This window comes from Mustela putorius, unplaced genomic scaffold (assembly GCF_011764305.1).
Source record: "Mustela putorius furo isolate JIRA1106 unplaced genomic scaffold, ASM1176430v1.1 tig00001075_pilon_pilon_pilon, whole genome shotgun sequence".
In the NCBI taxonomy this organism is placed as follows: domain Eukaryota; kingdom Metazoa; phylum Chordata; class Mammalia; order Carnivora; family Mustelidae; genus Mustela; species Mustela putorius.
Genome location: NW_025421560.1, coordinates 2,594,131 through 2,666,219, shown reverse-complemented (window position 1 = coordinate 2,666,219; position 72,089 = coordinate 2,594,131).

Here is a 72,089-nt window from a genome sequence, read left to right as displayed (position 1 = left end):
GTATTGAGTCTGATTAAAGAGGATGACATTTCTATTTGAACAAACTTTTAAATGGTTTAATTCATCTTGATGTGTCTTTTGTATTTCTGTAAGATAAGAAAGAAAGAAAGATTGCCAAAAAAAAAAAAAATAGCATCCATTGAACAACTTTGATTAATTCTAAAAACAATTCTTTGTTCCTTGACATTAGGCAATCTCAAAAAATAATTCTCAGCAGGTTAAGAACATGAAAAAACAAACAAGCTGTCATGTATATGGTCAAATGAACTTAAAGGTGCCAAGACCACTCCATGAGGAAAGGACAATCTCTTCCACAAATGGCGCTGGGAAAATTGGAAATCCACATGCAAAAGTATAAAACTGGATCCTTACACCATATACAAAAATGAACTCACACTAGATTAGAGATCTTAGTGTTAGAAGTAAATCTATAGAAGTCCTAGAAGAAAACAGAGGGGGAAGTCTTCATGCCATTTGATTTGGCCTGGGTTTCTCGGGTACAATGTCAAAAACACAGACAACACAAGCAAAAATAGGTAAATTATATCAAATTTAAAAACTTCTATTTTTTTTAAATTTTTTATAAACATATATTTTTATCCCCAGGGGTACAGGTCTGTGAATCACCAGGTTTACACACTTCACAGCACTGTTTTTACATCAAATTTTAAAATGTTCTGTGATTATATAAAATTTAAAAGCTTCTACACCTTATAGGACACAGTTAACAGAGTGAAAATGCAGTCTCTGGAATGGGAGAAAATATTTGCCAATCATGTATCTAATAAGCAGTTAACATCCACAATGTATAAAGTGCTATAATTCAACAATCATAAGGAACAAGGACCCAATTTTAAAAATGGGCAAAGGATCTTAAAACAAGTTTCTCCAAAGATGTTATGCCAATGGCCAGCAAATATATGTAAAGATGCTCAACACCATTAATCTTTATTTTTTTTAAAGATTTTAAAAAATTTATTTATTTGACAGACAGAGATCAAAGTAGGCAGAGAGGCAGGCAGAGAGAGAGAAAGGGAAGCAGGCTCCCTGCCAAGCAGAGAGCCCGATGTAGGGCTCGATCCCAGGATCCTGGGATCATGACCTGCAGAAGGCAGAGGCTTTAACCCACTGAGCCACCCAGGTGCCCTAGATGCTCAACACCATTAATCTTTAAAGAGATGCAAATGGAAACCACCATGAGATATATCACCTTACACTCCTACGAATACTTGATGATTCCACTTCTATGAGGTATTTAAATTAGTCAAGTTCATAGAGACTGAATGTAGAGTGGCGATTTCTGGGGGCTAGAGAGTGGGGTAACGGGAAGTTGTTATTCCATGGGTATAGAGTTTCAGTTTTGCAAAATGAAAAAGTTTTGGTGATCTGTTGTACAATGTAAACATACTTAACACTACTGAACTGTACACCTAGAAGTGGTTAACATGGTAAGCTGGTAAACATAATGTTTTCTTTTCTTTTCTTTTTTTTTACCATAATTAAAAAGAGCAATAAAAAACAGCCCCAAAGAGACAAAGAATTATAAAGAAAAAATTTCAGACATATTTTGCCATGACATAAGACCGTTGAGCATCAGGGTGTTTATTCTGAAGTTGAACTCACAGGTAAGGAGATTGGTTTTGAGTGGTTAGAATTTGTTCCAGTTTTCTGTGCTGACACACCTCCTGGTGTCCCTTTGAGCTCAAGTCGTTCCATTTCTATTCCTCATCTTCTCCCCCGGCTGAACTGCCACATTTAGCTCTGGTGGTTTTGTAGAAAAGAGGCACTGACAACCTTCAAAGCAAAACAGTTCTTCGCAACAAAGAAAATATTGCAAAATGTTAAGCTTGTATTGATTTGTGAAATTCTGCAAATGGTGTACCAGATTTGAAGCCAGCTTTCAATCTTTAATAAATTCAGTCCTCACAGGTCATTTCGACCGCTTGAGCAAGCAAGTCAACAACACCTCTTGAGTTCCACTAAAGAATTCTGATTTCTTAGAATAATAAAAATGACTGTTTTGTCCAAATCTTACTGTCTTCAACATTCAATCACTCTTTCTTTCCAAACTTTCTTTGGCTAGTTCAGTTCCAGGGTTTTTGTTTCTGAATGTCTCCAAAATTCACTGGGCTTGTGTACCTAATGGAGTTCATAAATGATTGGTATAATTGGTTGAATGCTGCGGTCATTACATGTTAGTTGCTCTTGGTTGAAAGCTCTTTGAGAACGAGAATGGCTTTTTGTATTTATTCTATGACTCTGCTGCCAACACAGTGTTCAGGACATTGTCATGGGACCATACTGTTGTTTCTGCATTAATAAGGAACAGTTACCCTCTTCCAAAAATGTCTTGGTTTACTCATAAGCTCTTTGTTATGAGGGAGATATTAGCCCGGTTTTACAGAGTATGGATAGGCATCTGGGGAATGTTCCTTCCAAAGACGTTAGTCATTAAGCACTCACCTTTTGTGCTTATCTAGTGTTTATCTCAAAGTCCATTCCAGACTTTTCCAAGGTTTTGGATCTGCTACCAGTTTTGGATCTTGCTTCTTGTTGGCTTCCAGATTCTCCAACAGGTTGAGGTTTCGTTTTTGCTAACTAACTGTTAACTCAGTTGTCACCATGGCTAACCAATTTTCCATCACTTTCCCATGTTCTAAAAGTGGGTGAGTACCTTGACCGTTTTCCCTTGTCTATGTATGCCTTTGGTTTATTCATTCAGCCATTCATGTTTTAAAAACCCCTTGGTTGTCAATGTAACAAAAGGTCAGGAGGGATAGGAGACAAATATATGTTTTCTACCCATCACATGTAACTGACTACCTCCCTGGACCTTTAGGAAGAAAGTAAAAGTTAAACTTGAGAATCTTTTCTATCCAAGAAAATGTGGAGCGGCCACAGAGTCTCCTTGGCAGGGGATGAGATTTTTGAGAGATTCTTTTACTCTGATGAGGATTTTGCACTAAATTCAGAAAGTGATGCTGAGCTTCGGTAGAAATTTAAGAAGTATGGAGGCCTACGCCTCAGACACCTTTACTATGGCTTGGTTTCTTTTGTCTCTGAATTCACATTGGATTTCTAGTTTCCAGCCTAGGGCAGTCCAACCAAACTGTCTGAGGTGATGGAAATGTTCCTTATCTGTGCTGCCCAATATGGTGGTCCCTAGCCACATGTGGCTATTGAGCATTTGAGGTATGACTGATTAATAAAACTAAGGAACTGAACTTTTACTTTTATGTAACTTTAATAACTTAATGTTAAATAGCCACATGTGATTAGCATCTCCTGAATTGGAAAGAATAGCTCTTGCTTTTAGAGTATTATTTGTCATTCCCTAATTATTTCCTTTGTGTCTGTCTGCCTTGTCACTCCAAACAGATTTTAAGACCCTAAAGATAGTGACCTGCTCAGATGATCATCTCAGCTCACAGTTCAATAATGGATAGCACAGAGCTGGACTATAAATGGAATTACTGATTGGTTGGATTACAGTGCATAGAAAGAACTCTGAACTGGGAGTCCAGGATCTGGTTCTGGTTCTACCACAAACAAACTAGACAACTTTGGGAAAAGTTATTAATTCGTTGATTCATAATCATGGAGTCTAAAAAGTAAAAAGTTTCAAGTAATTTGCTATCAATTGTGGTAGTCAGGGTTCTCCAGAGAAACAGAATATATATAATTGATATAGATCTATATGTGTATGTATATGAGTTATACATAAAAGAATATTATATAAATATGTAATTGTATACTATATATTTTATATGATTTACTGTGTGTGTGTGTGTGTGTGTGTGTATTTAGAGAGAGAGAGAGAGAGAGAGAGTGAGAGAGAGACTTATTTTAAGGAATTGGCTCACATGATTATGAGGGTTAGTAAGTTCAATATCTGCCGGGCAGGCTGGCATCTACTCAGGGAAGAATAGATGTCGCAACTTGAGTCCAAAAGGAGTCTGATGGCAGAATCTCCTGTTCTTTGTGTCTTTTAAGTCGGTGTCTCTTAACTCCTCCAACTGATTGTATGAGGCTTACCCATATTACAGTGAAGAGCCTACTGAAAATCTACTGATTTATAAGTTAATCTAATCTGAAGAAAAGAATAATTGTGGCAACATATAACCCAAAATATCTAGATATCTTGGCCTAGCCAAGACAATTCAGTACCACCCCCAGTAGTAACTGAGTTGTCAAATTGTACAAGTATGTTGCTCTTACAGGTAAATGAGAAAAGCTATTTCTCCCTCTCAGCTTTGCATTTCTGATACAATTGAATGGGTAAGAAAAGGAAGATTATTGAATGGGCAGTGGCTTGTTTGGAGCACCTTTGAGAACGTGCTGGGAAAAGTTTGGATCTAGTATTGGAAAGGTCAAAGAAGGAATCTGCACCTTGTGTTCCCCTCTTTGGAGAAGTTCAGTACTTGTTGGCCTCAGCTGCTTTCTGAGGAATTCCCTATGTGTTGGTCAACATTCAGCATACTAAATACCCTATTGTCCTAAAGGGTGGATTTGCCATGTCTGGTAACTTCCTGAACCAATCAGGTAACTTCCTGAATCAATCAGATCTTTTTAGGGCGTGTGAGGAGGAGGTCGAATGTTCTATAGAAAGAACACAACCAGGGGCACCTGGGTGGCTAAGTTGGTTAAGCATCTGACTCTTGGCTTTGGCTCAGGTCATGATCTCAGGGTCATGAGACAGAGCCCCACGTTGGGCTCAACACTCAGTGTAGTGTCTGCTTGACATTCTCTCTCTGCCTCTTCCCCCACTCTAAACAAACAAACAAATAAATAAATAAAATCTTGAAAAGTTAAATTAGATTAAAAAGAAAGAACATAACCATTAGTGGAGTGGACAAATGCTGAGTGACGCCTAGAAAGACAGTGGGAAGCAAAGAGCAGTAGAAAAGATGATAAGTAGAAATCATTAGGAAAATGACTAGAAATGGAGTGGCTGAGTCATGGGGATATCAAGTATGAAAGTTCTGACTGGAGGCTGGTGGTCATTGAAAACACTTCCAGGCAAGCTGGCCACCAAATTACCTTCTAAATTACCTAAGAATATCTGGTGTCCACTGTGTTTCTTACTTGCCATTGTCCTTCTGTGGAGCTGACCCACAGACTGCTACCTTGAAATAACCCAAATACCTCTCTGTTCCCTAGCATCCTAAAAAAAAAAAACCCAAAAAACCAGAGAAATGAACGCTGACTTCATCAATCTCTCTGGGCTCATTTATCCCAGCTGCAGCATTCTGGGATGGAGCCAAATCATCTTTGGATCAGCTGTGATTTCTATTTTGACACAAGGTAGTATTGAGACAAGGTGGATAGTTCACACAGCAATGCCCCAAGACTATGAAACAAGAGAGATCACCACAGTGTGTAGTTGTCATTCCCAGCTCTGTGGGGAGGTCACTGGCATAAAAGTGTTGTCAAGACGTCTACCTGAGCCTGCATTTTATAGAAGCTTGAAATGAACAGCAGATGTCAGCAAGCTCAATCCTTTTGTGTCACTGTCACTGTATAAATAATACTCTCTAAAAAGGTGGGTTTTTTCATCACCAAAGGCAAGAGAAGTAAAGACAAAAATGAACTATTGGGGCTTCACTGAGATCAGAAGCTTCTGCACAGCAAAGGAAACAGTCAACAAAACCAAAAAATAACTGACAGAATGGGAGAAGATATTCATAAATGACATATCCAATCAAGGGCTAGTATCCGAAATCTAGAAAGAACTTATCAAACTCAACACCCAAAGAACAAATAATCCAATCAAGAAATGGGCAAAAGACATGAATAGACATTTCTGCAAAGAAGACATCCAGATAGCCAACAGACACATGAAAAAGTGCTCAACATCACTCAGCACAGGTAAAACCACAGTGAGATACCACCTCACACCAGTCAGAATGGCTAAAATTAACCAGTCAGGAAATGACAGATGTTGGCAAGGATGTGGAGAAAGGGGAACCCTCCTACACTGTTGGTGGGAATGCAATCTGGTACAGCCACCCTGGAAAACGGTATGGAGGTTCCTCAAAAAGGTGAAGATAGAGCTACCCTACGACCCAGCAATTGCACTTCTGGGTATTTAACCTAGGATACAAATGTAGTGACCCAAATGGGCATGTGCACCCGAATGTTTATATCAGCAATGTCCACAGTAGCCAAAATATGGAAAAAACCTAGATGTCCATCAACAGATGACTACAGTGGAATACTATGCAGCCATCAAAAAAAGAAACCTTGCCATTTGCAATGACGTGGGTGGAACTAGGGGATACTAGGCTAAGTGAAGTAAGTCAATCAGAGAAAGACAATTATCATAGGATCTCTTTGATATGAGGAATTTGAGAGGCAGGGTGGGGCGGTCGTGGGGGTTGGGGAGGGAAAATATGAAACAAGATGGGATGGGGTGGGAGAAAAACCATAAAAGACTCTTAATCTCAGGAAACAAACTGAGGGTTGCTGGAGGGAGGGATAGGATAGCTGGGTGATGGATACTGGGGAGTGTATGTGCTATGGTGAGTGCTATGAATTGTGCAAGACTGATGATTCAGACCTTATGATACAGACCTGTATCCATGAAGCAAAAAATACATTACATGTATTAAAATATATGTATTACATGTATTAAAACAACAAACAAAAAACCCCCACAGAATGTACAACATCACAAGTGAACTCTAATGAAACTATGCGCTTGAGATAATCATCACTGGTTCACCAACTATAGAACAGGGTGTTAGAAACCAGGGAAACCGGGGGGATGGGGTATATGCGAGAACTCTGTTCAGTTCTTCCATAAACCAGAATCTGCTCAGAAACTAAAATTTATCAATTAAAAAAAATCATTAGTTGAAAAAAATGTGGGTTTTTTTCTGATTATAAATATGTATTTATTGAAAGGAAACATAAGGGGAGGAAAATAATAGGATTTCTTTACTTAGAGGAAGCACTTGTTAATAGATTCAAGTATCTTTTCCTCCTCAGGCTCTTTTCAGTCCACCTTGAGTCATAAATTGTTTTCCTGTCATTAAATGTTTTATGAAAATTGAACTTCATAGCTGCATAGTATTATATCATATGGATACACTGAAAGAGTACCAATTCTGTTATTGAAATTTCACTTATTTTTCAATACATTCTGACATAAATCTTTATGTACATCTCTGATACTTTTTTCAGATGACCCACTGAAAACAGATTCTGGACATTTATAAGATGTTTCACACTCCCTGCTAAACTGTCCCCTGGAGCAATTGTGCTACTGTATTTACACTCAGGTCACTGTTAAGTATAATTTATGTCCCCCCCCCAATTTCTGTCAAACTGCCAGATTTTTGTCAGATATGAACTCTTAGTATAATTTGTATTTATTTTTTTATTTTTTAAATTTATTTTTAAATATTTTATTTATTTATTTGACAGAGAGAGAGAGCACAAGCAGGGGGAGCAGCAGAGGAGAAGCAGGCTCTCCGTTGAGCAGGGAGCTTGATGCGGGGCTCCATCCCAAGACCTTGGGATCATGACCTGAGTGGAAGGCAGTGGAAGGCTCAACCGACTGAGCCACCCAGGCATCCTACAATTGGTGTTTCTTTAGTCATTAGTGACATGAATCCATCTTCAGATACTGAAAGGCCATTTAAATTTCTCCTTTCATGAATCTGCAAATCTACCTATTTTTCTAATGGTACTTTATTTTTTTCGGGTTGATTTTAAGAGCTCTCTCTCTGTGGATGTTATCATTGGTCCATGTAAAGGTCAAAAACAAAACACAAAACACAACCCTAAATTTTCCCTGTTGCTTAAAAGGAAATAGATTTCCCCCATCTCTTTTTTCAGAGCATTTCCTTGGAAATGACTTCCTCTATTCCTTTGATGGGTACGTAAATCTTTTTAGAGGCTAAATAAGCCTCTTGCCGGCTTGGCGCCCAGTTTTTGCCATGCAAATATCAAGGAAGAGAGTGCCTCTAACTTCTGTCACCTGGGCACAAGAACCTGGCCTCTGGGCTCTAGGCTTCCTACCTGTCTTGGAGTAAAAAAGGAAGTTTCCTTTCTCTTCAGATAAAGACACAGAGGGCTACCCCAATTACCAGGTGAATATTTAACAAATGGTGGTTTCAGGGCCTCCTCCTAGAGAACCCATGACCATAAATCCTGAGAACCTGGGAGTGATGGGTTTCACCTGCTAGGCTATAGACAAGGCGGGTTCCTTTCTGTCTTTGTATTTCATTAGCCTATTCTTTGGGATGTGTGTGGCTGCCTCTTTGGATGTGACTTCAATAATAAACCTGTTCCCTTTATTCTGAATGGGTGTGGAGAATATTTCTCCTGATGGACTGGAGATTTCATTTTAATTTTTCCCCCAACAGTCATGATATATAGTCCAAGCTGATTTTGCATTGTGTTTATTTCTATGTGTTTTATGTACTCATTGGTGTGCAGTTGTCCTATTTGGATCTATCAATCTTTTTTTCTTATGCTTTCTTTCTGTGCTTTTACTTTCGAAAAGTTCTTCCTATCCTGAAAACAAATATATGTTCTCTATTTTTTTTTCCTTTGTCCTTCGTGGCTTTAATTCTTTACATTAAACACTCACTAAGTCATTAGGAATTCACTTTGGTGTATGGTGTAAAGTATATATAATATCACACTCCCCCAACCCCCAATTCTACTACCAATTATCAAACACATATTTAACTTCTTCATTATGAAGATTATATCTACAAGGATTATGGTTCGCTGACACGGTGGTGTGTAAAGGAAGCGACATCCAATCAGAAGACAGGTCCTCAGCTCAGCTAAGACAAGATCTACCAAATGTGGGCCATTTCTTTGGCTCCTCTAATGTCTTTATAAGCACATGGACAAATGCAGCTCTGCCATATTTATGTGAGATGGGGCAAATTCTTGATCTTTTTGTGCCTCGGTTTTGTCATCTGTAAAATGGGGATGATCATATACTTCTCTCACAGGATTACGGCAAGGATTAAATTAGTTAAGACACATAAAGAGTTTAGAACAATGCCTGATACCCATAAGGACTCAAAGAAATGCTAGTTAATATGATTATAATCATCCTATTAGTTACAAATATGCTTAATATGAGGGTATCTTTTCTTCTGGAAAAGGTGCTGTCAAACCAGTGAGGACCCAAAGCTTCAGTTTGCTCATTGTTAATTACTCACAGCTCTACGGTGACCATGGACATGAAAGTTCACAGTGTATTTGTTTGCTCAGGCACAATGGCCAAGTCCCACAGACTGGGTGCTTCAACAACAAACATCTATTGTGTTGGATCTGAAGGCCAAAAGTCTGAAATCTAGGTGTCAGTAAGGCTGGTTCCTTCTGAGGGCTGTGAGGGTAGGATCTGTTCCAGGTCTCCTTCCCAAAGGATGCTCCTCTGTGGCTCTGTGTCCAAATTTAGTATTGAATGAGAACCCACCCTAACGACCTCACTTTACAGAGATGACCCGTCTCCCAATAAGGGAAAGGCCCTGTCTCCAAATAAGGTCACATTCTGGTGTTGGCAGTTAGAATTTCAACAAATGAATTTGGGGGGAACACAACCCAACTCGTAACACACGGTGACGTTGTCGGTGCGTGACGACAGTGGCAGCACCTGGGGGAAGTCACCCCATAAGACATTCCCCACAGCAGACAGACATGAAGCACAACGGAAAAGGCATGAGCAAGCAGATGACTCAGAAGTATTTCCACCTCAATATCCCTTTGGCTATTCGAGGTCTTTTCTGGTTCCATATAAATTTTAGAATTATTTGTTCCATTTCTTTGAAAAAGATGGATGGTACTTTGATAGGAATTGCATTAAATGTGTAGATTGCTTTAGGTAGCATAGACATTTTCACAATATTTATTCTTCCAATCCAGGAGCATGGAACATTTTTCCATTTCTTTGTGTCTTCCTCAATTTCTTTCATGAGTACTTTATAGTTTTCTGAGTATAGATTCTGTGTCTCTTTGGTTAGGTTTATTCCTAGGTATCTTATGGTTTTGGGTGCAATTGTAAATGGGATTGACTCCTTAATTTCCCTTTCTTCTGTCTTGCTGTTGGTGTAGAGAAATGCAACTGATTTCTGTGCATTGATTTTATATCCTGACACTTTACTGAATTCCTGTATAAGTTCTAGCAGTTTTGGAGTGGAGTCTTTTGGGTTTTCCACATATAGTATCATATCATCTGCGAAGAGTGATAATTTGACTTCTTCTTTACCGATTTGGATGCCTTTAATTTCCTTTTGTTGTCTGATTGCTGAGGCTAGGACCTCTAGTACTATGTTGAATAGCAGTGATGATAATGGACATCCCTGCCGTGTTCCTGACCTTAGCGGAAAAGCTTTCAGTTTTTCTCCATTGAGAATGATATTTGCGGTGGGTTTTTCATAGATGGCTTTGATGATATTGAGGTATGTGCCCTCTATCCCTACACTTTGAAGAGTTTTGATCAGGAAGGGATGCTGTACTTTGTCAAATGCTTTTTCAGCATCTATTGAGAGTATCATATGGTTCTTGTTCTTACTTTTATTGATGTGTTGTATCACATTGACTGATTTGCGGATGTTGAACCAACCTTGCAGCCCTGGAATAAATCCCACTTGGTCATGGTGAATAATCTTTTTAATGTACTGTTGAATCCTATTGGCTAGCATTTTGTTGAGTATTTTCGCATCTGTGTTCATCAAGGATATTGGTCTATAGCTCTCTTTTTTGGTGGGATCCTTGTCTGGTTTTGGGATCAAGGTGATGCTGGCCTCATAAAATGAGTTTGGAAGTTTTCCTTCCATTTATATTTTTTGGAACAGTTTTAGGAGAATAGGAATTAGTTCTTCTTTAAATGTTTGGTAGAATTCCCCCGGGAAGCCGTCTGGCCCTGGGCTTTTGTTTGTTTGGAGATTTTTAATGACTGTTTCAATCTCCTTACTGGTTATGGGTCTGTTGAGGCTTTCTATTTCTTCCTGGTTCAGTTGTGGTAGTTTATATGTTTCTAGGAATGCATCCATTTCTTCCAGATTGTCAAATTTATTGCCGTAGAGTTGCTCATAGTATGTTCTTATAATAGTTTGTATTTCTTTGGTGTTAGTTGTGATCTCTCCTCTTTCATTCATGATTTTATTTATTTGGGCCCTTTCTCTTTTCTTTTTGATAAGTCGGGCCAGGGGTTTATCAATTTTATTAGTTCTTTCAAAGAACCAGCTCCTACTTTCGTTGATTTGTTCTATTGTTTTTTTGGTTTCTATTTCATTGATTTCTGCTCTGATCTTTATGATTTCTCTTCTCCTGCTAGGCTTAGAGTTTCTTTCTTGTTCTTTCTCCAGCTCCTTTAGGTGTAGGGTTAGATTGTGTACCTGAGACCTTTCTTGTTTCTTGAGAAAGGCTTGTACCGCTATATATTTTCCTCTCAGGACTGCCTTTGTTGTGTCCCACAGATTTTGAACCGTTGTATTTTCATTATCATTTGTTTCCATGATTTTTTTCAATTCTTCTTTAATTTCCCGGTTGACCCATTCATTCTTTAGAAGGATGCTGTTTAGTCTCCATGTATTTTGGTTCTTTTCAAACTTCCTTTTGTGGTTGAGTTCTAGCTTTAGAGCATTGTGGTCTGAAAATATGCAGGGAATGATCCCAATCTTTTGATACCGGTTGAGTCCTGATTTAGGACCGAGGATGTGATCTATTCTGGAGAATGTTCCATGTGCACTAGAGAAGAATGTGTATTCTGTTGCTTTGGGATGAAATGTTCTGAATATATCTGTGATGTCCATCTGGTCCAGTGTGTCGTTTAAGGCCTTTATTTCCTTGCTGATCTTTTGCTTGGATGATCTGTCCATTTCAGTGAGGGGAGTGTTAAAGTCCCCTACTATTATTGTATTATTGTTGATGTGTTTCTTTGATTTTGTTATTAATTGGTTTATATAGTTGGCTGCTCCCACGTTGGGGGCATAGATATTTAAAATTGTTAAATCTTCTTGTTGGACAGACCCTTTGAGTATGATATAGTGTCCTTCCTCATCTCTTATTATAGTCTTTGGCTTAAAATCTAATTGATCTGATATAAGGATTGCCACTCCTGCTTTCTTCTGATGTCCATTAGCATGGTAAATTCTTTTCCACCCCCTCACTTTAAATCTGGAGGTGTCTTCGGGCTTAAAATGAGTTTCTTGGAGGCAACATATAGATGGGTTTTGTTTTTGTATCCATTCTGATAGCCTGTGTCTTTTGACAGGGGCATTTAGCCCATTCACATTCAGGGTAACTATTGAGAGATATGAATTTAGTGCCATTGTATTGCCTGTAAGGTGACTGTTACTGTATATGGTCTCTGTTCCTTTCTGATCTACCACTTGTAGGCTCTCTCTTTGCTTAGAGGACCCCTCTCAAGATTTCCTGTAGAGCTGGTTTGGTGTTTGCAAATGAAAGCCAACGTTGGTGGCATCACAATCCCGGACTTCAAGCTCTATTACAAAGCTGTCATCATCAAGACAGCATGGTACTGGCACAAAAACAGACCCATAGATCAATGGATCAGAATAGAGAGCCCAGAAATAGACTCTCAACTCTATGGTCAACTAATCTTCGACAAAGCAGGAAAGAATGTCCAATGGAAAAAAGACAGCCTCTTCAATAAATGGTGCTGGGAAAATTGGACAGCCACATGCAGAAAAATGAAATTGGACCATTTCCTTACACCACACATGAAAATAGACTCAAAATGGATGAAGGACCTCAATGTGCGAAAGGAATCCATCAAAATCCTTGAGGAGAACACAGGCAGCAACCTCTTTGACCTCAGCCACTGCAACATCTTCCTAGGAACATCGCAAAAGGCAAGGGAAGCAAGGGCAAAAATGAACTATTGGGATTTCATCAAGATCAAAAGCTTTTGCACAGCAAAGGAAACAGTTAACAAAATCAAAAGACAACTGACAGAATGGGAGAAGATATTTGCAAACGACATATCAGATAAAGGACTAGTGTCCAGAATCTATAAAGAACTTAGCAAACTCAACATCCAAAGAACAAATAATCCAATCAAGAAATGGGCAGAGGACATGAACAGACATTTCTGCAAAGAAGACATCCAGATGGCCAACAGACACATGAAAAAGTGCTCCATATCACTCGGCATCAGGGAAATACAAATCAAAACCACAATGCGATATCACCTCACACCAGTCAGAATGGCTAAAATCAACAAGTCAGGAAATGACAGATGCTGGCGAGGATGCGGAGAAAGGGGAACCCTCCTACACTGTTGGTGGGAATGCAAGCTGGTGCAACCTCTCTGGAAAACAGCATGGAGGTTCCTCAAAATGTTGAAAATAGAACTGCCCTATGACCCAGCAATTGCACTATTGGGTATTTACCCTAAAGATACAAACGTAGTGATCCAAAGGGGCATGTGTACTCGAATGTTTATAGCAGCAATGTCCACAATAGCCAAACTATGGAAAGAACCTAGATGTCCATCAACAGATGAATGGATCAAGAAGATGTGGTATATATACACAATGGAATACTATGCAGCCATCAAAAGAAATGAAATCTTGCCATTTGCGACAACGTGGATGGAACTAGAGCGTATCATGCTTAGCGAAATAAGTCAGGTGGAGAAAGACAACTATCATATGATCTCCCTGATATGAGGAAGTGGTGTTGCAACATGAGGGCTTAAGTGGGTACGAGAAGAATAAATGAAAGAAGATGGGATTGGAAGGGAGACAAACCATAAGTGACTCTTAATCTCACAAAACAAACTGAGGGTTGCTGGGGGGAGGGGGTTTGGGAGAAGGGGGTGGTATTATGGACATTGGGGAGGGTATGTGCTTTGGTGAGTGCTGTGAAGTGTGTAAACCTGGTGATTCACAGACCTGTACCCCTGGGGATAAAAATATATGTTTATAAAAAATTATAAAAAAAAAAAGAAGTATTTCCACCTCAATTTTAGAGAGGTCTCCTCTTGACTTGAGGGGACGGCTTTTACTGGAGAAGCAATCACTTAGACAGTTTTCTTCTTCACCTTGTCTTTGCATATCTATTAACTAGGAATGAAATCCCACACCCATGGCCTTGAAATAAAATTTAGAGGACATTAGAAACTTTTTGCGTCAAAACCCTCAGCAAACCTTTATGTATCCAGGAAAAGGGTCCAGTTCCAACGTGATGAACAGGAAACACTTATGTCTGGGCAGATTTCTCTCATTTTTGAGAGCAGATTGTGCTCGCATCGGTTTGCCAGCCTCCGAGTGAGGAAGAACGGGAAAACAATGCTGTTGAGGTTTATTTTCTTCTATAGGCAGCTGTAAATCACATAATGACCTTCGTAGTAATGATGGCACGTGACGATCTGATTCAACAAAAATGCAATCAATTCTATGGCACTTTGGTGTCCGCTCCAGGGCTTACCGCACGAATTAATGGGGAGCTCGCGTGGAGAATTAGTCATGAGTGTGGATAGAAAAAGAAAAAGTGTAGGAAGGCGAGCCATCTGCAGGACACGTTGTCTACTCGTGAGAAGGAGAGCGTTGGTGGAACCGCTCACAGTCCTCCTTCTTCCCCCTTTCTTTCTCTTCCACCTGCCTGTCCTCCCAGGGCTAATTTGGGACTCCACTGAGCGCAGGAGGAAAGCAAGCAAATGGGAAGTTGGCAGGATGGAGGAGGGAAAATTCGCTCCTAGAGGTCTGAGTGGCCAAAGGGACGGTGGGCTTCCCTTTCTCCGTTGGAAGTGATAGGGACTCCAAATGGCAGTAATTTTATTTGAAGTTAGACCCCGGTTGGACTCCTGCTCCTTCTGTTTATAGACTTTGAGGAGTCACTCAATCTCCCTGAGCCTTGGGGTGAACAATGCCGAACCCTGCGGAAATATGGTGAGGACTGACATAACCTGACAGATACGGGGGCGGACAACAAATGCCCAACCTGAACTCGCTGTGCATCCCCAGGAAGGTAGGGAAGTCAGTGAAATGATTGACCAGTTCCTATTGTCATGGTGAGACAACCATGGTGTGCTCCCTTCGGTTGAACAGGCAAAGGGTTTTGTTCCTTGAGGGAAGAGGGAATGGGGGTAAACATTATGGGTCAGAGAAGAAACAGCAATTAGAACGTGATCTCACCAACACAGGCTGGGTCAGGGGCTTATAACTACTATTTGCAAAGACATTTGTCCCTATTTTTAAGTTTAACAAGTAGATTATCAGAAAAATTCTGGGGGTGGCTGAATGCTTCAGTCAGTTAAGCATCTGCCTTTTAGCTCAGGACATGATCCTGGGGTCCCGGGTTGGAGACCAGAGTTGGGTTCCTGCTCCCTGCTCAGTGGGGAGTCTGCTTCTCCCTCTCCTGCCCTCCTCCACTGATCATGTGCGTTAGCGTGTGTGCCTAAGTGTGCGCTGTCTCTCTGTCTTTCAAGTAAATAAATATAATCTTAAAAAAAGGAAAAATTCTGAAGTAATGGGTGGGCGGTTAATTTGCTATTTGGTTGTTATGAACAGAGGAAAAAGCTATAACTTAATCACCAACCCCCCTGGGGTTTCTTTAAAGAAGGATCCTGTGTTGCTGGTTCCACAGTTGCCTGGGAAAGAGGACTGGGAATGTGGGCGGAGATCTGCTTCTGTGTGGATGCAGAAAAGGGGTAGGCTGGAAGTTAAAATTCTGTCATTGTTTTCTCCTCAGAGGCCAAGCGAAACCATAGGTGGTGAGAGCCATTGGGTGGCTGCTGGGAGAGAAAATGCAATCTCTACAATAATCCTACGTGAATGCTTTACATAGTGAACGATGCACTCTCCCCCAACACATTGTATTTCAGCTTTGATTGCTTGCTTCCAAGTTCATTCTACATAATATAATCTAATCTTTATTTCTCAATGTTTTCCCTGTAGGCAATTTATGGTCCACTTGGCTGATAGCCGCATTGTAGGTGTACTTTGTCCTGGTAGCCAGCACCCTGGAGGGGTAATTAATCTCTTGGTCTTAAATACATACAGTTCAAGAACACACCGCGTTTGAAAGACTGGTAATGGGTGACAGAAAGGCAACTGAGACTCAGGGGCACACTCCCTGGGATATCAGCCATCTTTCCAGGAAGCAGACGGGATTCATCACCCTAGTGGGGAGAGGGGGTGTCTGGAAAGGTTTGAATTAAAATTTGAAGGATGGATAAATAGGACGGGGAAGTCTTTCTAGACTGAAGAAACAGACTGACTGAGTAAAACCTGGAAGTGAAAAGTGCATGGATGTAACGGTTTAAGTCGTGTTGTTAATAAATGATCGCCTCTTTATATGCTACCTTTCCAGCTCAGCAAAGAGCTTTGTACAGTATGGCAAGGCTGGCAGAAGACATCTGGGGCTGGATGGAGGGACTGCTCCCTGTGTTCTCCAGTCCTACCCTGCAGCACCTCAACTGGATGGGAGTGGGAGCCAAGGAAACTGCAGACGATTTACAGGTGCCGCGCTCTCTCTGCTTACTTGACTTTTTTTAAACCATGTGATCCTGCATTCAGTCTTAACTCTGATTTTTAAAAGCTTAAATCAATAATCCACAAAAAAGGACAGAACTTCACCTTGTGTGGGTGATGGCCCACAATGATCAAACCGCAAGAGGCAGTGAACCTGGTATATACAATTCAGCATTTCTCAAGTCTGTCACAGGGACGGTTTTGCAGCTGGGCTGGCCGTGAAGCAGACCAGCTCCAGGAAACGTGCCCCCCGTGCTTACTCCAAGTCCCAGGTCTCTGTGAGTCCTCTGGGAAGGAGACGGGGGAGAAAGAAAATAAACACTATTATTACATTTGTTCTCCTGGTGAACCCGAAATCCTCACGGGTCCATGTCATATAGGAAATATTATTTTTCTAGTCTGTGGTTCCTAAACCCAAGTGTGGTATGTGATTATGACTAAGAACCATGGGTGATTTTCTGGTGATTCATCATCAGCAATATTGATTCACATAGGAGCTGGATTAGAAAAATACATAATCATTTTCGACGCAAGTGAGAATAATAAGACAACTCATCTTTCTCTTATTTGTTCACTAGGACAATATATTCCATCTTGCTTTCTTTTTATTGCTTCGTATTTCAGAGAGAACAGGTCAATAGATCAATAAATGTCATTTTCTCATTTGCCTAAAATCACAAAGTGAGTATGGATTTCGGCACAAGAATGTACTGGGTGCTATAGCGTTAGGCACCTATTAACATCACAGCCCGATATGATAATATCACGTTCCATGACCGGAAATGATTAACTCTCCTTTTGATCCCTTTTCCTTCTAACAATTCTCTCCAGAGTTACTCCTAATTTTAAAAGTGTAATCTAAGTAGAAATCACTACAAATGCAGGGCGCCTGGGTGGCTCAGTGGGTTGAGGCCTCTGCCTCCGGGGTCCTGGGATCGAGCCCCGCATCGGGCTCTCTGCTCCGTGGAGAGCCTGCTTCCTCCTCTCTCTCTGCCTGCCTCTCTGCCTACTTGTGATCTCTGTCAAATAAATAAACACAATGTTTTTAAAAAAAAATCACTAAAAATGCTACATATATAAGATTAACAACGGCAACAGATTCTTATCATGTTCATCTGTCTTTGACAGTGGGGCGTGAATGGGGCCCTGAAGACATGCTAATCACCTAACCCCTCACTACACAGAGCCTCTGATGTCAGCAGAGAAGGACCTGGCCCAAGTTCACACTGAGTATTTTTTAGAGGAACTGGAACTAGAGGAGGACAGAGTCCTGCTGATGGGAGCTAGGAGGGAAGGAGGGGGAGCAAAAGAGACCCCCCCCCCGTGTGGACAAGTGTTTTCAGCATGCTGTCCAGGAGGGGGATGAGAGGGAGCACGGCCAGGGAGGGGCAGGGAAGAGGCGCTATTGTTTTTAAGGTTGGTCCACTTAGTGGCTGAGGAAAGACGGTGATGGGGGAGTCAGCAAAAGTCTAGGAGAGAAGCCGAGCAAGAAGGAGGTGGCCGTGGAGAACACTGGAGGACGTGGGTCAGGAGCAGACAGGACAAGTTTGCAGTGAAGGTCAGATACCTGCCCGTCTTCCATAGAAACAGCTAATAGGGGCCTGGGTGGCTCAGTCGGTTAAAGCCTCTGCCTTTAGCTCAGGTCATGATCCCAGGGTCCTGGGATTGAGCCCCTCATCGGGCTCTCTGCTCAGCAGGGAGCCTGCTTCCCCCTCTCTCTCTCTGCCTGCCTCTCTGCCTACTTGTGATCTCTCTCTGTCAAATAAATAAATAAAATCTTAAAAAAAAAATAACAGCTGATAGCTTGCTGAGCAGAGGAGAATAGAAATCAAACCCAAGGGTGCACAAGGTCAGTCCTTAAAATAAATGATCAGCAGCCAGGTCTGAGTCTGTGGTCCAACACTTGGGCACAGGACTCGAGGAGAACACTGGATGCTGCTAGGTTATGCCAAGACCAGAGGTGAGGCACTCACAGCCACAGTCCGCAGAAGGACACACAGACACACAGGGAAGCCGAAAGGACCAAGGAGTTGGGGGCAGGGGAGCAGATAGAAGCAGGAAAAAGATAGAGCAGATAGAGCAGAAAGAAGGAGGAACGGTTGCTAGAAGGGTCCAGCTAATTCTGCCAAATATGTTTGCCTTACATGGGACAGACTTGTGTTGGGAGGACCACCCTGACTGAGCATTTCTGTGCCAGAACAATCCTGCAGGGGAAGTCCTCCCATGAAGCCATTTTTCCCCGTGAGGGGAGTCAAGCAGAATGGAGGTGGGTTACTCATCCCAGCTCACAGCGACAGGGATGACACCCAAGTCTGCTCTGACTCCAGAGCCTCAGACCCCTTGTGACTCTGCTTCCCAGTTCCACCCAGGTGATGGAACCAGGTTTATTAAGTTGAACAGAATTCACAACAGGAAGACAGGAACAGCTTCCGGGGGGAAACAAACGTGAGCATGGACAATCGGGGCTGTAAGTAATGTTCCTCTGAGGCGTGCTTCCTCCCCACCCTCCTGTGGACAGAACTTATTGTCAAATATAGGTTTTATTCTTACTGAGGTATGGTTAAGTCCAATAGTTCAGGAGACAGTTGCCATTGAAATGATGCTTTGCTATTGTTCCCAAGAGGAGGGGGAATAGCATGCCATTTGGGGTGGGGATGGGCAACAGGGGGAAGCCCCAGGGTTGGTCACAAGGCAGAGGGAGAGGGGAATGGTGGGCAAGAGCCTTTCCCGGGGTCTCTTTAGGAAGGAACAGGAGAGGCAGGATAAGCAGGTTCAGGCTTGGCTAGTTAAATAATTTCAGGGCTTCATTGCTATCCCTAGTGGTCAGACACCTGGCTCTGGGTGATTAGGACCGGGGATAGGGTCCAGCATGAGAGCCCCAGAGAGGAAGTTGGGGATGGGCTCCAGGATTTGGTTGGTTTGTATTTAGAAGGTGTACTGGGGGAGAAGGGCTAGTTTATATGTGGGAATTGGCCAACTCTGGGAGGACTGGTCTCCCCAGTGTTAGCAAGGCCCAGATGTCAAAGCACCAGGACTACAGAAAGAAAAGGCTCAATCAATATACATATTTCCATTAACACAGCATGCCTATCCTCACCCGGGAAAAGGAAGTAGATTGCCCACGGGGATTTTGGAAGAACCCTGGGCATGATTTTTCTCTTCCTCCTCTTTCCCTCTTGGATAGGAACCTGACTGCAGAGAACACTCCTACTTTCTGTCAGTCCTGAGGGAGGCTGGGCCACAGAAGCCTTGTCCCTGCAGTGGAGGGCAGCGGGGACCAGCACTGGGTGGAGAGCTCATATCCAGCTGTGCAGCTAGGTATCAGGAAATCCACTTCCTTGCAGATCAAAGCTGCGTTCACCCATCCCAGCCTGCTCCACAAACATCACCTGTATTGGGTCACCTCTCTTTGTTGGTTCTGGCGAGGAACAGATGTATGATTATTACTGTGCCCTCCCCACGACCTCAGAAGGGCGACGATTGCCACAGGAGGGAATGAGCTTTTGATCCTGACTACCATTGAGTCAAATGGCTGGGACCCCAAATACTGTTTCCACCTGTAGGACAAATGAGCGAACTCAGAGAATCTTGGCCGTGCGTGATGTGACTTCCGCTAGGATTGGTCGTTGTGCCTTCTCTTTAAGAATGGGGGACATATTCCCTGGGAACACACAGCCTCACACTCAAAAAGGATCCTTTTTGCCCCTAGTCAGTTCATCTTGACAAAATTGATCTCTCCTGTCTGTTAGAGTGAGCACATAGTAGGGTGAGTTTCTCATTCTGGACAATCCAGCAAAAAGCAACAGTTAGCTGGGTCCTTCCTCTTGCTTCCGAAATTGTTATCCAATGACCAACTACAGATCCTGAAATCTTCTTCATTATTCTTCCCAGGAAGCTTCCAGCATCTTCAGTAAATACATCCATCTGGGATTTCCTAACATGCCAGAGTTGTCCCAAGATGGTAGACTTATTAATTTCGATGAAGAAAGTAAGAGGTGGAAAAAAGTGAAGAAATGTGTGGTTGGCTGGTTCCTTCATTACATTTTATTTATCATAAAGCACTAAATTAACCCAGTTTTTGAGACAGATTTATGCACAATGAAATATGAATATAAGTGTCCATTTTGATGAATTTTGACAAATGCGAGCACCCCATAAAACAAGGTGTAAGATCTTCCCATCACCCTTCACAGTCACCCCCCAAACACACACTGAGGCAACTAGTACCGTGATTCGTGTCAACATAGCTTAGTCTTGCTTGTCCTAGAATTTCACATGAATCAAGTCAAATAGGGTGTATTTGCAATAGCAATGAAATAAAGCAAAGGGTAAACAAGGGTCGAAGAAGTAAGATAAAATCTGGAGGACACAACATAGACGCTGAGCCCTTTGGTGTCTTTCCTTTTGTCTCCCTCTGTAGCAGCATCGATCATAGCCATGCCTGTTAGGGTGCACATCGCGCCCTGAGGAGGGTGAAAGGAAGGAGATCCACCCATCCACCGCCAGTCTCCAGAATTAGCTTTGTCAAGGTCTCTTTAAGAGTCCGGTTCATTCTCTCTACTTGTCCAGAACTCTGGGGCCGGGAGGCAAAATATAGTTTCCAGTTAGTACCCACAGCCTTGGCCAATGCCTGTGAGACTGAACTCACAAATGCAGGGCCGTTGTCTGACCTGATTGCAAAAGGCAGTCCAAACCTAGGAATTATTTCTTCTAGTAGCCTTTTTGCCTACCACTCCTGCTGTCTCATGTTTGGTGGAAAAAGCCTCTACCCAGCCTGAAAAGGTATCTACAAAAACTAATATATACTTGTGCCCATATTTTCCGGGTTTCATTTCTGTAAAATCTATTTCCCAATAAATTCCTGGTTCCTTACCTCTTTCTCTTTTCCCTCTTCCCATTCTAGTTCCTCCCACATTAACTGCCTGGCATCGAGCACATCTATCAACTATATCCTGAACCATACGCCCTAATTTAGAAACCTGGAACTGCTTGCTTTTAAGTTCCTTGAGTTTGCATGACCCCAAATGAGTACCCTGATGTATCTGGTCTACTAACTTCTTACCTAGTCTTCGAGGAAGAATTAACTTTTCTCTTTTAGTCTTAGCCCAGTCCCCTTCATAGTCTAATTTAGCCCATTTTTGTAAATACTTTAAATCTTCCTCTGAATAGTGTGGTTTTTCTGGTAGGGCTAGAGCCGGGAGTGTAACCAGCTCTTGCACTGTTTCTCGGGCTGTTGCTTTGCAGCTCGATCTGCTAATTGGTTTCCTTTTGAAATTGGATCAGTCCCCGTTTGGTGTCCCAGGCAATGCATAACGGCCACCTCTTTTGGGTCCCAAATAGTCTGGAGGAGAGCCAATATTTCTCCTCTGTTTTAATTCCTTTTCCTTCTGCTGTTAATAGGCCCCTTTCTTTATAAATAGCCCCATGTATATGGAGAATAGCAAAAGCATACCTGCTGTCCATATAGATGTTGGCAGTTTTACCTTTGGCCATCTGCAGTGCCTTGGTGAGTGCAGTTGGTTCCGCTTTTTTTGCTGAAGTTCCATGTGGCAGGGCTGCTATCCAGAGTTCCTGCTCAGGAGAAACCACCACAGTCCCTGCATACCTCTTTCCATCGACCATGTGAATAGAGTCATCTCGGCATCCGGGAGGGGAATGTCTCTGCGATCTGGCCTTATTCCTGTGACTTGGGTCAGGGCCTCCCCACAGTCGTGTGGGAGGTCCTGGCACAGTCATGCCAGTTCCTCTGGCAGCAGTGTGGCTGGATTTAGCACCACTGGGGGCCGGAAGGTCACTCTTGGTTCATTGAGGAGAAGGGCCTGATACACCGTCACTTGGGCCTTCATCATCTATTGGTCTGGTGGAGTCCGGAGAAGGCCCTCAATAGCATGTGTGGTGGTTACGATGAGATTTTGACCCAAAGTCAATTTATTTGCATCCTTGACCAGGAGGGCCATGGCAGCAATTATGCAAAGGCATGGGGGGAACCCAGCTGCTACTGGATCTAGTTTCTTGCTAAGATAGGCTACTGGCCTTTGCCAATGCCCCAGAGTCTGAGTTAAAACTCCTTTGGCCACCCCTGCTTTTTCATCCACATACAAGTGGAAGGGCTTGGTAACATCTGGGATGGCCAGTGCTGGGGCACTCAGTAAGGCTGTTTGTAATTCCCAAAATGTTCCTTCTGCCTCAGCTGTCCATTCTATCATAGTGAGCCCTCCTTTTGCCAGTTCGTAGAGGGGTCGGGCAATCTCCACAAACTGCAGTATCCACAGCCTATAGTAGCCCACCGTCACAAGAAACTCCCTTACTTGTCGGGATGTGGTGGGGCGGGGGTATAGGGTGATCACCTGTTTCCTGGACTCAGACAGTGAACGCACTCCCTCGTGGAGATCAAAGCCTAGATAAGTGGCATGGCTCTGACAGAGCTGTGCTTTCTTTGCTGACACCCGATACCTTTTTTCCTGCAGAGTCTGTAAGAGAGCTCTCATTCTCTGCAAACATGACTCATAGTCATCAGCGGCTACTAGCAAGTCATCAATGTACTGTAACAGAGTGACTCCTGGGTTGGAGGTTCTGTACTCATGCAAATCCTCATGTAGGGCCTTGTTGAAGATAGTGGGTGAATTCTTGAACCCTTGGGGAAGTCTTGTCCAGGTGAGCTGGCCTTGGAATCCTTCCTGTGGGTTGGACCACTCAAAAGCAAAGAGATGCTGAGAATTCTTTTGCTAAAGACATGCAGAAAAAATGCATCCTTGAGATCTAAGATGGTATACACAGTTCTTCTGGGGCCCAGGAGGGAGAGTAGGATATAGGGGTTAGGCACTGTTGGGTGGATATCTTCAACCCATTTATTAACTTCCCGCAAGTCCTGGATGGGTCGGTACTCCCCAGTCTCAGCCTTTTTGATGGGTGGCAAAGGTGTGTTCCATGGAGATTTGCAAGGAACTAGGATCCCGTCTCCTCAGAGGTGGTTAATGTGTTTTCTGACCCATTCCTTTGCTTCCCGGGGAAGGGGATACTGCCAAACGCGAATAGCCATAGCTGTCGCCTTTAATTGTACCACCACTGGAGGTTGTTCCTTGACCAAGCCAGGGGGCTTCCCTTCTGCCCAGACCTGGGGAAACTCATCCTGTAGGATTTGGGGAAGGCTCCCCCCTCTTTGTCTCCTCTGGTTCTGAGACTGGCTCATAAAGGAGGTATTCATCTACTGCTGCTATAAGCACTTCTACAGTGGATTGTCTCAAGGTTACAGTCATGTCTCCTTCCGAGAACTGAATGCCAGCTCTTAAGGAAGATCTTTTCCCATCAAGTTATAAGAGGCATTAGGGAGGACCAAAAATTGATGTTTAACTACTCCCGGGGCCAACTTTAAAGTCCTTTCTGTTGTCCATTTATGTCTCTCTGTGCCATTTGCTCCTGGTACCCAGACTTCCTCTCCAAGTAGTAAGTCTGCCATAGGTTTAAGTAATGATGAAAATTGGGCTCCTGTGTTCACCAAAAAATCAACTGATTTCCCCTCCACTTCAATTTTTACCCGAGGTTTGGGGAGGGGCTCCGAACCATGGCCCCTTCAGTCTCTGGTGGCAAGCATTTCTCTCTTCCTTTTGGGGCACTCCCTGGCCCAATGTCCTTTTTCCTTACAGTAAGCGCACTGATATGAATCTAAGTCTTCCCACCAGCCTTCTCTGTGCTTAGGCTTTTCCTTCCATTTACTATCCCCTACCTGTCTCCTCCCTGCCTCATGTAATGCCAAAACCTTAACCAGTTTTTTTGGTCTGTTTTTCATCCTCTTGTGCATCCTTGTTGTTAAACAATTTTTCTGCTATTCCCACTAATTCAGTCAGATTCTTCCCTTCAAATCCTTCAATTTTCTGAAGTTTCCTATATCTGGGGCTGACTGACTGGCAAAGCAAGATCGTCTAAATGAGCTATTGTGCAACTTCCCTGAAGTTTACCTCATGTTTTCTAGCTTAAGTAAACAAACATTTAAAGACAATAAAGTCTAGAATTTAACATCCATAAAGGTGTGTTATTAAAACATGATTTTTCTCTCTAAAATAACCCTCGTTTTCAGAGATAGTCAAATCAGGGCTAATTTATTTGAAAAACAAGTCCAGTTTTAACAAGCTTGGCCTAATTATTTACATAAGCTCAGCAAGAACAGTGAGGGATCATATAAATCTTTTAGAATCTGCTCTGCTGGAACTTCTCATAAGGAATCTCTAGGTTGAACTTATGATAGCCTCTCCAGGCCAGAAGCCAAGCTACATACTTGCCATCAGACATGCCTGTAATACCTGTTGATTTGGGTGAATTCCTATTCCTGAGGGCCCCCAAAGAATCCTGAGGTTCCTGCACCTGCCAGGAAGTAACATCCTTTACTCAACTGGTGAGGCTGCTGGGAACTCTGTAAGCAAGGTATTAGGCCAACAGTTCCCAAAGGGCTTTACGGTTCCAGGTTTTATAAAGTCAACCTTAGTTCATTTAGGCTGTCTAGTCATATCTGAGTCCTTTCAAATATGACATCCCAGTCTAAGCCATGGTAAAATAACCATTGTTTCCAATGGTGTCCTGTTACAAGGAGAACAGATGCTTATTGAACTTATGCAAATGACTGATTGCCATGGAAGAAAGAATACTTGCTGAGACCCTTTGGTTTCAGAGGGTTCAGATAGAGAGAGAAAGAGTTGAATACCTTGATTTGTTTACAAATGACTACATTTTTATCTCTATAAGTTACAGATAACTTAAGAAAAAAAGTTTCCCTAGTCTGGAAGAGCAAACATTAAAGAACCATTAATGTTTAAAATAAGACAAAACATCAAGAGATACAACATTATAATCTTTCAGTTCACCTAGTCCCATGTTAATAATTCTGGTTTAGTCCAAATGCAGCTTTTACTTCTGTAAATTCTTACCCGTTTCAGTTCCAGGATTTCAACATATCAAAGACCTGTATTTGTCCTGAAAGTCTTTCCATATGAATTTCCTTTAAGGCGGAAGTCATTTTACAAGAGAATTCTTAGAAGGCAAATTTATGAATCAGTTAAGCACGGAACATGTTCACCAGCAGATTTTAAAAGCACAAACTCAGTTCCAGCAGCCAATGCTCTAGCATTTTATCCCATTTTGTTAAGACCTAGATTTCCAACAAATTTAATTCCATTTGTCATTCAAGCAACTCTTCACAGTTTCAGGTTACCAAAGACTTCGGAAGCCACTTTAACAATTACGCATTAAAACATTGAGACAGACAAATAACCATCTCCACTTCAGATGCCATGCTTTCCCACCAGCAAGGGGGAGGGGCTAGGCAGTCCACGTAGGGCCAGAGAAGGCAAAGAATTCCCTATTTGTCCCATTTCTCCAAATACAACAGCAACACAATAGACAACAAAAGGACCAGGTCAAGACAACTGCAGGCCCAATGATTCTTACCCAGAACCTGCCACTGGTGGGGGTTTTCTTTATTCACTGACCGCCTAGGGGGACTCGAACCTCTCAACCATCTAGGGGGACTCGAACCCCCTGACTGCCCAGGGGAACTTGAGCCCCCTGTCGATCTACCAGCAGAGGGATGGGGTATCACCGCATCCACTCCAGCCCTGGGGAGCATGGCCGCATCCAGCTTCTCCCCAGTGGATTATACCCTGGAGCTCTGCAACCAGACAGACAGACAAAATCCCAATACCTCCAGAGGCTTTTCCCAGAAATTCCAATGCTGGCTCAGTTCTCGTCATTTGATCCAGGTGTCTCCTCCAATGTTAGGGTCCGTAATCAAAGGAGTGAGACTGATACAAAGCGAAGGTCAAGCAAAGCTTTATTTCACGCCAAGCATCGAGAATCAAACTGACCGGTCAGGGCTGTCTCTTGCAAAGAGGCGACCCCTCCCAGCCTCACAAACTCACTTTTATAGAGGTAGTTTAGCCAGGCTATACACAGGTGGCCAATGAGATTGCAATACACAGAGAAAACTGCACAGTCATGCTAAGTCTGCCACACACAGGAAAAAACTATTAGTTAATACACAGTTGGCCAATTGAATTTCAATTTACCCTAGTAGATATACGTGCGCCCCACTGATTGGATGTCTTCACCTTGTCTGACCCGCCCTTGTATCTAGGCTATGCATGTAAGTTCCTCTGGGAGGGGTGGGGTCAATCTAAGTTCACTGCATAGGGTCAATCTAAGTTTACTGCAAAAAATGGCTCCCTCTGATTAAGTAGGCTCTTACAATGCCCTTCCCATGGTCCTAGCTCCAATCTGGTAACTAGGCCAATCGCAACTATGACATCATCAACCATTGTGAGCTCGGCTTTTGGGGGTTAATATGGAAAACTAATTGACCGAGATATTAGGTGAAAGAATTGTCATCGAAACTACTGTAACTCAACAAAAATAGGTTATTTGGCCAAAAAGATCATTTGATACATTTGGAATTTTAAAATATCAAGTGAAATTAGTACATAAGAAAAAAGAAATGTTTCTTTTGTTATAGTTCTCACCACTGTTGTATGAGATAATGAACTTGATATGTGGCTCTTTAACTTGTAATATAAAATACTGTACTTGGCATGCACAATTTGGGTGAGCTATTTTTATCATAAGATGAAGCCATGTGAGATTTCCTTTACTCTTCTAATGTTTCCAGTGAGCTTTAATTTGCAATCCCCTGAACGCATTCAATGCATTTTTCAAAATTGTATTTCTCAGTTTGGGAAGAAAGCTGTGGAGGAAGGAATTGATAGATACTGTATCAGAAATACTAATAACTCATCAGTAAATCTCAGATGTGCCACCACATCTCCTCATTATAAGTCTCCTCACTACAGAGCCAGAAACCAAACGATCTTCAGAAGTCTTCATGCCCAGAAAGCATGGAAAAATCCAAGACTCTATTTCTTTCCATTTTGCACCATGTAATGCTCTGTCTGCAGATCTTCTACAAGAACTATTACATAGGATCCTGCAAATAACTCCCAGCTCTGCAGTCAGGTAGGGGTTGCTTCTGAGAGCAATGGCTGTGTGCTGGGTGATCCATCATCCATGGCTGCTTTCCCTGAGCATGCAGTGCATAGCTCCACAATATTTTACCTTAGTTTCAGAACTTAAGTCCTTAGTAGGGAAAGCAGAAAAACCGTGGAAACCATGCATCTCACCCCTATGTCTAGAGAATAGATAAAGAAAGCCTGGAGGAAAGAATGACATGGGAGCAAAAGACTTTGGTGACCAGTAAGGACAGTTCCAGAACTCTGAGCTCTCCCAATTCTGGTTCCCACTCTTTGCCCCTCTTCCTATGCTTGTGTACCCCTATGCTCCCTAGAATCATCCACCACAGCTCTCAGAGCACCTCACTTCACACTAGGCACTTCTCTCTGCTTGTTCCTCCTTCTGTCAAAAACAGTGTCTGGAAGGTCTACATTCTTTGTCCTGCATGTAAAATCATCTGGTAACCAGGTATAGAGGACTGGATTTTTACAGGTTACCTCTGGAGTAACAGCAACCTAGCCCATGGAAAGGACCTTGTAACTATGCACCTGTTAAGAAAAAGGATTTGGATAAAAGAGGCATCTTCCAAGCTTACAGAGAATATCATTTACCCAGCCATAGGCGGACAAGCTCTGGGGACGAACAGGCAGCTACTCTGGCTATAGATTACTTGAAACAACTGAGGCTTTCAGGTGACACCATCCTGAATTCTCAAACATAATTGTGTTTTGTTTTCGATCCTAGAAAATGGTGAAATATCTTGTGTTAGGCAAGCTTCACTAATTAACTCCTTTTTCTTTTTTTTACACTATATTATTATTTTTTATTATGTTCAGTTAGCCACTATGTAGTGAATAATTAGTTTCTGATGAGTTCAATGACTCATTAGTTGGGTATCAACACCCAGTGCTCATCCAGTTTACTTCTGATGAATGATCCCAGCCACAGTACCTACAATGGCAGGAAGCAAGTTCTAAAATGATACGACAGGGGGCACCTGGGTGGCTCAGTGGGTTAAAGCATCTGCCTTCAGCTCAGGTCATGATCTCAGGGTCCTGGGATAGAGCCCCACATCGTGCTCTCTGCTCAGCGGGGACCCTGCTTCCCCCTCTCTCTCTGCTTGCCTCTCTGCCTACTTGTGATCTCTCCCTGTCAAATAAATTAAAAAAAAATAAAATATTTAAAATGATATGACAGGCAGAACATCGAAGCCAAAGATGTCTACACCCCAGTCCCCAGAATCTGAGAGTTTGTTATATTACAGGACCAGGGAGAATTAAGGTTGCTTATTGCCTGATTTTAAATGAGATATTTGGATCTTAGGTTACCCAGGTGGGGCCAACGTAATCACAACGTAATCACAAAGAGATCCAAGTGAGGTGCTCTGAGAAGGACACAGCCTGCCATCACGTCATTGACTTTGACAATGGAGGGAGGGATTTGGGGTCATGGGATGTGGCTAATTTCCAGCAGCTGGATAAGGCAACAAAATGGATCTTCCCATCACTGCCTCCCCAAAGGAATGTGGTTTTTCCAACATCTTGATTTTTTGCCTTGTGAGACCCTTGTCAGACTTCTCACCTCCAGAACCATAGGATAATACATTTGTATTGTTTTAAAGCTTTTAATTTGTGGTAATTTGTTATAACAATGACAACAAGCAAATCAGGTGAGATGTTGGAGCTAATGGCTCTACATAGGACCCCTGTGCCTGAAGCTTCTGTCTTGCAAAGGACACACATCAGCTCTCCAAGACTGTCCTCTGCAATCTTAGAAACACTGCTTCATTATTTTTCTCCTTCTCCACTCCTGGTCACCATGTTCAATTAAGCTTACTTCATCTTTTCCTTCAACACTCTCAATACCCCTTGAATTGGCTTCTCAGCTTTCCCAGCTTTGCTCACTCACCACCAAGCACCATATGTCAGAAGGGGATCTTCCTATAACTATGTAACTTCCCTAGATAAATGCCTCTAGAGGTGCCCCCCCTGCCCATAGGTAGGGGCCATATTCCTCATAGGGCCTTCCTCTGCAGGCTCATCTCTAAATAGCAGAGCCAAGAATGGAAACAAAGGCTCATGTACGTTATATGTAGATGTCATAAGTCAACTTATTAAACTGGTAAACAAAATATGTTTAATTCTCCTGCTTTAGAAATCCAGATTTCAACTGGGAATTCTCAGAACCTGTCTTCATGGAGAGAGCTGGTACCCAGGCCCAAGTCCTTGACCTATGTCTGACCCTCTTCTCCCCTAGCCCTGCTTGTCTCTTCCACCATGAGTGACCATGTCAATGCCAACTTCTACCTTCTTCTAAACCCTCTGCCAATAGCCACCCCTTGATTAGCTATTATGCCCACAATTACATGTCGCTGGGATGTCTGACCTTGGATGTGGATCCAGGGAAGGGACTATCTAAGCCATGAGAGCATTGGGCATTGGGCAGCCATTGGGCAAGGAATTCTGTGGACCTAGGTATCCAATTCTTGGTCTAGAAGGTGAGGCAATGGGTTTCAGGTGGGTATGTGTCCTTGGTCCTGCAGGTTTCTTCCCTACGGGGCAAAAGGTGGCCCAAGGAGGACCAGAGCATGATGTTCTTCCAAAGGCATCCCCTCTCCAGTTCTCTAGCCACCTCCATGCCCTCTTCACACCCTGTGCTTAGTCCTATCAGAATGCTCGTCAGATTTTGTACTGATGTGATGTTTTCTCTGTGCATTTGCTCATGTCATACCCATCTAGGGGCTATAAATCAGTATATCGTTCATCTCCTTGAACTGTATTTTCTATTTTCTGTGTCCCCAAACTTCTGAGCACAGCAAGCCATTGGTTAATTCCTGGCAACTGATGAGCTGACCTGATTTTGTGACATGAAAATGGAGGGCATTAATTGAATTAAAGAATTGAAAAGGGTCATGTTTTTTCATTAACAATGGGTAGAAATATCAGGCAGCCATGCAGAATATAATCCATTCAAGTGTCAGCTGCTTTCTCATCAGGTATGAAAGTATTAGAAAGTGACGGTAATAAAGACAGGGTTCCGGAATGAGACCAGACACTCAGGTCAGTGAGTAGAATTATGCAGGAACAAAAGGTCTATCCTGGCATCATCGTCTCAGCATAGTGACGGGGGCCAATGTGGAAGGTGCTGTCATTGCTTGCATGCAATGTCAACCGTATGACCTAGGGACCGAGTCTCGGGGTAGGTAGTGGGAGTCCGGCTGGCTATTCCCATCAGAGGGCCTTTTGTACAGCATTCACTTTGGTTTATATTCAGCAAGGCAGCATTTCCTCGCTTCCAAGAAGCTTTAGCATCTAACCTGGCCTTGTCATCCAAGCTGAAACACAGGACAAAGAGAATGAGATGAAACAGTAGCAATCCTGTTGGTTTGTAAGATGTGGATTTCAGGAGCATCTGGCTGGCTTAGTCGGGAGAGCATGCGACTCTTGATCTCAGGGTGGTTAGTTTGAGCCCACATTGGGTGTAGAGATTACTTAGAAATACAGTTTTAAAAGTATGGATTTCAGCAAAGAAATTGCCCTTTTTACCTGTAGAAGAACCCAGCATATGGAATGATGCCCCCAGCCTAGGGTGAGAGTTGAGTTTGTAAGAGAACTATGGAGTTTTAAGAATGTACAGGTGCATAGTATATCTTGTAAAATATCACAGAAAAGATCTAAGTGCCCACTGATGGATGAATGGATAAGGAAGATGTACTTACACACATTTGTGTGCATGCACACACACACACACGCACACACACACACACACACAGTGGAATATTACTCAGGTGTAAATAAGAACGAGATTGTGCCATTTGCAACCACATGGATGGACCTAGATGGTATTATGCTAAGTGAAATAAGTCAGGCAGAGAAAGGCAAAGACTACATCATTTCACTACATGTGGAATCTAGACAATAAAATGAACCCAAACCAAAAACGCACAAATGGACTCGTAAATACAGAGAACAAACACACTCACTGCCAGAGAGGAAAAGGGGTAGGAGTATGGACAAAGTGGATGCAGAAGAGTGGGAGGCACAGGTTTCCAGTTATGGAATGAGTAAGTCACTGAGATGGAAGGTACAACATAGGGAACACAGTTAATGATGCTGTAGCTCCGAGAGCAAACCAGTGGTCACTAGAGGGGAGGTGGGCAGGAGGATGGGCAAAATAGATGGAGGAGATTAAAAGGTATATGAACTTTCAGTTATAAAATATGTAAGCCACAGATGTGGAAAATATAGCATTGGGATTACAGTCAGTGATATTGTAACACTTTGTATGGTGATGATGACTACAGTTAATGTGGGGGGCATTGAGTAATGCATAGTATTGTTGAATCAATATTCTGTACACCTGAAACTAAAACAACATTGTATTAGTATCTGCTCCAAGTCTCAGATTTAAATAACAATGTCACCACTTGTCATTTGTGTTACCTTGGATGAGTTTGAGAATTGAGTCTCAGGATTCCTATCTTTAAAAATATATGTGAGCTGGGGCACCTGGATGGCTCAGTGGGTTAAGCCTCTGCCTTCGGCTCAGGTCACGATCCCAGGGTCCTGGGATCGAGACCCTCATCGGGCTCTCTGCTCAGCAGGGAGCCTGCTTCCCCCTTTCTCTCTGTTTGCCTCTCTGCCTACTTGTGATCTCTCTCTCTGTCAAATAAGAGGATGAAATCTTGAAAAAAATTATGTGAGTTGGTAGCAACATCATAAAATTTGCGTTTTTCCATTTGTAATCTGGTAATCATATTTAAATCCTGGGACTGCTATAAAGATTCATGGAGTAATCTTTAGCTTTCAAGTCACGCAGCAGTGCCTGGCGTGCGGACAGGAGCCATGAGTCCCTTCCTGCACTTTGCTTTTCACAACGTATTTGTTAATTTCCTTAGTTTATGACTCGTGTGATAGTTCACATAAAATAAAATAAAACACACAGAGGTGCACCCAGGTGAGATCTGTCAATTGTATGCAACCTTGTAACCACTGTATAAAACAAGGTAACACTTCCTTCATTCCTCAGAAAGCTTCCTGCCCCCGCTCTGTTAAGTTTCCCCACCTTCAGATCTCTGTTAACACCTTCTGTTACTCTCGCCCACCTCTGATGTTATATCTTGAAATTATATGATATTCACTTCCCCTCCTTTTCATTTGCCTGCTCTCACTGAATACCCTGTTTTTGCAATATATCGTTGCATATATTAGCATATTGGTAGGCTTGATTGTTAAGCACGAACATATTACAATATGTTTAGCTGTTTTCTTATTGACAGATTTTGGGTTATTTCCAGTTTGGGGCAATTATGTAGAAAGTCGCTAACATTCTCGTACAAGCTGTTTTCACTTATTTGAGGCAAATACCTAAGCACGGAGTTTCCATGTTGTAGGGTAGAGGTATGTTTAACTTTATCTCTGCTAAACAGTTAGTTCTCTGGGGTGGTTGTGCTGCTTACATCCAACCAATGGTATCTGAAGAGTCCACTCGCTCCACACCTTTACTGGTCTGTCTCTATTTTAGCCATCCTGGTGTATGCAAATACTAGCTCATTATAGTTTAATTTGAATTCCCCCAAGAGCTAATAATTTTGAGCACTTTCTCTTGTACTTACTGGCCGTTGATTAAACTTCTTTCATGTAGGGTCTTTTAGATACTTTGCTGTTTTAAGAATTAGGCTGTTTGTTCTTTTAATTACTGATTGAGAGGGATTTAAAAATATGTTTTTGAATGAAAGTGCTTTGTTAGGTATATGCATTGGGAATATTTTCAGAGTTTTTGTGGTTTTGCCTTTCTCTTGTCTCAATTATAGCTTTTTAATTTTGTATAATCTAATTTATAACTTTTTCTTTTATAATTAGGGCTTCTTGGTATTGTTGTTGTTGTTGTTTTATAAGAAGTCCTTGCCTAAACCAAGTGTGCAAAGATATTTTTCTATGCTTTTCTGATGGAAGCTTCATTATTCAAGCTTTTACATTTATGGTGATGATCCATCTTGAATTAATTTTAATTGACTTAACAATAATTGTAATTGGGGCTCTTTATTTCTTGTAGTTTTTAAGGAAATTATATTAAATATTTAATATAAGCTTTAGATTTCTTATAGCAGAACTACACACTGAGAACTGTGAATCACCTTCTCTATATTTCTGTTTAAATTGTATTAGTTATTAGTCTAGTAATGTGGAGAACATCAACAGGGGAATCCAGCAGGCTGAGAATTGATCTTCTTGGCCCTGAGAATAAATTACCGTGTCTCCTGACAACCCGTTTGCTCTCATCAGGGAGGAATTGTCATCCCAAGGACTTTCTCTTCCTAATGTTATCACAAGGACTTTGAAGTCTTTTGTAAGTGCAAAAATAAACACGACAAACTCCAACCCTGATGGGTGGGAGGTCTTCATGTATAGAGAGATTATAATCCCATGACCATCACATCTTTGCACAGGTGTGAAAGAAAATTCTAGTGACTTCTTGCTCCAAAATTCCATTTTACAGATATTTCTTACTTGTGCTGACCCAAGGAATTGCTTGTAATGAAATACCTTCATCATCATCAAAGAGGTGTTTTCAGAGTAAAAGTTTAAATTCTGATGAAGCCGAATGTACCAGTTTTTCCCTTTACGGATCTTGTTTTTGGTGCCAATTCTTTACCTGATCTCTCTGCCTGCCCTAAATCTTGAAAACAGTCTCCTTTTTCCCCCTAACCTTTTTACAAAGGTTTCAAGAAACACTCATTAGGCCTTTTGTTTGATTTGAATTTTATCTCTTGCTTCCTCTTAATTCCTAAAATACAAAGCAACTCTTTTTTAAAAAAAAAATTTATTTATTTTTTTCAGCGTAACAGTATTCATTGTTTTTGCACCACACCCAGTGCTCCATGCGATCTGTGCCCTGTCTAATACACACCACCTGGTTCCCCCAACCTCCCACCCCCCACCCCTTCAAAACCCTCCTACACTGTTGGAGCGAATGCAAGTTGGTGCAGCCACTTTGGAAAACAAAGTGGAGATTCCTCAAGAAATTAAAAATAAATCTTCCCTATGACCCTGCAATTGCACGACTGGGTATTTACACCAAAGATACAGATGTAGTGAAAAGAAGGGCCATATGTACCCCAATGTTTATAGCAGCAATGGCCATGGTTGCCAAACTGTGGAAAGAACCAAGATGCCCTTCAACGGACGAATGGATGAGGAAGATGTGGTCCATATACACTATGGAGTATGATGCCTCCATCAGAAAGGACGAATACCCAACTTTTGTAGCAACATGGACGGGACTGGAAGAGATGATGCTGAGTGAAATAAGTCAAGCAGAGAGAGTCAATGATCATATGGTTTCACTTATTTGTGGAGCATAACAAATAGCATGGAGGACATAGGGAGTTAGAGAGGAGAAGGGAGTTGGGGGTAATTGGAAGGGGAGGTGAACCATGAGAGACTATGGCCTCTGAAAACATCTAAAAGATTTTAACATAACTGGAGCCTAGCTTCAGTCTCACTGGTGGGAGCAGATGGGGCAGGGGTATTCATGAAATCGCACTGGGATCTCTAGAGTTGTTCAAATCAATTCAGGGTTTCAAGGAGGGGAAAGGAGAAGGACATAAACCCTGTCCTCTCCCCAACAGATTACATCCTGGCATCCCATGCGGTACTGCAGTAGCTCTAAGAACTCTGAGTAGAAGTAGGACAAGAGGTCTCCACTAGGCAGCCATCAGAAATAGCTCCATAAAAATTTCTCACAGTTTTCATTCTTGTCTCAGGTCTGTCCCTTACCAGGTAGATTGTACCTAAACAAGACATTATTATTTTTTTCTCCTTCTCTTAGGCATATCACTCTAGGGAGCTGGTGATCTGTAGTCATAACCTTTCTGTCTCCCCTCATAACTAGCCTGGAAGGACCAGCTCCATAAGCAATCTTTATTTTCTGTGCAGAAATGGACTTTCTCAAAAAAAAAAAAAAAAAAAGAAAGAAAAAGAAAGAAAGAAAAAGGCTTTTCTTGGCTTTCTTTCTTTAAAAAATCTCCATCCTTGACTTTTTCTTCTCTAAGTCCTTTTGCAGGATGTTCATCCTGCAGTTGACATGTTCTTAATCCTTCTTTTTCCTTCTCCTTGGGAGGCAGCCTAGCATCTGCCAAGGGTACAGACTCAGCTTCGAGACTACCAAGATTAAAATTCTAGCTGAACTGTTCTCCGGCTGGGTCACTTTGGCCAATGTACTCAACTTCTCTATGTTTTATCATCTGTGAAATGGGGAAGAAAGCAGTCATCACCTCGAGGGGTCATCTCGAAGATATGTAAATAAGTTTGTATATTATTCACACCCCCCCTACCCCAGCCAAAGACTACGAGGAGCATATCAGTAGCCAGAAGTGGGTTTATTGTTTGCCTCAGCAGTAATAATGGAGGCAATAAATAAAGAATAATAAATAATAACTAAAAAGAGTACTCATCATGGGGAACTCTGAGGCATCACAGGGCAGCCCAGGAAGAGTATAGTATCATCTCAGGAGGGGCTTTTTTAAAGAATTTGAGTTTGTGTTGAGTGGTTTTGGAGAGGGTCTAAGAAAGTGGGCAGTCGCTCTGGATTGGAGGCCATCGGAAAGTGGGGACAAGTCCATAATTGGGTAGCTTGAATTGTTTTTTATCTAGAAGGTGGAGGACCAAGGAAGGCTAACGTAACTGGGAAAGAAGAAGCAGTGCCTCTTGTGAGCCAGGAGAAAGAAAAAATTGGTCATTTTAGGGATTTGCATTGCATTCTTATTTTTGTCTTTACTCAGGTGGGATGAGGGAGGGGTCTTGGACACAGAGACCTCATCTGATGTTCACGGTCTGTGAAATGTTCGTGATTAGTGGAAGAACATTGTGGTCCAGGGCTGAGTGTCATGCCAGCTACCAGCTAGCAGAGTCCCTTTGTTCTCTCTCTCTCTTTTTAGACAAGAAGAAGTAAAACTTCTTTATTTGCATGCCATCTTTTATATGGAAAAGTCTGAGGAATCCACATACACACACACCAACATTAGCACCAAGAAAAAAATCGTCAGGTTTGCAAAATGTCAATATAAAAAGTACTTCTATTTCTAGCAATGAATAACCAAAAAGTGAAGTTAAGAAAGCAATTCTACTCACAATAGCATCAAAAAGAATAAAATACTCAGGAATAAATTTAATGTGCGATGTGTGCAACTTAGACATTGAAAACTACAAAGCATTGTTGAAAGAAGTTGAAAAGTCTGAGTAAGTAGAAAAATATCCAGTGTCCATGGATTGGAATAATTAATATTGTTAAAATGGCAGTTCTCTCTGAATGGATCTGTAGATGCACCACAACCCTTGTAAAAATTCCAGCTGTGTTTGGTGTTATTGTTTGAGAAAATGACGTGGCCATCTTAATTCATATGGAAATACAAGGGACCCACGAGAGCAAAACAGCCCCCCGCTTTGTTTCCAAAGATGAACTGAGTAGCTTATTTATTTATTTATTTATTAGTTTAAATGTAAGCTAACGTTCTATCTGTCTGCATAGCTCAGGATGAATACGCTTTGTCTCCCCGACACGACTTCTGTGCTGGTCAACAAGTGACTCATATCTCACATTCTAGCTCTGCTATTGAACTTGACCTCACGAGCAGCACGTCAGAGAAGCTATTGTCTCTCCCATCAGGTGTTGCAGGATTTTTCGCTGCTCTGGCCAGGCCATCACCTTTTTTATTTTCATTTTTATCAAGATCTTTTCTTGAGTATCAAATGACACAGAATATAAGGGAGGCATTGTCTGAAGTTTATTAGACATGCCTAATCCTTGCACATTATGGCACAGATGAGTAAGATATTTCTTTTTTTTTTTTTAAAGATTTATTTATTTGACAGAGAGAAATCACAAGTAGACAGAGAGGCAGCCAGAGAGAGAGAGAGAGAGGGAAGCAAGCTCCCTGCTGAGCAGAGAGCTCGATGCGGGACCCGATCCCAGGACCCTGAGATCATGACCTGAGCCGAAGGCAGCGGCCTAATCCACTGAGCCACCCAGGCGCCCCGAGTAAGATATTTCTACTGGAAAAGAAATTTACCTATCTCTGTATTTCCCCTGCTATTTACACAGTATCTGACACATTTCTGTGTGGGGGGATAGAATAAAACATGTAAATAAATATGTTTGCCTGCCTAAATCTGTGAAAGTACAGGATTTCTGAACAATCTGGAAATCTCTGGCCGAGCTGCTCTGTCTCCCACATTTCCTCTTCATGGGGGATCAGCAGGTGGTGCTATAATTATCTTGCTTCCATTTTCCTTTGAAGGCCACTGCTCCTCTATCCTTAAAAGAAATTTCTTCCTCAGAGGCTTCTATCAGGCAACTAATTCAATCTAAGACTCAGGTTGAATCCTAAAGGAGCATTTCAGTTACAGCCACACATTAGACTCCGGCTGGTATAAATGGTGACTAGCAAACCCACTTAGACTCTTGGGTTACTCTAAATGTTTCTAAATGTTTCTTCCAGGGTACTTACAATCCCTGCTGGTAAAAATGTGTGTTAATTCCCATGGGAGGAAAAACAGAATGTAAAATTGTCCTTGCCCCTAATCATAACTTATGAAAAATCATCTACCACACAGATAGATTCTATGAAAGAACATGGAGAAATAGAAAATGTTCACTCCTATGATATTTATCCATTTACCTTTGCACCAAATAAAAAAAGAAACATGTATAATCGTAAATCTGCGGGGACAAGTGGCTATCTAAATATTCTGTTACAGTGGAGTTGGTGCCTACTTTTCTCAATCCAGCTCCCTCTGTTCCCATGACCCTCTTATGAGCACTATGTCGAAATAGCCAACATCGTGAGGCTATGTCTTATCTACGTGCTGATCTGTGTAATCTTTGAGGGTAGGCACCCATCTTTTATTTAACCTGATGTCTGTAAGGTGCCCCGCAAAGAACACAACAAGTGCTTAAGAATATTTATTATTTGGTGATTGAACTAGTTACTCACACCCACTCCATCTGGTGGTCTTACCTTTCAATTCTGGGAGCTTCTTTTAAGAGTTCTATAACTCAAGTTATGAGATACACACTTGAAAACTCAGTCCTACAGTGATAGCTTTGTGACAGGTAGATCTGAGACAGGAAATGTGCCCCATGATACCACCAGTTGTCTCTCCCTTAAATATTTTTGCCCATAGACCTCCTAAAAATTTTTTGAAAAAACAATGTTTTTTTAAGTGGACATCAAAAATTTTTAATTTGAAATTTGAATTGTTGCAAAGTATGTTAGTGTAGAGTTTTAAATCTAACTTGAAAATATTTTATATAAAAAGCTTATCATAATGTATTATATATTAGATTATATATTGTATATCAAATATTATAGTGTTATATTTGGATTTAGAGAAATTAAAAAATAATACCATAAAGTAATTATTTTCATTATACCCAATGGAATATAAAATATCATACAGCCATTGAATTCTAAATGCCAAAGCAAGTTGATATCCTCCAATGTATATAAACATGTATATGTTATTTTTTTAAAAGTTGGCCACCCCAACTTTTTTAATTTAATTTTTTAAATTTTTAAATTTTAAAAAATTTATTCTGGATTTTAATTTATATTTATAAATATTGATAGGATAATATCAATTGATATAAACAATTATTTATGCATTTTGGTAATTGCTGATAAGTGAGAAAATATAAATTTTTATATTACTTTGATAAATGGAAAATATACATTTTTGTTAGAAGATTTTTTGTGGAGCAGAGGAGCAAGATGGTGGAGGAGTAAGAGACCTAAATATCGTTGGGTCCCAGGAGTTCGGCTAGATAGTTATCAAATTATTCTGAAGACCTACAAACAGAACAGGAGATCGAAGAGAAGAGCAGCAGTTTTAGGAACAGAAACTGACCACTTTCTGGAAGGTAGGACATGTGGAGAAGTGAATCCGAGGTAACACTTAGGAAGAGAGACCGTGGAGGGAGGGGCGGCTCCTGGCAAGCGATATAGCAGCGGAGCACAAAATCACAAATTTTAGAAGTCTGCTCTGCGGGGGGGATGTCCTTCCAGAGGCTAAGTGGGGGGGGTGGGGCCTTTGCAGGGACAGTGTGTTCTCAGGACCCTTGGGGTCACAGAAAGATGGGGTTTGTCTGAGGGTGTCAGAGCTCCCAGGTATCGAAGCAGGGAAGCTGGCTAACAGAGACAGAACCAAGGAAAGAGCTCTTAGCTTGGGGTTACCTTAAACCATGAACTGAGGCACAGTCAGGCCACTTGCTCTTCTAGGAGGGACCAAACAAGTGGCAGATCTGGCAGATCTGGGGAGACCCACCTTTCTACTCCAGGATGGGCAGCGTGGGAGCATGGGGCAGGAATCTACTGGGTTAAGAGACTCCAAACAGGGCTGTGTGCCCCAGATAGAAATGCTTGGTTACAGGCCAGGTGAGCTTGGAATGCATCCAGAGACCAGGAAGATGTTAGTGATTGAGTGCTTTTCTCTGAGGCGCACTGAGGAGTGGGGCCCTGAGCTCTCAGCTTCTATGGGTTGGAGATTGGGAGGCCACCATCTTCATTCCCGTCCTCCAAAGCTCTACGGAAAGCATTCAGGGAACAAAAGCAGGGAACAGGGAGCAAAACTGCTCAGATTGCTTAGCCTGGCCCCTCCCAAGGGCGGTGTAATTCCACCTTGGACAAAGATGTTTGAGAATCACTACAACAGGCTCTTCACTCAGAAGATCAGCAAGAACATCCAGTCAAGACCAAGTTTACTATCAATGAGAACTATGAAACAGCAGTGCTAGGGGAATAGAGCACATAGAATTCATGCCCCCCCCCCATGATTCATTAGTCTTTCAAAGTTAAATTTTTAAAGATTTTATTCTTTTCTTTTTCTATTTTTTGAATGTTTCCTCTTTCCTATTTTAACCTAATTTATTTTATCTTATGTATATCTTAAAAATTTTTTTAATTTTCTTTTTTTTTTAAGATTCTATTTATTTGACAGAGATCACAAGTAGGCAGAGAGGCAGGCAGGGGGGGGGGGGAAGCAGGCTCCCCACTAAGCAGAGAGTCTGATGTGGGGCTCGATCCTAGGACCCTGGGATCATGACCTGAGCTGAAGGCAGAGGCTTTAACCCACTGAGCCACCCAAGTGCCCCTTAATTTTCATTTTTATGATAATATTCTATGCCTTCATTGTATTTAACCTTATTTTTTGTATACATATAAGTTTTTTAAAAAAAAATTGGGGATACAGTTTCTTCTAACAAATCAAAACATACCCTAAATTTAGCACATGACCTTGTTCTGGTCTCCAGCCTGATCACATTCTTTCCTCTTTTTTTTTTTTCAACCAACTTCTTATCTTATCAATTCCTTTTTTTAGAATCTTTAAAAATTTACATTTTTACAGTCATATTCCCTCTCTTTATTGTGTTTACCTTACTTTTATATATGTTTTTCTTTCTTTAAAATTTGGGAAGGGAGTTTCTTCTAATAGACCAAAATACACCCCAAATCAAGTGTGTGGCTCTGTTCTATTCATGAGTTTTATATATACATATAATATATATGTAATATTTATTTATTTATTTATTTATTTACTCCTTTCTTCTCCCCCAGTTTTGGGTCTCTTCCGATTTGGTTAGTGTATATTTTTCTGGGATCATTGCTACCCTTTTAGCGTTTTGTCCTCTCTTTCATCTATTCTTATCTGGATAAAATGACAAGGTGGATAAACTCACCTCAAGAAACAAAAACAAAAACAAAAAAGAACAAGTAGCAATACCAACGGCTAGGGACCTAATCAATACAGACATTATTAAGATGTTAGAACCCAAGTTTAGAATGACAATTATTAAGGTGCTAACTGCACTAGAAAAAAGCATGGGAGATACTAGAGAATCCCTGTGTGGAGAAATGAAAACCCTTTCTGGAGAAATAAAAGAATTAAAATCCAAGTTGAAATTTTAAAAAAAGCTTTTAATGAAGTGCAATAAAAAATGGAGGCTCTTACTGCTAGGACAAATGAGGCAGAAGAGAGAATTAGTGATATAGAAGACCAAATGATGGAGAATAAAGAAGCTGAGAAAAAGAGAAATGAACAACTACTGGTTCATGAGGGGAGAACTTGAGAGATAAGTGCTACCATAAGATGAAACAATACTAGAATAGTTGGGATCCCAGAAGTAGAAGAAGGGTGTACAGAAGGTATATTGGAGCAAATGATAGTGGAGAACTTCCTTAATTTGGGGAAGGGTACAAGCATCAAAATCCAGGAGGCACAGAGAACCCTTCTCAAAATCCATAAACATAGGTCCACATCCCATCATGGAATAGTAAAACTTATCAGTCTCAGAGACAAAGAGAAAATCTTGCATGCCACTCAGGACAAGAGAGTCTACTGTAGCATACAACAGTAGAAATATTAGATTGGAAGCAGACCTATCCACAGAAACCTGACAGGCCAGAAAGGACTGGCATGATACATTCAGAGCACTAAATGAGAACAATATGCAGCCAAGAATACTATACCCAGCTAGGCTGTCATTGAAAAATAGAAGGAGAGATAAAAAGCTTCCAGCACAAACAAAAACTAAAAGAATTTGCAAATGCCAAACAAATCTTTCAGGAAATATTAAAAGGGGATTTCTAAGCAAAGAGAGAGCCTAAAGTAACAGACCAGAAAGGAACAGAGACAATATACAATAACAGTCACATTACAGGCAATACAGTGGGTCTAAATTAATATATTTCAATAGTTACTCTGAACATAAATGGGCTAAACACCCCAATCAAAAGACACAGGGTATCAGAATGGATAAAAAGAAGACCTGTCGATATGCTGTCTACAAGAAACTCATTTTAGGCCCAAAGACACCTCCAGATTTAAAGTGAGGGAGTGGAAAGTCATTGACCATGTTAATGGACAGCAAAAGAAAACTGGGGTGGCAATCCTTACATCCTATAAATTAAATTTTAAACCAAAGATTACAGTAAGAGATGAGGAAGGATGATACTCTATCATACTTAAGTGTCCAACAAGAAGATCTAACAATTTAAAATATCTATGCCCCTAACATGGGATCAGCAAATTATATAAACCAATTAATAACAAAATCAAAGGATCATATCAACAATAATACAATAATAGTAGAGAACTTAAACACCCCCTCACTGAAATAGACAGATCATCTAAGCAAAAGATCAACAATAAAGCTTTAAATGATACATTGGAGCAGAGGGACATCACAGATATATTCAGAACATTCCATCTCAAAGCAAGAGAACACACATTCTTCTCTAGTGCACATAGAACATTCTCCAGAACAGAGCACATCCTGGGTCACAAATCAGGTCTCAACAGGTACCAAAAGATTGGGATCATTCCTCACATATTTTCAGACCACAATGCTTTGAAAATAGAACTCAACCACAAGAGGAAAGTTGGAAAGAATTCAAATACATGGAAGCTAAAGAGCAACCTAATAAAGAATGAATGGGTCAACCAGGAAATTAAAGAAGAATTTTAAAAAGTCATGGAAACAAATGAAAATGAAAACACAACTACTCAAAATCTTTGGCATGCAGCAAAGGTGGTCCTGAGAAGAAAGTGTATAGCAATACTAGCCTTTCTCAAGAAACAAAAAAGGTCTCAAGTACACAACCTAACCCTACACTTAAAGGAGCTAGAGAAAGAACAGCAAAGAAAGCCCAAACCCAGCAGGAGAAGAGAAATAATAAATATCAGAGCAGAAATCAATGAAATAGAAGTCAAAAGCACAGTAGAACAGATCAACAAAACTAGGAGCTGGTTCTTTGAAAGATAAGATTGATAAACCCTGGCCAAACTTATCCAAAAGAAAAGAGAAAGAACCCAAATTAATAAAATATGAATGAAAGAGGAGAGATCACAACCAACACCAAATAGATACAAACAATTATAAGAACATATTAGCAAGTATACACCAGCAAATTTGACAATCTGGATGAAATGGATGCATTCCTAGAGACAAATAAACTCCCAAACCTGAACCAGGAAGAAATAGAAAACCTGAGCAGACCCATAACCGGTAAGGAGATTGAAGCAATCGTTAAAAATCTTCCAACAAACAAGAGCCCAGGGCCAGAGAGCTTCCCAGGGGAAATTCTACCAAACATTTAAAGAAGAATTAATACCTATTCCCCTGAAACTGTTCCAATAAAATAGAAATGGAAGGAAAACTTCTAAACTCATTTTACGAAGCCAGCATTAACTTGATCCCCAAGTCAGACAAAGACCCCATCAAAAAGAAAGATTACAGGGGCGCCTGGGTAGCTCAGTGGGTTAAAGCCTCTGCCTTCGGCTCAGGTCATGATCCCAGGGTCCTGGGATCGAGCCCCGCATCGGGCTCTCTGAGCCTGCTTCCTCCTCTCTCTCTGCCTGCCTCTCTGCCTACTTGTGATCTCTGTCTCTCAAATAAATAAATAAAATCTTTAAAAAAAAAAAAAAGAAAGAAAGAAAGAAAGATTACAGACCAATATCCTTGACAAACATGGATGCAAAAATTCTCACCAAAACACTAGCCAATACAACCCAACAGTACATTAAAAGGATTATTCACCACAACCAAGTGGCATTTATTCCTGGGCTGTAAGGTTGGTTCAACATCCATAAATCAATTAACATGATACAAGACATTAGTAAAAGAAAGAACAAGAACCATATGATACTCTCAATAGATGCTGAAAAAGCATTTGACAAAATACAACATCCTTTCCTGATCAAAACTCTTTACAGTGTAGGGACAGAGAGTACGTACCTCAATATCATAAAAGCCATCTATGAAAAACCCACAGCAAATATCATTCTCAATGGGGAAAAACTGACAACTTTTCCCCTAAGGTCAGGAACATGGAAGGGCTGTCCACTATCACTACTGCTATTCAGCATAGTACTAGAAGTCCTAGCCTCAGTAATCAGACAATAACAACACACAACAACAATAAAAAGCATCTGAATTGGCAAAGAAGTCAAACTCTCACTCTTTGAGGATGATATGATAATGTATGTGGAAAACCCAAAAAGCTCCACTCCATAACTGCTAGAACTCATACAGGAATTCAGTAAAGTGTCAGGATATAAAATCAATGTACATAAATCACTTGCATTTCTATATACCGACAACAAGACAGAAGAAAGAGAAATTAAGGAGTCAATCCCATTTACAATTGCACCCCAAACCATAAGATGCCTAGGAAGAGACCTAACCAAAGAGGCAAAATATCTGTACTCAGAAAACTATAAAGTACTCATGAAAGAAACTGAGGAAGACACAAAAACATGGAAAAATGTTCCATGTGCATGGATTGGAAGAAAAAATATTGTGATAATGTCTATGCTACCTAAAGCAATTTACACATTTAATGTAATCCCTATCAATATACCATAAATTTTTTCAAAGAAATGGAACAAAAATAATCTTAAAATTTTTATGGAACCAGAAAAGACCCTAAATAGCCAGAAGAATGTTAATAAAGAAAGGCAAAGCCTGTGCCATTACAATTCCAGATGTCAAGCTTATTACAAAGATGTAATAAGACAGCTTTGTAATAAGCTTGACCAAGACAGTATGGTACCAGGACAGAAATAGACACATAGATCAATGGAACAGAGTAGAGAGCCCAGAAATGAACCTCAACTCTATGGTCAACTAATCTTCAACAAAGCAGGAAAGAATGTCCAATGGAAAAAATTCTCTTTAACACATGGTATGGGAAAACTGGACAGCCATGTGCAGAAGAATGAAACTGGACTATTTCCTTACATGACACGCAAAAAATAGACTCAAAATGGATGAAAGACCTCAATGTGAGCCAGGTATTCATTAGGAGAACCCAGGCAACAACCTCTTGGACCTCAGCAGCAGCAGCAACTTCTTCCTAGAATCATGGCAAGGGAAGCAAGGGCAAAAATGAACAATTGAGACTTGTTTAAGATCAAAAGCTTTTGCATAGCAAAGGAAAAATGAACAAAAACAAAAGACAACCGACAGAATGGGAGAAGGTATTGCAAATGACATATCAGATCAAGATCCAAAATCTAGAAAGAACTTATCAAACTCAACATCCCATCAGGGAAGTGAAAATCAAAACCACAGTGATATCAGAATGGCTAAAACTAACAAGTCAGGAAATGACAGATGTTGGTGTGGTTGTGGATAAAAATGAACCCTCTTACACTATTGGTGGGAATGCAAGCTGGTGTTGCCGCTCTGGAAAACAGTATGGAGGTTCCTCAAAAAGTTGAAAATGGAGCTACCATACCACCCAGAAATTGCACTACTGGGTATTTACCCTAAAGATACAAATGTAATGATCCGAAGGGGTATTTGCACCCGATTGTTTGTAGCAGCAATGTCCATAATAGCCAAACTACGGAAAGAGCCTAGATATCCATCAACAGATGAATGGATAAAGAAGATATGGTATATATGTACAATGGAATACTATGCAGCCATCAAAAAACCCAGGAATCTTGCCATTTACAATGACTTGGATGGAACTAGCAGGTATTAAGCTAAGCGAAATGAGTCAGTCAGAGAAAGACAATTATCATATGATCTCTCTGATATGAGGAATTTGAGAGGCAGGTGGGGTGTCTTGGGGTTAGGGAGGGAAAAAAAATGAACCAAGATGGGACCGGGGAGGGAGACAAACAATAAGAGACTCTGAATCTCAGAAAACAAATAGGATTGTTGGGGATGGTGGGAGAGGGATAGGGTAGCTGGATTATGGACATTGGGGAGAGTATGTGCTATGATGAGTGCAATGAATTGTGTAAGACTGATGATTCACAGACTGAAGTACCCCTGAAGCAAATAATACATTATAAGTTAGTTTTTAAAAAATAAAGAAAGAAAGAAAAATTTTTAGGAGAACCTGGGTGGCTCCAGATCTTTGTCTGACTCTTGGTTTCAGCTTGTATCATGATCTCAGGGTTGTGAGATGAAGCCCTCACTGATCTCTGCATTCAGCTCAGAGTCTGCTTAAGATTCTCCCTCCCTCTCTGCCCTTCCTCCCACTCACACATGCATTCTTTCTTTCTCTCAAATCAACAAATAAGTAAAATCCTTTTTAAAAATGCCTTTTAATGAGTTGGGTAGGGCTTTTTTTTTTTTTAGATTTATTCATATTTCCATGGGTGAATATTATATATCGCTAGTGTGAGACAGTATTCACCATTAGTTTTATTCCTATCTTTCATCATTTATATGCAAACACTAAGAAACACATATATAAGTAGATGGAAATAGAAGGAATTTACTAAAGACTATCACTACTTTAAAAAAGTGTTCCTTTTCTGGGTTTGAATGCCCAAAGTAGCAAAGTGATCAATCTATTTATTCTTTTGCAAAGTAGAAGGAGGTCAATTTTATTTATTTATTCATTCATTCATTCATTCATTTATTCATTCATTCATGAGAGAGAGGGAGAGAGAGCATGAGCAGGAGGAGGGCAGAAATGGGGGGGGGTGGAGAGAGACTCCCCAAGCAGACTCCCAGTTGAGTTCCGACCTCCATGAGGGACTCGGTCCTACAACCCCCCAGATCATAACCTGAGCCCAAACGAAGAGTCAGACACTCAACTGACTGAGCCACCCCGGCATCCCCGAAGTCAGTTTTAATAGCAAGAGTGGTTAGAGACACCCGGTGTGATGTCTTCAACTCAGATGCTTGTTTAGGCAGCTCACTTCTAGAACAGACTGTATAAACGGAGGTTGAAAAACTAGAAAATAATCTCGATGGTTTTCTTGGAAAACCTTCATGTGCTCCCACAATTTCTCCTACCCATGGCGGGAAAGTTCTGAGCTTTTCAGGGTCCATCCGTCCTTCTCTTCCTTGTGCCAGTTCTATCTGGGTGGTATAGGATGCAGCTCCAATACTCACTCACCCTGCCAAACTGACTTGCATTAGGACCTAGTTCTTGCCGATGAAATCTAAGCTGAGTTGCCCGGGGAGGGGGCTGCCCTGGGAGCACTTATTTTTCTGATAACATGGGACCAACTCACTCGGTCCCTGCACTTTGACTTGCCTTCTTTTCTTTTCTTGGAATGCAAACGCCATCTCAGGCGGGGCAGAGACCATCTTGCACACAAGAGAATAAAAGCCAGAGTGGGGGAACTTATTCACTGAGGAGCCCGGGTCTCTGTTGATAGGCCCGGGCGTCTGCACCGATCCCACACTGCCTACACCTGAGGCATCATTGCATGAAAAAAATAAGCCCCAATTGTTTAAGCCCCTGTTGTCAGGTTTTTTATTTCTTGGCACCAAATCCTAATAGAAACAAAGGATCATTCTTTCACTCACACCTTGGGGAATACACGATTCATTTTTCTGGCCTCAAAGATTTTGCTAAATGCTGCACAGAATGCTAATGAACTGTTACACAATCACATTTACGCATTACTATAGGCACTTGGTTTTCTGATCTAAGTAAGATAAATTTATAAAATAAATGTTTTGAACACCATCAAAAACATCACAAGGTCTTTGTAGGCAATCCTGTATTTTAATTTTTATTCTTGGAAACAGTAGACAGTCAGTTTTTCTTTCTTCAACAGAAAACTGTAAAAAAGGCCAACTCTAACATTATTTTTTAACTTAACAGAGAATTGCAATAAATGTTTGAGAGTGACTTGCAAAAAACTATAAATTCAATTCTAACTGTTCATGAAGTAGTTATTAATCACAATATTCAGGACATTGGAAACAGGATACAATGTAATATAGAATTTGAGTAACTAGGGAAACATTGCACGAAATGAGAATGGTGATTTGTGAATTGGGGATTTACTACATTTATGAAAATTCATCAGTGAATTTCATCTACTGCTCTCCTAGATGAAAACTTGCCTGAAAATTTCAAATAAATCACAGTAATTATTCATTGAGGAAATGACTCAAAGTATTGGAGGAAATCTCAAAAATGGCACAAAAGTAACACACCCATATATAAAATAATAATAGCAATGTTCCCCCAGCACTTAGATGTATTATATACATGTGCTCTTTCAACAACTCTAAGCATGCACACATAATTTTTCCATTTTACAGATGAAGAAACTATGACACAGATGCATTTTAAAACTTGCTTAAGTTCACACCAGCAGTAAGAGACCAGGTGGGCTTAAAACCGAAGTCGTCAATTGCACTGATGTGATGGCCAAGGCTCCCCTTACTGCCAGTGATTATGAGGATTATCAACACCGAATGCAGATAGAGTGTACACAGAGCAGATAGTCTGGAGGAAAGCCAGAACCTGGAAGGAAGAAAGAGCATGGGGGTAGTTTCCCATGTTCTGTGGTTTTTAGGTTGACAGACATCTTATCTACTGGTTGTAAGAGGAAAGCGCTGGAGAGTATGGGGCACAGAGGGGAACCATTGAATATATACAATTAGTTTAAGTCTCTGGTTGACCCCTGAAGACATATGCAAGGGACAGTTTTCAAGTCTTTCAACTAGGGACAAAGGAGCAAAACTGGGAGTGTGCTGGACTTCACTTCTGGCTTCAGGTCCAAACAAATTAATTTCCTATTCAAATAACAACAGTCCCTGGGGGAATACAACAGAACACAGAGCCTCTAGCACAGAACGTTCATAACATCAAGGACACAATTTGAAAGTACTCCATGTGTGAAGATTCAGGAAATGTGCTCCTCACTCAAGAGAAAAGGCCTCACTCAAATTTGGGATACACGCTTGCATAATTACATGACCATGTTGAGTTATCCACCTGAGTACAAGACAAAGCATGGGATGGTTAGCAAGGGCACACCAGGAAACCTCCACACCATGGCTGATAGATTTGTGGTCCTCCAGTTTCCATTTTTACTTTGCCTATCCAAGTGCCAGGCAGTTGCCTAGGTCACCTGCTTCGTGTGCAACATGGACTTTGTCCTTAAATGATAGATTTTTAATATAGGTCATTATCAAGAGCTCCCTAAAAGCTTTATTTGCCCAATAACATCTCTTCTCATTAGTCCACTAATCACTTAATTATGTTCTTTTTAGACGTTCAGCAAAAGGCCTTCCATGAAGAGATTGCTACTGATTTATAGATTAACAAAATGACCCATTATATGGTGGTCAGTGTCACTTCCCCAGCTAGTCCTAAGCTTGAGCAATAGTCTCATGGATAAGAAGGTGATGGTAGTAGACACTCAGGCCCTGCCTGGCCACAGAAACAGGGACCTACAATTACAAGAGTCAGTAGACACTGTTTTTTCTGAATGTCTGCTTTGCCAACAATCATCTACCCACAATTCCTGACACAGGTCCAAGGACCAAGCATTTTTCTGGGGGCAAGAAAGGTAATTATGCTGGAAACCTTCCATCATCGAGGGGGCCAAGCCTAATGTTGAATCTGCTGTCTTGGCTTCAAAAATGGAGGAAAGCAAGAGAACGAGGGAATTTTTAGAGATGATGAAAATGTTCTATATTTGGGTCACATGACTCTGTATACAGTTGACTCCTGAACAATATGGCTTTGAACTGCATGGGTCGACTTATACATGGATTTTTCCCAACAAATAACATACAATACTGAAAGAGCATTTTCTCTTCCTTATGATTTTCTTAATGTTTTCTTTTCTCCAGCTTACTTTACTGTGAGAATAGAGTATAGAATACATAGGACAAACAAAATATGTGTTAATAGACTCTTGGTTATCAGTAAGGCTCTGGTTGAGAGTAGGTTGTTGGTAGGTAGGTAAGTTTTTCAGGAGTCAGAAGTCATACATGGGTTTCCGACTGCATGGGGGTTGGTGCCCTGCATCCCCGTGTTGTTCAAGGGCCAATGGAAATTGATAAGCAGTGCTACAGTACATTTTGGCTCTTCTTGGGCTCTAACCAGCCAGAAATACATGCTGCCATCTTACCAACTGCCAGAAAATTCAGATCTCAGAACAGAAATGGAAATGGAACAGAAATGGAATCTCACCATTGGCCTGATGACTCACTCTTGAAATTTTTCTTCTGAATTCCCATGTGACTGAATTCTCCTGATCTGGAGGTACTAGTACTAAAGAAGGAATACTCCCACCCTGGATCACAGTAAAGGTTTTGCTGAACAGAAAGCCGAGACTGCCATCTCATCATTAAAAGTGATTAATGGGGTTGGGGTTGGGATGATGGCTTTGACTACCAGTCATTGTAGTTGGCATTGATGATGTTGCTACCTTGGGGAAGGATGGTTGAAACACGAATAAATCCTTGCATTTCTATGGCAGATCATGGAAAACCACCTGACACTCAGATTGTATCATTAAAGTCTCAGGTCTCACAGAACTAAAGGTTTAGGTCAACTCAATACACAAAGAAAGTTGACTAGTGAGGTGTTGACTAAGGTCAAGATAGACTAAGTCTAGAACTGTTTACAGAAAGCTCTGCAATGGACTTTAAGTGGCAACCCCCAGGCTTGTCCTCTGGAACAGATAAGGGGAGTTAGTCCCAGTGTTGTTCACCTATGTCATTTTAATAGTTAATATTTATCATTTAATATTAAATGAAAAATAATTTCTGGTGAGTGATCTATAACTCTGAGTGTACAAGGAAGTTTATCATGTGACATGGCTGACTTTCCCTCTACATTCAGAATCTGGATTGCCAAATTTCAGGTATGCTTCCATGAGATAATTGAAGAGGTCACTTATCTCATGTATATCCTTGCTTTGCATTGCGAGCAAGCCCAAGGAAAAGCAACTGTGAACCCCATCTGGATTATTGTTCTTGATTCTGGGTGAGGGCTAAAGGCATCATGAACTGAATGGGAGAGAAGGGAAATCACTAACACCTGCTATGACCTCTTGGCCAACTCAAAAAATGAATACTTACCGCCTCCATCACCATTTCTTTGTTTGCTAGTGAAATCTCTGAGGAATGAACAATTACTACCTTCATTTTATTAAACAAATTATGAATTTTTTCTTTTCTCTTTTCATATCTCTACCTGTTCTTTTTTTTTTTTTTCAAAGATTTTCAAGGTTTTCTTTATTTGTCAGAGAGCAGAAGCAGGGAGAGCAGTAGGCAGAGGGAGAAGCAGACACCCTGCTGAGCAAGAAGCCCCAAGGACCCTGGGATCATGACCTGAGCTGAAGGCAGACACTTAACCAACTGAGCCACCCAGGGGTCCCTCTCTTCCTGTTCTTTACCATTTTGTAGTAACAGTTAAATGTACCCATGGTTTCTGGGTCATTGTGATCTGAGACAGAATCACAGTGAAACCAGCAGAAGAATTTATATCACATGGACATCCTGGCCTGGAAACACAGGATCTCTGTGACATTATTGAATCTCAAGGCAATGGCTGAATGTGACTTTGAGTTGTCTCTGGTTGGGGAAGTGATGAGTAAAGTTGTGATTTTATGTATGGTAATTAGACTATGATAGGCAGAGCCATCTTTCCATATGCGTAAGTAAACATATGTGGGGGGGGCAGCCAACATGTATAATTTCAGAGAAAAATCCTAGGATGGCTCCCTGGCCTGCAGCAGTTCTCCCTAATGGAAGTTGTCCCTGACACCCATGAATAGATCTGCAATGGCCACACCTTCTTATGTTAACTTTGGATCTCTGACCCAACCTGAACACAGTCTTATCAGATTCTCTCTTAGAAATTCGGAAATTTATGGGAGGTGCACACAGCTGTGGTTTCTGCAACTGAGTCATGCTACAGAAGAGAAGTCCACAAGCTGACTTAGCTTTCTAGAATGTGTCTTGCTGTTGCTCTTCCCATTGAGACTCAGTTGTTTCCTTCTTCTCTGGATTCTGTGATATACACCACTAACCTCTCGAAGAATATCATTTTTGCCTCTGAACTATCTAGTTTCAGTTATCTATAACCAAATGAACTACATAGAGAAGAGAGTTATAAATCCATACAGATTAGAGTGATAATACCTTACAAAGGATTTTAAAGTTCTCCATGTTCTCCTGAGGAGTTTCTGTATAGGTAACAATAACTCAACTTCTCAAGCTCTGCACTTGGCAATTTCCCTGCAGTAACTCATCTCCCCACAATGGCCCTCTGAGGTGAATATTACTCTCTCTTAAAAAAAACTAAAGTACACTTGATGCACAATGTCCCATTAGTTTCAGGTTTATAGCATAGTGATTCAAGAAGTCCACATGTTTTTCTATGCGCCCCACAGGTGTGGCTACCCTCTGTCATCATATAGCACTATTACATCATATATTGATGGGGTTGGGGTGAGGAGCACCTGGGGGGCTCTGGCAGTTAAGCATCAGACTCTTGATTTTGGCTCAGGTCATGATCTCAAGGTTGTGAGATCGACCCCCATGTCAGGGTCCATGTTCAGCAGGGAGACTGCTTGAAGATCTCCTCTCTCCCTCTGCCCCTTCCCCCCACTCACAATCTCTCGAAAAACAAAACAAAACAAAACAAAAACCCAGTACTATTGACTATGTTCCCTATGCTGTACCTTTGATTCCCATGACATACTCATTCTATACCCGGAAGCCTGCACCTCCCACTTCCCTTCATCCATTTTGCTCACTCCCTACCACCCCCTCTCTGGCAACCACCAGTCTGCTCTCGGTAGTCATGGGTCTGTTTCTGCTTTTTGTTTGTTGTTTGTTTATTCATTTGTCAGGGGAGTATTGCTCTTACCCTATTTTACAAACAACTGTAGCTCAGAGAACTACAGTTCTGGCCTGATAGCACACTTCTAGTAAATGGTTAGACAAGGAATGAGAAAACAGGAACTCACTTATCGAGTTAGCAAATCAGCCAAGATCCAACCCAGGACTTACTGACTCTACAACCTATATGATTATCTATGAATTTATTAATTCAATAAATGACTATTGAACTCCTAATGCAACAGGAGGAAGAGTGCTGTAGACATCAGTAGCTAGGGTTCTAGAGCTGGGGCTTCCATACTTGAATCTTCCGATGCTCTCCTGAAAGAGTTGCCTTGTGAAAGATACTCACCTTTCTGTGCCTCCATTTTCTCATGTTAAGGTAGGAATGGTAACATAACTACTTAATTGATTTGCTATGAAAGACAACTCAGGGGCGCCTGGCTGGCTCAGTTGGTTAAAGCATCTGCCTTCGGCTCGGGTGGTGATCCCGGAGTCTTGGGTTCGAGTCCCCCATCGGGCACCCTGTTCAGTGGAGAGCCTGCTTCTCCCTCTTCCTCTGCCTGCTGCTCTGCCTACTTGTGTCTCTATCTCTCTATCAAATAAATAAATAAAATCTTAAAAAGAAATAACTCAGTTGATATATTTTAAGTGCTTTAGGTTATGCTTGGCACATCAGTGAGAACTACTGAGCATTGCTAGGAGCAATGAGTAAATCAGGAAATGTCTCTTCTTTCATGTGCTGGGATGAAGATAGGGAAGAGGTTTCTTATTTAGAGAGGCTGGCCAGGGGGAGGCTGCCCTGAAGAGGTGACCTTGTACCAAGTCCTGACCCCTGCGAAAAGATCCTGGAGATGAGTGCTTTAGGAAGAAGGAATGCCAAATGCAGGTCTTGGTTGGGTGGGGAATGTAGCACATTCGAGGTGGGGCCAGAGTGGCTGTGAGTGAGCAGGTGGGGGTGTGGTAGGGCAGGAAGTCAGAGATCGTATTGGGGTCAGATCCTAAAAGGCCCTGATAGCCTGGGTAAATGGTCTGGATCTTCTAAAATGGGGGCGATCAGAGAGTTGAGAACAGAAGAGTGACAGCCTCTGATGTTAGTTTTCAAGAGATCAGTCTGGCTGAGCTAAGACATTTAGGGGCTGATAACAGAGGGTGAGGGCAGATTCAGGAAATTGGTTGGGAGCCAGCAAGAATTCAGGCAAAAAAAAAAAGTATCTGAGATGAAGGTGGTAGAAATGGAGGTGAGGACAAGCAGTCCAATTCAGGATATGTTCTGAAAAGGGATCCTTGAAGATTTGCTAATGGATTTGCTGTGTGTCACATAGGGAGAGGGAATCAGTGACTTCCTGTGTTTACACCCAGTCAACAGGTGGGTGTGAATCCTTTAAGCAAGGAATTCACTTAGGAAGCATTTTGGTCCTGATCCTGTTAGAAGAAAGAAATCGTACTGGTTATTTTAACAGAGCTAACTTAATATAAACATTTTAATATTTTTAAAAGCCCTGGGTATTAAAGAACTAAAAAGGCAAAATGAGCGCTAAGGTGTCACTGAGGTCATGCCCACAGGAAACAGTGGCCACGTGCAGGTCTGGGAGACCAAAGGGAATGATGTTGCTTAGCAGCCTGGAAAACAGGTCCCCTAGAGCCGGCAGTGAGATGAGAATGGGGAGCTGCGTTTTGCTATCCTCTCTCAGCTTGGAGGAAGAACCCTGAAGAACGAAGATGTAGACCTTTGAGAAGAGGGTGCCAGGTGGATGGCGCCACTGGTTTCTCTACGGAGGTATGATGACACCTGGAAAAAGTTTAGGCCGGAGTTGCAGCTGGTGGAGGAGGAATCAGCTGCAGCAGGTGAAAGAGCATTGTCACAGTCCCACGGACAGGAACAGGAAGCCAGGACGGAAAGAGAAAGCAGACCAGAAACAGAAGAGAACAGAAGAGACCAGAAACCAGAGAGTCACCTTTCCCTCCCACAGGCTGACGTCTCCCATTAGCATCCCTTACGTATCAGGGGAGCATCTCCCAAAGCAGGAATGGGGTTCCTCAAGTCCCAGCCCAAGCACCACAAAATAGGAGATTCTTAGAAGGCTGAGTCCAAGCCGAGCGATATCTTACAACAGACAGAGAAAACTTGGTTTGGGGGGCTTGGAGGGGTGTAAACCCAAGAAAACTTGGGTTTAGGGAGGGAAGAATTAAGAATTCTCTTTGATGGATCTATAAGGATGACTAGTGTGGGTGTTGAGACAATGGCTTGTATGATCAGAGCATCAAGAAAGGTTGAAGCCAGACAGAAATTTTAGGGTCAACAGCTACTGTGCCTGAACTGTATTCATAAACAAAAGAAACCAAAGTAAGGCCTTAAGAACTAGATCCTCAACATCTCATGCTTTCTTTCCTGAGCTATACAAAAGCACGCTATAATTGTATTTCTGTAGGTCCGTTCAGATCATTTTTCTCTTTGCTTAAAATTTTGATAATGTGGGATCTGGAAAAAAATGGAACAATCTAGATACAACATTTTAATCAGGCAAAATAAGTTTAGGGCTTGGTGAAATGGTAGAAACAATGTCTGAATGTCTTCCATTCTGTGATCCTGCTTTTGGTAAGGTTATACATAAATGATTCCACAAACATAACTGCCTTGATTTAGGGTGTGAAAGTTTCTGTCTGTGACATTTTGTAAAGTATAGCATTGAACAAAAATAGAAACATTCATACATTTCTTTAACTCAACCAAGATCATGACATGTATTAATTAGATATTTTCTACTTACATCATTATATCATTTGAAAAGACCTTAAAACGCTTTAAAGAAGTTCTGAGTAATTAATCACTGTGAGCGTCCTAGACATTGATAAAAGCAGATATTGTAATTCTGCTCTATAAATATGGAAAAGACAAGACATTACACATCTTCCAGAGTCCCGAGGATTACTCAGCTTTGGATTTAGACACACCAAGCATGCTTGAAGGTCTGACATCAGGGCGGCCCGCCATGAGTTTACAGCATGGACGTGTCTGCTAAGAAAGAACTTATCCAGGGCAAGAAGGATGACACATAGCTGTGCCCCATATTAGATCCCCAGTCATGGTCGGGCGTGGGGGTGGGGTGGATTACGTCTGCCCAGAAGCTCTTGCTGTGACCCAACTCCCTGGATTCATCTCTGAGTTCTAGGCAGTGATCAATAAAATAAAATAATAAAATAAAATGAAATAAAATAATAAAATAAAACAGAATTAGGTTTTCTCCACAAAACTTTGTGAGACATTTGTTTTTCAGCTAGACATTTACTGCCTCCCCCCCCCCCCCGCCCAGCATTCCTTACTCCCTTCGTCTAGGGCCATGTTTTCCCTTCTTTGTGGAACTGCCACACCTTATCTTTTATAACGACTTAGTGATACTTTCACTCTTGGTATCTTATGTCCAAGCTGCAGTGACTGTCCCAAGGAAAAATAAGTACTTGGATTCAAACTGGGGCAGATTTTGTCTTTGGTAAGGTGTTGTGTGTAGTTGTTGAGAGAGAGAAGTGGTTTCTGTCCTCCGAGGTTGCCGAGGGGGAATGGTGTAAATCTGGGTTGTTCGGAGGCAGTTTCTCATCAAACTCCTCACACTCAACCGCGGAAGGGAATTTCTTCATAGTAGGAGAGAATGAGGCCGAGAGAGAGATTCAAGACATTGAAATGGTTAGTGATGAATACAGACCAAGGGGGGGGGCTGTAGAGAGAGGAAAAGGGGGAGCCTAAAGGGTTGAGGGCATAGGAGAGTTTGATTCTAACATTGTTGAGTCTCTAAAGACTCTAAAATCCTGTTGTAGATTTCCTGGTCACAGATGATCTAATGTGCTCCCGCTGTCGAAAGTTCAGAGAGTTGTTTACCAGATGTTAATGTAAAAGTTGAGGAAAGGGATTTTTGTGAGAATACCAGAAGTATGTGGCCCAGTGTGGCCTCTGTAAAATGTGGCCAAGCTCTAATATCTCAAGTGCCTGGCACGTTACCAACATGGTCAGAGGAATACATCCAGAAGCCCTCAAGAGGCAGAGATCAGGGCCTTAACAATTGGCAATCGTTGAAACAGCTTTAACAGCATCAAAAGGCAACAAAAGTGGTTAGAAAGGGCAAAGGAAGCTTTGGTAGTCGTGAAGAGGGGTCCAGTGCCTTTGGCAGGCATGGAAGTGCCCCTGGCATTGACCAGACACGGCTGTCCTCACGAAGTTCATAACTGTTGATGTGCCCTACCAGCAGTAGACATATTGCCAAAAGGAGAATGAGCAGAGTTCAGAGAAAGAGAAGAAATGAGCAAACACCATGGGAAAGCCCAAGTGAGAACCCTCTGAGGCTTCATGAAAAAGGTGGGAATGGGGGCTGGTCTTTGAGGTGCAAGCAATCCTGGGAGTTGTTCTAACTGTGGACACAACCCTGCGTTTATGCAGACTAAAGAGATCTGAGAAAAATGGGTCACACAACGCTTTGCTCTCTCAACTGGCAACACACACACACACGAATGATGACCACACTAAATGCAAGAACCATGTGCTCATCTTCAGTCGCGTAGGGAGACAAGACTCATTGAGCCACTGGAATTGACATGAGAACAATAAAGCTAGAAACAGGAGCTAAGATCGTATCCTTGGGAAGACTGGCAAAATCTGAGCTGGCACCAAGGTCAGGAACAGAGCCAACAGCTAGAGGAGTAGGAAAGTCAGACTGTGAGGAATGATCCAAGGACAGAGCTCGCCGAGGCTGGCAGAAGAAGCAAAGTCTCCTCTACAAATGTTCTGTGACAGGGTTGTTTTAGATTCCATGTCTGGAAGGCTGAGTTCACATCGTTCAAGGGCAAGGGTCTCAACCCAGAAGTCTGGGAAACACATTTTTCTCCAAGCCACGTAGAGAGAAAAAATGTGTCCAACTGGAGAATTAGAAGACAACTTTCGAAACTCATCTTTCTAGTTGTCTACTAAAGCTATAAAGTCAGAGTATTTGTTATTTTTAATTATGAGGCTAAAATGAGGATAAAGCACTTTGAAAAGCTGAAAGTTTTAAAAAACGAAAAGATACTTTATTTTTTAAGATCTTTTATCTTTATTTTTATCTTTTATCTTTATTTCTAGTAGGTAGAGGTATCTTACAGAAGGGAATTAATTATTCAAATGTTTGTAATCTTAGAGAAAGTGGTTTATATTGTTAAGACACAGTTTCAAACATTGGTTCTAAACTTATATGTGTTGGTATATGTACATATGTTACAGTATATATGTAAACATCTAAGTCTGAATGTGTTAACATGATAATAAATTCTAGCTGCCCGCTCCAATTAAATGTTCATTTTCCTAGTAACTTCCTCCCATGCTGTCCTAGAAAGCTGTCCTGAGCCATTGTTAAATTTCACTGACTTCTATATTGGCCAGGAAAACGAAATCTATTCTCCATTTCTTGGTGATGTTCACTTTCACTATGGATGCATACGGATGGTTTGTAAAACGTCTGTAATTTTGAATCCAAAATTTACACGTTAAAAATGTGTAAGTCACTGTAATCCGCGGCTCCACACTTGGGTGAACACGATGTCTCTCACCCTTTTGCATCTCTTTCCTCTCTCCTTTTGGCCTCTGCACTTTCATTTCTTTCCCACATTGCACTCACAACACATGTATAGTTGGCATATCCACATGCAACACACAGAGAAGTGCATGTGCACACGTACATGTGTGCACACACACATGCACATCGTGGCTGACATTCATCCAGACTGCATGGGGCTAGGAGTGGCTGTTTGCTTGTGGCTGACATCTGCTCTGATTGACAGTTTCCTTGTAGTACCAGCAGTGGTCAGAGACTTAATGCTGCCATCCAATTTGTATGCCTTATGATTTCTTTATAAATACACACACAGGGTTTGCTTGTTTTAAACTTGGGAAAGAGATGGACTTCTACCATATTGAGCACTCTCTCCAACACACCTCCAACCTTCACCCCAGGACATTTTGTGCTGAAGTTGAGGGTCGTTTACTGCTTAACTTATTCTAGAACATCCTAAACAGAACAAGTATTTACATAAATAATGGAACTGCAAATAGAAGTGGTTATCATTGGCATGATTTTACAGCTTACTGGTTATTCACAGACACTTAGACCATTGACAAGGGAGTATTAAGAGAATCTACTGGTTGCTGGGCAATATCCCCTCTCCAGCCTGTCCTTATCTCTAAGTAGAAGTTGAAGTTCTTCAGAAATTTTATTATTTACTACTTGTACAGGAAATTGCTCTCTTTGCATTGCTATAAATTTTTGTGTGATACATGGGTGAAGATTTTGTATCTTTGCCCACATATAATGTTGATAAAGGATTTAACTTAAGGGGTTTAGCTAATGAACTCATTAACTGATGTGAAGAAACTCTTGATGAGTCAAATATTTTGGATCAGGGAATTCAACATTTTATGATGCTTTTAATTAGAGCAGACACTGTGAGACATGTTTCAATTTACAAGTACCACCACAGTCAATACAGTAAAATAGATCCTGGTAATAAGAGCAAGTATCCTCCCCTTGTTGTCCTGAAGAAGACTGTGGTGTCAAATGGCCGATTAATTATGGCAGTACTCTTTAAATAACTACTGGTTGTTATTTTCCTTCTGAAAATGCATTGTTCTGAAATGTTAAATGAGTAATAGATGAGTCAGTGAAGGAGATAGGTTTTGTTTTGTTTTTTAATTTTTTTAAATTTATTTTCAGCATAACAGTATTCACTGTTTATGCACCACACCCAGTGCTCCATGCAATCCGTGCCCTCTATAATACCCACCACCTTGTACCCCGACCTTCCACCCCCCGCCCCTTCAAAACCCTCAGATTGTTTTTCAGAGTCCATAGTCTCTCATGGTTCACCTCCCCTTCCAATTCCCCCAACTCCCTTCTCCTCTCCATCTCCCCATGTCCTCCATGCTATTTGTTATGCTCCACAAATAAGTGAAACCATATGATCATTGACTCTCTCTGCTTGACTTATTTCACTCAGCATAATCTCTTCCAGTCCCGTCCATGTTGCTACAAAACATGGGTATTTGGGTATTTGGGTATTTGTCTTTTCTGATGGAGGCATAGTACTCCATAGTGTATAGGGACCACATCTTCTTTATCCATTCGTCCGTTGAAGGGCATCTTGGTTCTTTCCACAGTTTGGCGACCGTGGCCATTGCTGCTATAAACATTGGGGTACAGATGGCTCTTCTTTTCACGACATCTGTATCTTTGGGGTAAATACCCAGGAGTGTAATTGCAGGGTCATAGGGAAGCTCTATTTTTAATTTCTTGAGGAATCTCCACACTGTTCTCCAAAGAGGCTGCACCAACTTGCATTCCCACCAACAGTGGAAGAGGGTTCTCCTTTCTCCACACCCCCTCCAACACATGTTGTTTCCTGTCTTGTTAATTTTGGCCATTCTAACTGGTGTAAGGTGATATCTCAATGTGGTTTTAATTTGAATCTCCCTGAGGGCTAGTGATGATGAACATTTTTTCATGTGTCTGATGGCCATTTGTATGTCTTCATTGGAGAAGTGTCTGTTCATATCTTCTGCCCATTTTTTGATATGATTGTCTGTTTTGTGTGTTGAGCTTGAGGAGTTCTTTATAGATCCTGGATATCAACCTTTTGTCTGTACTGTCATTTGCAAATATCTTCTCCCATTCCGTGGGTTGCCTCTTTGTTTTCTTGACTGTTTCCTTTGCTGTGCAGAAGCTTTTGATCTCGATAAAGTCCCAAAAGTTTATTTTCGCTTTTGTTTCCTTTGCCTTTGGAGACATATCTTGAAAGAAGTTGCTGTGGCTGATATCGAAGAGATTACTGCCTATGTTCTCCTCTAGGATTCTGATGGATTCCTGTCTCACATTGAGGTCTTTTATCCATTTTGAGTTTATCTTTGCGTACGGTGTAAGAGAATGGTCGAGTTTCATTCTTCTACATATAGCTGTCCAGTTTTCCCAGCACCATTTATTGAAGAGACTGTCTTTTTTCCACTGTATATTTTTTCCTGTTTTGTCGAAGATTAATTAATAGAGTTGACCGTCCATATCTGGGCTCTCTACTCTGTTCCACTGATCCAAGCGTCTGTTTTTATGCCAGTACCATGCTGTCTTGGTGATCACAGCTTTGTAATAAAACTTGAAATCAGGTAACGTGATGCCCCCCGTTTTGTTTTTGTTTTTCAACATTTCCTTAGTGATTTGGGGTCTCTTCTGATTCCATAGAAATTTTAGGATTATTTACTCCAGCTCTTTGAAGAATACTGGTGGAATTTTGATTGGAATGGCATTAAAAGTATAGATGGCTCTAGGTAGTATAGACAATCTGAGGGTTTTGAAGGGGCGGGGGATGGGAGGTCTGGGTACCAGGTGGTGGGTATTATAGAGGGCACAGATGGCACGGAGCACTGGGTGTGGTACCAAAAAAATGAATACTGTTATGCTGAAAATAAAAAACAAATTAAAAAATAGGCAAAATATTTGAAGGCACTTCCCAGAAAGGTGCATACAAATAAACAATACATACCCAGAAATTTGTTCAACAGCTTAGGTCATAGGGAAAGGTAAATAAAATTATGAGAAGATACTGGTACAAAAGTGTTAGAATAATGACAATTTAAAGCTTGAGAAGGTCAGCTGGCTGTGGAATCTCAAATTCTCATAACTGTAGCTGGAAACTCCTGTTGTAACATGTACAACCACTTGTGAAAGCACTTTGGCAATTTCTTCAGTATACAGACAATAAAGCCCAGAAATTCCCTTTTTGGCCACAGTTCACTCAGGAAAGATGAAAATGTGTTCTCATAAAGTTATATATGATTGCTCACAGAAACCCTATTCCTCATAACCCCAAACAGGAAACAACCCAAATGTCCATCAGTAGGTGAATAAATGTACAATTATGGAAGCTGTGATATAGCGGTACAACGCAATAATACACAGCTGTGAAAGGAACAAATTCTTGGTATCACAGCAATAACATAGCGCTGCAGGAAAAAGAAGTCAGTTGTAGAAGAGTACATACTGTATGATTTCACTTAATGAAAGTTCTAGAAAAGATAACAAGAAGAATGGTGGTTGCCTGGGGTTGGAGTTGAGGTGGGAAGTTGACTGGGAATGATCACAAAAGACTGTCTTTGGGTGATAGAAATGTTCTGTATCTTGATTCTGGTAGTGGTTGTGTAGGTGTGTATATGTCAAAACTTACCAAAATATATGCATCAATTGAACTATACATAATATATATATTAATAAAATGATTTAAAAAACTGATGTCATGAAAGAGATGAGGGCTCAGGAACATTCTAGATTAAAGAAGACTGAAGAGATAATAAATGTAATGCTTGAACCTTATTTGGGTCCAGGTTGAAGAAAAAAGCCATAAACAATATCTTTAGACAAAAAGGTTATTTTATTTTATTTTTTCAGTGTTCCAAAATTCCATTGTTTATGTAACACACCCAGTGCTCCATGCAATATGTGACCTCCTTAATACCCACCACCAGGCTCACCCATCACCCAAAGAAGAAATAATACCTATTCTTTGAAGCTGTTTCAAAAAATAGAAACAGAAAGAAAACTTCCAGACTCTTTCTATGAAGCCAGCATTACCTTGATCCCCAAACTAGGCAAAGACCCCACCAAAAAGGAGAATTTCAGACCAATATCCTTGATGAATATGGATGTCAAGATTCTCAACAAGATCTTAGCTAATAGGACCCAACAGCACATTAAAAAGGTTATCCACCATGACCAAGTAGGATTCATCCTTGGGATGCAAAGGTCATTCAACATTCGCAAATCAATCAGTGTGACAGAACAAATCAGTAAGAAAAGAGAGAAGAACCACATGGTCCTTTCAATTGATGCAGAAAAGGCATTTGACAAAATCCAGCATCCGTTCCTGATTAAAACGCTTCAAAGTATAGGGGTAGAGGGAACATTCCTCAGTTTCATAAAATCCATCTATGAAAAACCCACAGAGAATATCATCCTCAATGGTCCTCTCAATTGATGCAGAAAAAGCATTTGAAAAAATCCAGCATCCGTTCCTGATTAAAACGATTCAAATTATAGGGATAGAGGGAACATTCCTCAGTTTCATAAAATCCATCTATGAAAAACCCACAGAGAATATCATCCTCAATGGGGAAAAGCTGACAGCCTTCCCTTTGAGATCAGGAACACAACAACCTACTCTCACCACTGTTACTCAACATAGTATTAGAAGTCCTAGCAACAGCAAACAGACAACAAAGAGAAATAAAAGGTATCCAAATTGGCATTGAAGAAGTCAAACGTTCTCTCTTCACAGATGACATGATACTTTATATGGAAAACCCAAAAGACTCCACCCCAAACTACTAGAACTCATACAGCAATTCAGTAATGTGCCAGGATACAAAGTCAATGTACAGAAATTGGTTGCTTTCTTATACGCAAACAATGAAACTATAGAAAAGGAAATTAGAAAATCAATACCATTCACTATAGAACCAAGAACCATAGGATACCTGGGAATAAACCTAACCAAGGAGGTAAAGGATCTATACTCGAGGAACTACAGAACACTCATGAGAGAAACTGAAGAAGACACAAAAAGATGGAAGACCATTCCATGCCCATGGATCAGAAGAATAAACACTGTTAAAATGTCTATACTGCCTAGAGCAATCTATACTTTCAATGCCATTCCGATCAAAATTCCACCAGCATTTTTCAAAGAGCTGGAACAAACGATCCTAAAATTTGTATGGAACCAGAAAAGACCCTGAATCGCTAAGGAAATGTTGAAAAAGAAAAACAAAGTTGGGGGTAACATGTTGTCTGATTTCAAGCTTTATTACAAAGCTGTGATCACCAAGACAGCATAGTACTGGCACAGAAAAGATTTTTTTTAAAGCACATAAAGTATCTTTGAAGTGAGACTAAGGGTAAATGGGTAACTATTATACAATTCCATCAACTTTTCTGTATTTTGAAAACTTTCTTAATAAAATACTTGGAAAATAATTATTTACAATATATAACAAACCATATGATTTACAGTAAAAAAAAAAAAATCCACAACAAAAGGCCTGAAACTTCCTCTAGCTGCAAACTTTTCTCATACTTATAGGTCATAGAAACAAAGATAATTTTTTAATCTTTCAAGACTTCTCTGTATTTTCCAAATGTTACATATTACTTTCATGAAAGAAATGGTTTTAATTTGAAAACTTTCAAATTTAAGGAGTCATTTTGTTTCATGATTGCAAACTAAGACCCAAATCAAGTTTAAATTATATACATGTTTTAGGGTTCTTATCAAACCAGGTCAAAAATATTAGTTGCATGATTACATGAATGAATCAGCTATTTCTAAATCTTACATATGGGACCTGTGTGAAAGTGTTTCATAAGTGAAGTTATTTTATTATCATACATTATTACTCTGCACAGAAAGAAAGACAATATGAAAAAGTCAAGTGGTAAGAAAGATCTGCATGTTACATCAAAAATTATTTTCTCTTTCTGCTGAATTACACGTAAATGATCAGAACTTATTTTGAAAATCAAAACCCACAGGAGCTTTGTCTTTCCTAGCTGTCCCATTGACACCACTGAACTCCTTTTCCTGGGCCCATAACCAAGACTCCAGGAAAGAGATATCTTCTTTTTGAATTCCATGCCATTTTGCTTTATTTTTTTTTAAATATTTTATTCATTTATTTGACAGAGAGAGTGAGAGAGAGAGCACAAGCAGGGGGAATGGGAGAGGGAGAAGCAGGCTTCCCACTGAGCAGGGAGCCAGATGCCAGATTCCATCCCAAGACATTAGGATCATGACCTGAGCCAAAGGCAGATGCTTAGCCAACTGACCACCCAGGTGCCCCAAATTCTATGCTATTTTAAAGTAACTTAATTGCTTATCCATTATTTTACTTGAAAAACCTCAGAAAGTGGGCTATTATTATATAGCATTCTTTCAGGTACTATTTTTTGTTTTGGATTTTTATTTATTTATTTGAGAGAGTGAGAGGGAGAGAACACAAGCAGAGGGGAGGGACAGAAGGAGAAGGATAAGCAGATTCCCTGCCGAGCAAGGGGCCTGATGTAGGACTCAATCCCAGGATCCTGGGATCATGACCTGAGCCGAAGGCAGACACTTAATTGACTGAGCCACCCAAGTGCCCTTCAGGTAGTTCTATTAAGATCTCTGTGTGTTGACTAATTTTTCATCATGGAGTCTTTTACTCATGAAGCATTGATGAAGTATCTACCATGTTCTAGGCAGTATTGTAGGCACTGAGAATTCATTGATAAAAAAAAAAAAAAAAAATACATGACCCTTCTCTTACTATACACAAAAAATTAACTTAAAATGAATCAGAGGCCTAAATTCAAGAGCTATGACCATAAAACTCTTAGGAGAAAATATAAGAGTAAATCTTCATGACGTTGGATTGAGCAGAAACTTTTTATGTACAACACCAAAAGCACAAGTGACAAAAAAATAGATAAATTTGACTTCATCAAAATTAAAAACTTTCATGCTTCAAAGAACATCATCAGGAAAATGAAGAGACAATTCACAGAATAGGAGAAAATACTTGCAAATATCTGATAAGGGACATAGATCTAAGATATATAAAGCTCTCTCACAACTCAATAATAAATAGACAAAATAACTCAATTTAAAAACGTGCAAAGGATTTGAGACATTTTTCCAAAGGAGATCTACAAATTGTCAGTACTCACCACCCTTAACCATTAATAATGAATGCAAGTCAAAATCACAGGATACCGTTTTATACCCAGCTGAATGGCCATAATCAAAAAGGCAATGACAAGTGTTGGTGGGGAGGAAAATTGTGAGCCCTGCACACGGATGGCAGAGATGCAAGATGGTACAGCTGCTTTCAAAAGGAATTTCTCAAATGCTTAAACACCATAGAGTTACCACAGGACCTGGCAATTCCATGCTCAGGTACAGCATAAGGAGAAATTAAAACACATGTCCACACAGAAACTTGTACGTGAAAGTTCACAGCATTATTCATAATAGCCCCAAAGCAGAAACATCGCAGATACCAAAGGAGGCATGAGCAAATAAAACGTGATACACCCCTCTGATGAGATGAAGTACTGACACATGTTCCAACATGTGTGAATCTTGAAAACACTATGCTAAGTCCCCAAAAAACACATAGTGTATGTGTTTTCTATTTGTATGACATGTCCAGAAGAGGCCAATTTGGGGATGAATGGTTGGCCAGGAATGCCAGGTGTTGGGGGGTCGGGAGGGGTGAGGAGTGGTTGGTCGGAAATCAGGAGTAACTGCTAAGAGGTATGTGTTTTCTCTGGGGATGAGAAAAGTGTCCTAAAACTGACTGATGTGAAGGTTGCATGAATTGTGAATACATTAAAAACCACTGAGTCTACACTGTAAGCAGATGGATTATGTGCTATGTGAATTGTATCTTAATAAAGCTGTTATATTTTTAAAAGGGCATATGAGAACTCTGTCTTCATCATAGAAATTCACAACCAAAAAAAAAAAATTCACAACCAAAATGTCTGGATTTCACTGTATGGGAAGATAGCAAATTCAGACAAGCAAATAAACATGCTATGTAATTTTTCTTAAAATTTGGGTAAATACCAGGAAGAGAATAGAACACGGCAATGGGAGAGGGATAATTTATATGTTTTTTTTTTTTCCGAGAGCGAGATGTGGGGGAGGGGCAGAGGGAGAGGGAGAATCTTCAGCAGGCTCCATGCCCAGTGTACAGCCTGATGCGGGGCTTGATCTCACAACCGTGAGATCATGACCTGATCCAAAATCAAGAGTTGGATGCTTAACCAGTTGAGCCACCCTGACTGTCAGGAGAGGGATGATTTAAAGTGGATGGTCAAGAAGAGCCTCTTAAGGGGGTTATGGAAGCCAGAGTGATAGGAATGCTAAGACCTACAAATAGACCAAGTAAGTGCAGATTCCTAAAGCCTGTTTCATTCCAACTCTTTGGAAAAATATGGCTTCCATCTTGACCCACTGTACACAATTAAAAATCTGTGGAGGGGCACATGGGTGGCTTAGTCGTTAAGCGTCTGCCTTCAGCTCAGGTCATGGTCCCAAGATCTTGGGATCGAGCCCCGAGTCAGGCTCCCTGCTCAGCGGGAAGCCTGCATCCCCCTCTCCTGCTCCCCCTGCTTCTGTTCCCTCTCTCGCTGTCTCTCTCTGTCAAATAGATAAATAAAATCTTTTGGAAAAAAAAAAAGAAAAGAAAATCTGTGGAGAACAGAAACAAAGATCTAAGACTTTAATTCTTAATTCAATGAACTTTGTGCGTATTCGGTTAATGGGTGGGAGATGGTGTAGCTAAGTCAAGACAGTGAATAATCTAATGGCTTTGGAAAGCAGTTATAATACTCATATACACTCCCACATGCAAAGCACCTGCCACTTTCCACACAGGCACCTTCCCCATGGCTTGGTCTCTGTGGTGAGCTGCCAAAGCCCCAGATGAACAGGGCTGGCACTGGGGGTGTTATGAATATTGCACAAAATAAAAGTCACATAACGGCCACCAGTGTGGTCTAAAATCTGGAGAGCCTGACAGTACGCTTGGACACACGGCAGCTGTGCCAGGTCTGAGGATACGGTACTGACAGACATTGGTGATACGGATGCCAGGGTGATGAAAGTCACTGGTACATGCTTGGTCAAATGTGATTAGGGAGAATGGATCCATTTCAGCAAAGGCTGGTTCCCAACAGTATGCGCCCCCACTTGAAATCTGGGCACCACATGCTGCTGAAACAGCCCTTGACCTGAGGTGCCCCCGCAGTATAAGCTGCCCCAGAATGCCAAAGCCACAAAAGGCAGAGAAATAGCTCTGGGAAGCCCTCAGCCTGCACGTAGAAAGCTAGGTTTTCATTGAGCTGTTTTGTCCTATTTCACCTCCTAATTCTAGCTCCCATGGCCCAGGTCACCATGCTGTTGGAAGTAGAAGAATGTTTTGTGCCTTTTGGGGGGTTCAGTTTATCTTTAAAATGAGTACAATAATGTATTTATGACATTGTTTTAAGAAATGAAAAGGAGGGGCGCCTGAGTCGCTCAGTCAGTTGGGCAGCTGCCTTCGGCTCAGGTCATGATCCAAGGGACCTGGGTCTGCTTTTTCCTCTCTCTCTGCAGCTCCCCTGGCTCATGCTCGCTCTCTCTCTCTCTCGCTCTCTCATAAGTAAATAAAATCTTTTAAAGAAAGAAATGAAATGGGAATAATTTACAAACAAAATAAAAAAGACTGAGGTAATGTTAGAATAGAGAACAGGATTTTACACCAAGTTTTGTAGGTCCCTTTGAAGAAAGGTGTCTAATGTGCTGTTTCTTCACCTTCAAATTACCCCTTGTCACAGCTATGGAAAACAATTCATGTGCATATCCTACTCCAGTCGCACAGAACAGAGAGTGTTGTTCGAAGAAATCTTTAAAATGAGGATCTGTGTATACTACCTTCTTGAACAGAATGCTGCTTTCAAAGAAATCTAACATAACAATTTAAAATTTCAAAATATGTGATTTTAACCAGACGGGAGGAGAGGGGATTTTAAGAGTGGAGATGAAGACCTGCATACTGTATGCCTAAATATTGGAAAGTTAGAAATGAAATTATTAAACCATTAAGTAAAACATGTTCCACCTTGACATATAGACCTTCACAATGACCTGGTAGATCAGGCTCAAATTCACAACTCTTGGACTTGTGGAGTATTGTTCTAGAATGTAATGGTCCCTGGAGAGCTGGCTCCTGGCTTTGCCCACCTCCCCTCTCTTCCATCACCCATTCTGTCCAGAGTCAGGTGGGCCTGGTACCCCAGTGTCATTGTCCAGCTCTTTCTCCACGCTCTGGCCTTGCAAGGAGCTGTACTTTGGCTACCCCTCAAGGACTTGGACAGATGGCCTCGGGAGAGTCCCAGGCAGGTGCAGAAATGGGCTGGGACTATTGATCCAGGGCATCTCAGCATCCTGGGATCTTAGAGTATAGCCTCACGGGGGACAGCAGGCTTTGGAGCAGGTCCCACAGGCTTCACTGACTCCTCGACCCATGGCGAGGGATCTTGCTAGAGGAGAGCCAGAGTGGGACCCTTTTAAGCAAGAGTCCCTCTCAGGTCTGAAAGCAGTACTGTTCACTGGAAAATGACTAATTTTTTAAAAAATATATTTAATTAATAACTTAACTAATGTAGAGAGTGTGAGGTTGAAGAGGGTGCGGGGAGAGGCAGAGGGACAGGGAGAGAGAGAGGAATGTCCATTAGACTCTGCGCTGAGCATGGAGCTGGACCTGGGGCTTGATCCCCCGACCCTGAGATCATGACCTGAGCTGAAATCAAGAGTTGGATGCTTAACCGACTGAGCCACCCTGGCACCCCGCAAATGACTCACTTTTAAAAATAAATTTAGTCAATATTTTCTTAAAATAAGGAGATTTTCTTTGAATTTAAAAAAAGAGAAGAAGACAAGTAAGGGGTCATCAATTTACTCTTAAGGTAAAGGAATGTCTCCTTACTGTAGATGTTGTACTGGTGAGATGCTCGAAAGACATTTGGACAATCTTGCTTTAGAAAAGCACTACTGAGGGGTGCCTGGGTGGCTCAGTGGGTTAAAGCCTCTGCCTTTGGCTCAGATCATGATCCCAGGGTCCTGGGATCAAGCCCTGCATTGAGCTCTCTGCTCAGCAGGGAGCCTGCTTCCTCCTCCCTCTCTCTCTGCCTGCCTCTCTGCCTACTTGTGATCTCTATCTGCCAAATAAAAATTAAAAAAAAAATAAAAAAAAAAAAAAAAAGAAAAGCACTACTGTAGGCCTTGTGTAGGTGACTGTTAAGCGTGGTCCCAGATATGGAAAAAAGAAGTTGTTTCTGACAGTTATCCAGAAATAACCCACTGCTGGTGAGCTCACTGATGAATGGGAGTCATCTCCTCCTTGGGCCTGGAGGAGGTCATTTGCGGGGTGCCAGGGTGGCTCAGTCAGTTAAGCATCCAACTCTTGATTTCAGCTCAGGTCATGATCTCAGGGTCGGGGGATCAAGTGTCTCCCAAGAAAGAAGTCTTCATTCAAGTTCTTTGCCATGGCATTAATAACCTCCTTTAGGCTCGGAACTCCAGTGACCTCCCAACACCTTATTCTTTATTAAAGTGACTCCTTAAAATCACTGACCTTGATTTCTCACCCTTTTCTTAGCATGGAGCAGGGGGCACTACTACGTGTTTTCTTCTTTTGTTTTGCTGAAGTTCACTGTGACTTTTTCATGCATTTGTGCCTCTTACAATTCGGATCAATGGTGTCACAGGAAAGGACGGTCTATGCAGGGAAGAATACTGTTTACCATTGGAAAAATGACTTCATCTACTACAATTTTACTTAAATTGAAAATGTGGTATTGCCCTTCTCTTTACATGCTTTTTCCCTCTGGAGATACTCAATTTGGACCCTCCTCTTTCACTTTCTAAGAGAAAGGAGAACCTGTTTTTTTTGGGGGTGTCAATGTCCCGAAATAAAAATATTTATTTTCCCTGCTCTCTGCCAGCAAGATGTGGCCATGTGGCACAGATGGGGGCAAAAGATTTATATAGAGAAAGCTTTCTTTCCTGAATTAATGCCTGGATTGGAGAAAGCACATTGACCTTTGACTTTTACATCTTTTTCTGCCTGGAATTTGGACATGGTGCTCAGAGATGGGATGTCTATCTCACAGTGAAGAGGATAAATGTCATGTGTTAGAAAGAGCAGAGGCCACTGGAAGGCACCTGTGTCCCAGATAGTGACCTGGAGCAGTGACAGGAGCCCGGAATTCCTGCTTCCAGACTTCTCACAAGAAGCAGCCTAGCTTGTTAGATTTGCTATTCATCACAGCCAAAGGCATTCCTAATTTAGACATTCTGCCTGAACCAAATGCCTGTTTGGCTCCAAAGAAAACCATAGTCCTGCCAAATAATGTAAGCGAGAAGAAGAAACTCCGTAATAGATCCAGTGAATGTTTGAGGGTTGAAGTCATGTACAAGGAGGTTTCACCGTGAAGACATTGTAGTCTTTCTAAGGGTTTGAATGGCAACTCTTAGCTAAACCTTAGCAGCCAGAACCCATCCCTCTCATGCTGCACAGTGAAATCTATGCAGAAGAGAAAGACATATTTGGGGCAATGGTTGCATCTCTAAAAGAATCCTGGAAAGCTTTTGGGCTTTTAGAAGTGGACTGCTCTGTAATTGGCTATAGGTCAGAAATTTTTAGCAAACTGCTTGGTTTATCAGCTTGAGTTTGCTCACCATAGGATGAATAAAATGCAGGGTTTGAAGGACGTTGATGGCTTTCATAAAGCCATAAAGAGAGTATACTTTTGAGAATCACCCTCCAATACTAGTAGAAGACAATAGGAGAAAAACTGTTGAGCTCAAGATGGCTGGAATTCCTTCCACATATGAGAAGGTCAGAGGGAGGTAGTACAGGGGAGGTGTGGGGAGCTGAGTTTCAGAGACTGAGGAGCCTTCCATCCTCCTGCTCTTGGTTTCTTAGTGGTCTTCTGTTCTTAGCATCCTTCTCGAAAACTCAGGTGGTGCTGAGTTGCTGCCATGATGTGAAGATCCCATGTAGGAGGGAAGAGGTTGTGGGAGCAGCACAAAAAAGTCTACAGCTCTTTTAAAGGGCTTTTGCTTCAAAAAAGTTCCACCCAGCAATTTCTATTCATATTGCATTGGCCAGTCCTGGATCCTATACATACTAATTATAAAGGAAGATTGTTAATATCCTTTGGATACTTCTGCTATGAATAAATTAGTGTTCCCTAAGGAAGAATGTATATTGAGTAAGCTGGTAGCAGTCCCTTCACAATCCACCCCTTGGCTCCCACTCCCTTGGGCACTGCTGTCTATGGCTTCTGGTTTACCCATCATGGAGTAGAACCTTACCCCAAACCCTTCCTTCCATGTCTGTCACCAAGGTGGGCA